Genomic DNA, 72089 nt, shown 5'->3' on the forward strand with positions numbered 1-72089 from the left:
TTTTACTCATAAAATAAAATGTCAAACTAGTAGTTCTAAATTATATACTCACCATCGAATGTCATGGAATACCACAAAATCATGTTTAGATATAGGTTAAGAAAAATATAAAAACTTGTTTCAGATATTAAATTACAGGTTATAGGTTTTAGGTTCATGATCCACTAATTTAGAACCTGGAACTTACCTATCGAAACAAGTTTCCTAATTTTTGAAACCCAGAATATACTAAATATACCTTGGAACCTGGAATTGGATAGGGTCCCCCTAGTTCAATTATCAAGTTCTAGGTTCTATCCTGAAATTATGCTCATCTCTATTCGTGACAAAAATTAGTTTGGGTATACATTGTAAGGGTGTACTATTTTGAAAATTTTTGTGACGTACAAATTAGTTTGGGGTAAATGTGGTACGTATACTAGTTTATGATTTTTAAAAGTATTAACTCTAAACGTAATTAGAACAAACACAAATAAAATGACGTGAGGATGGTAAATAAGACAGTTAATGTGGATGAAAAATCTAATCTCAGTATTCAGTGACGATGCTCTCCACCTTTTCTTGGTATTTGCACATGTGCCTCTCTCTGGTATCACTTCCTGGATATGACAACATCTCAACTCACACTTCGCTCATTTCCTTCCACTTTATTTCCCAAGCTTTCGTTCTTTTGGGCTAAATTGATGTTGACTGGGGCTCTCGAACCATAGATTATGGAAACAAGGGCCCAATACTTAGCATCTTCGACAATCTCTTACATAGTAACGTATCCGCTGATGTGATTTATACAATGCCAGTCACAGTAGACACTTCATTAGGTTGATTTAGTAGAAGACAAAATATGTCGCTTGAGAGGATATTGCTAAATTAACTTTTGTCATTTCTAGCTATGAGGCTTATAAATTGTTTGTCTGTTGTATTAGATTTAGTTGCAACATGCCACTTGAAGTGCCAAAATTTGACACGAGAGAATACTTAAGTGCAAAAAATTATGAAAATGACACTTAAATGTCATTTAAAAAAAAAAATAGGACACTTGAGTACTAAGTCTGGTGAATGGGGCCATAAATCCTACATGTCAATTTTTTAATAATATTACTCGCCTAAGTGACACGTCGAAGAGCTGAGTCAACGACGAAGAACCAAAATGATGTCATTTTATCTTTTTTTGAATTTTAATATAGATATTAATTAAATTAAATTATTTCTATATATAAAAATATTAAAAAATATTAAAAAATAAAAAGAGAAAAGGAGGAGGCAGCGGCGATGAGGGCTCGCTGCAATCTTCGTCTTCTTCCCCTTTTTTAAAATTAATATATAAATAAATTTAGTTTTAAATTTAATTTAATTAATATTTATATTATTCTCTAACTACGTCAGCAAAAACAACACCGTTTTTACACTTGTATAATCACGTCAGCATGCAAAACGACATCGTTTTACACTTGTCTCGCTGGAAAATCAACACGTCGGTATTTTTGTCAAATTTTCTTGCTATTGGCATTTAATTGATCTATTTTGTTTTGATTTTGACATTTAAGTGTCGCTTTTGTAACATTTGGCATCTAAGTGTCTCCCGTGCCAAGTTTTGGCACTACGGGTATTCTTTTGCCTACTAAAGTCATAATTAGCCCGGTGGCATACTCTAAAAGATTGCTACAATCAATGCCTCTAGGCTATTCGTGAGAAACATATCACCTCCGGCCTCAAGAACTTTCTTGACCCTTGTTGAGTCATTTGCGTCCTTATATTTATGTCTCAACTCCTAGGACCATAGCCTCCTAGGATTGTCTCGCCAGCTTGATGGAAACAAGAGATGATCTTCTGAGTCATATAGAATAAAAAACTGCAAATATTAAAAGGTGATGATGCCTGTAACACTAATCGTGCTTATACATCTTTCTTGGACTCTCCCGTGCTTATACATCTTTCTTGGACTCTCCCTAAAGCTCTCGGAGACCGATAACTATAGATAAGCTAAGAGGTCAAAAAATCTTGTAAGCGGGGATGGATTTTGAACAACTTCGAAAAACTAATGTTCTACCCAAGGGGTTTTAATTTTGTTTACGTACAAGAGGAAATTCTCCTGTTTGGTCATAATGAGCAGTACCATAACTCCTGATCAGGTGTTTATGATGTGGACCAAGAAGATGGGCTTCTTTGTTAACTGTGACCATTATGATCATTAGGGGCGCATTTAGTAACGTTTCTGTTAAAAAATTGTTCCAGGGAACAGAAATAAAAAAAAAAAAAATGTTTCTGTTCCGGGGAACAATTTTTGACCAGAAACACGCGTTTGGTAAACTTGTTCCGAGAATAAAAAATGAATAGAAACGCGTTTGGTAGATTTTATATTCTTTTTTTTTTTTTTTTTAATTTTTAATTTTTATTTCTTTTTTTCCTTTCTTTTTTTTTTTTTTCCTTCTTTTGGTCGGTCGCCGGCCTCCGGGGACCGGCCGACGGGGGCCGACAGCCTCGCCCAGACACGGCGAGGCTCGCCGGATCTAGGCGAGCTCGAGCTCGCCCGGCCAAGGCGAGGCGAGCCTCGGGCGCGGGCGAGGCCTCACCTCGCCTTGGCTGGGCGAGCTCGGCCTCGCCCGGATCGGCGGCGAGATCGCCGGCGAGGTCGCCGACCCTCAACGGCCGGTCGCCGGCCCTCGACGGCCGGTCACCGGCCATGGCCGAGGCCGGCGACCGGCCAAAGAAAAAAAAAAAAAAAAAGAAGAAGAAGAAAAGAAGAAGAAGAAAGAACATAAAAATGTTTTTTGTTTCTTCAAAAGTGTTTCTGGAGTAAGAAACAATTTTTTTTTTGTTTCTTATTTCTGTTCTTTTTGTGTTTTGGAAACAAAAAATCTGATTTTGAACAAAAACGCAAACAAACGCGTTTCTGTTCTTTTTTTGTTCCCGGGAACAAAAAAACAAAAAAACTGTTCTTAAACACATTTCAGAAACGAAAACATGCAGGCCTAGGTAAGCCACCATTATCTGATATCGTTATTATTTCACTATTTTAATTTCAACTTGCCTGTGATAATTATTTACGGTCGGGAAAGGGAGGTCATATCTTGTTGTACAAATGTAAAATTGGCAATTTATTGGGTACCACTAAACGAAAGAAGATTGGAATATCGCCTCATCATGAACGCCATTCATCATTTCTTCGATTTTTGGGCTTTGTTTGAAAGGGCAATTACACGAAGTCCATCCCGAGAAATGTAGATGCTAAAAATTTCCAATATCACTTGTGTACAAGGTTTATATGCCTTATATAAATATATATGGTTTCCCTTTATAATTTAAGTTATTGAGCTAGATACTTTACCATGGTATCTGAGCTAGGTTTTGCCTTGTTTGAAAGGGCAATTATACGATATCCATCCTGAGAAATTTATATGCTAAAAGTATTTCACATCACTTGTGTCTTACTTTTTTTATTTGATTATTGGATTGATACTATGAAATACCATGAACTGGTACTCCTGTGATAAATTTATCTCAAATTAATTTTTCGACTATAAAAAATCCCAAACTGATACATCTATGATAAATATTCCCAAAGTCAATTTTTGACCATTAAAATCTCAAAAGTGGTATATTTGTGATAAATTTATTCTTCATTAATTTTTGTTAAATTGGATTAATATTACAAAAAATCACAAATTATTACACTGTGACAAACGAAGCATAAAAGTCGAAATTGGTACACTTTTTAATTGTTACGTATCATTTTACTCAATAATTTAATAATAAAATTTAACAAAATCTAACGGAAAGTAAATTTATCATAAGTGAACCAGTTTGGGATTTTTTTGGTGTTAAAAAATTAGTTTAGGGTAAAGTTGTCAAAATGGTACTAGTTTAGAATTTTTCATAGTATCAACCCTTCTTTATTTGACTAAGTTTAGAATTTTTCATAGTATCAACCCTTCTTTATTTGACTAGTTCCATAATTTAGATTCAATAATTTAGGGAAAGGACTCTATAAGTACTATAATATTGATATGGTGTTCACTTAGTACCAAAACTTTTCGAACGATCACTTAAGGCACGTTTGGTAATATTTCTGTTTCGGGGAACAATTTTTGAACAGAAATGATTTTTTTTGTTTCTGTTCCCGAGAACAATTTTTGAGTATAAGAACACGCTTGGTAACGCACAAAATTTCTACTCCCGGAAAGAAATGTGTTTGGTAAAATTGTATAATTTGGTTGTTTCTTTTAGTTTTTAAATATTTTTATTATATTTTCCTTTTTTTCTTTTTTCTTTTTTCTTTTTTCTTTTCTCTCATTCTTCCTCTTTGTGGTCGGTCGCCAGCAGCCGACGATCGGTTGGGCGAGGCCCAATTGGGGGCACTGCTCAACAGCTCAAGCCCCATTCGGCCACCGCACAATCGGAGCTCCACTAGCGAAGTGCAATCGCGGCTGAGGCGCGGCATGGAGCAGAGCTTCTCGGTGCGCGGGAGCTCGACGCGCAGGTCCTTGACGTAGCACGCAGTGGCGGACCAAAGCCAAGACTCGAGCTTGGGCTCGAGCTCGGGAGTGAAGCAGGGGAGATCAAGGTGGAATCTTGCGAGGTGGTCCAGGAACAGAGGTGGAGGACCGCGTCGACGAAGGCGCAGAATGGGTCCACCACCGCCCCCGCCACCAGGCGCTGCCGCAGGGGAGGGAGAAAGCGAGGGTTGGGACGGCGTCCTGGAGGGCGCGCCACCGGGGCGACAGGTTGCGGGTGCGAAAGACGTCCACGGTGGGCAGGAAGGAGAGGATGTGGTGGATGATGGCGTCGAGTAGGAGGCTGATGCGATCGTGTTCTTGCCGCTGCTGCTCGACTTCTTCGCCGGCCTCGTCACCTGCAATGGCTAAGGTTCGACGTCGTCTACGAAACAGAGTGAGGGAGCCTGAACATGCGCCACCCTTCGCCATGGATCCTGTGAAATGGTCTCTGTTTTTTCCTCCTTTTTTTTTTCTCCTTACTTATTATATGTTAGGGTCAGAGTCTCAAAATTTATCATGAAAATATAATTAAATATTAAAATTTTTAAAAAATGCAATGGAATCCTAAATTGATATAATGGAGTTCTTCTACTAATTTTATCAATTTAGATTGACAAATAATATTGATGTGGCTTTTTCAATATTTTCTTTATCCTACATGGGCAATACCATGACTTAAATTCTAATTTGTTTAACCAAAATAATAATAAAATAAAATAAAATAAAAAAGTATTTCAAAAAAACACAAAAATTAAGCTATAGGCAAGAGTGATAGGCCCTTGCTATTGCCCTCCATTGTCGGAAAGGGCCGACGACCATCACCGACGGCAAGCGAGGGCCTGGTGGCCCTTGGCGAGGGTTGCCGGCCTTGGCTAAGGCCTTGACAACCCCTCCAATACTTTTCGGCTATTGGACGGCAGCAAGGGTGGAGGGCCTTGCCTATGCTCTTTTTTGTTTTTTGTTTTAATTATTTTTTATTTTATTAAATTAAGCTTATGGCTAAAACATTAGAATTAAATCCAAAACGATGTTGCTTTAACCTAGTATTCTATGTTTTAGCCACGTCATTGCCACGTAGGAGAGAGAAAATATTAAAAAAGCCACGTCAGCATTTTACGTTAGTCTAAATGGACAGAGTTAATGAAAAGACTGGATTATATCGATTTGACGAGTTTAAGAATTTGATTGTACTTTTTTGTAAATTTTAGAACTCAATTGCACTTTCGTGATAAGTTTTAATATTTCTAATTAACATATTCATATTATATATTATAGGGCCAAAGCCATTAAAAAAACCCAACATATTTATCATAAATTTTTTTATGACACAAGAAATCCCAAACTTATACCTATACCTTCCGTTAGAGTTCTGTTGATGAGGACCATTAAAAATCTACATACAAGGATGCCAAAAAGCAAACAATGTTGACATGATCTAAGGAAAATAATAATGACATTGTTTTGGCTAAACAATCACTTAACAAAATCTTAAAGAAAAGTAAATATGTCACATAGATACCGGTTTATGGTTTTTTATGTCACAAATCTTTTAACAGAACCTTGACGAAAAATAAATGTGTCACATTAGATATAATTTAGAGTTTTTGATATTACAAAAAAAAAAAGGTCTAGAATAAATATTCGGGCATAGTTTGGGGTTTTTTTTGGCGACTTTTTCTCAAATTTAACGGAGGATAAATGTTTTGTACTACCATCGGCCGTGATGGCTCTGCTGGGTAGGCTTCAGTGATCCTCTGCGAGGGAGGGGAGAGGTTTGAAGCCCTTGCAACGCAAGGGGGCTGGCAGGAGTTATTAGCGTCTTAAGTGTGCTACCGGGGCTGAGGCAGTTCCTCCAGCACCAAAAAAAAAAAAAGTTTTGTACTAGGCGTTATTAGGGCATTAGGTCAAGAAAAGAGGGAATACTATTAAGAACGTTATAAATCTATTGCACTTTTATTAATTTGGTTATAAACCTTTTTAATGTGTTAATTGAGTCCCCCAACTTTCGACCAAAGGGGACTCCTGCAACGGGATTTGAATGCGGGCATAGCGTGTCGAGAGTTTGAACCTTACCAACTAAGCCAACTCATTTTGGCTATTTATTCGCACTTCACTAATACATAATTATAGAAAGGCAAATCAAAAAATTGACGTTCTGCCAGCTTTCATAGTCAAAGTCAAAACATTTCAATCATGTTCATGTACATATATATGGGCACCAATAAAACTTAGAAACTATCACTTAACGAGTCTTTCGTGGTTGATTGTACTACCCAAGTCATTGCCGGTCGCGATTTTTGGAAGCGAGGTCGGGACGTGCGCCCGGATGGCATTGGCAACTGCCTCCCCAGTCGCTCGGCATTCGGTGTAAGTTCAATTAATGACTATATCCTTAAATTATTTCATACAACAATCATGGAATTTCCCATGATATGAAAGCAAATAGCTTAGCTGAGAAGTGATGAGAAAGTGCAGGTCAGTTCTCCGGAAGCCAGTCGAAAAGCAAGCAACGAAATAGCACGAGCTACAACGATCAGTCCGAGAATAACCATTCACATTGCATCGATGCAATCCAAAGGGGCAAACAAAGACCTTCCTTGCTAGTCATGAGGAAGCGTTGATGGAAGCACTTCAAGCATACCATGAGGATCAAGGGCCTCCACATATGTTAATGCAGTGTGTTACACAAGTCTCTTCATCACAAATGTAAAACTTCAAACACGATTTCAAAGCGACATAAGTCATAGGAAAAAAGGTTCGTTTCATTGGCAGCACACCAATATAGGCCAGTTCTCATTAAGACGGTTAAAATGGCGGGTGTCGGAACGACACGAGCCACAACTCTAGTTATTAAAAACCTGATCATGTGGGTTCATAAAAGTCCTATTCACAAGCCCAAGTCCTCCTTTCTACATTTGCCAAAAGAAAGAAAACAATGAGAGAATAAATAAACAAAATAATGCTTCTTTCCTAGTCATGGTAAAGTACCACTCGAGCGTTCACAGAAGCCCTTTGATGGTGTAGAATTGACTGGGAAACTTCGAGCAATTTGCGAGGACTGTTAGTCTCTGCAGAATTTGATCCAGCAGCCTTGACCTTACGAGGGTCGATGAGCAGCCTATCCAAGACACGAGCCTCCTTAAGGATAAGCTCCACCAGGCCAAGCAAGCAGCTCGAGTGTAGATCGCTGAGATCAAACCGAAAGATGTCGACCCGCCTCAAGTGTCGATCCAAGCATTCGAGTTTATTCTTCCACTTTAAGGGTTCCGAGCATAGCTGCGTACCGACGGCCAATGCCTTGAAGTCCATATCAAACTCAAGCTGCGCAGATGAGACCGAGAACCAAGTGATCGTGATCAGTCTAAAACATAACAAAGATGAACATACTCATTAAGTAGACTGTTAAATTGGTGCAACACTAGTGTCTACAGCTAGTAACTAGACCTTCTCATTGGGCAGGCTCAGGCTGGGCCTGCTTGGGCTCAAATCCCTGAGGTCCTACCCAACCGCATCCAAGCCCAAACTTGTCGGCTCGAGCAAGTGGACAAGCATGCTAAGCAGAAAAACATGGGCAGCCAGGCCTGCGCTGCCCGCCCGCCACATTTCTTTCTCTTCTTCTTCTAAAAAATAAATAGAAATAAGAAAAAATGAAAAATAATTTCAGGGCTTTGTGTTATTTATTTTATTACTTTAACCATGAGTTTTATAATACTTTAGTGCTTTTCTCTACTGTACGAGAAATTTGGTCTTATTTGATCCTATTAGTGTTTATAACTATAAACTATCCAAGTGAAAATTATTAATAAAAAAACACATTATCATTCCTTTCAATAAACATATGGGTGGGCCAGGCAGGGCCTGCATTCTTTGTCCAGGCCCAATTCAGCCAAGCCCGGGGGCCCCGCAGGCCGCCTACCCGTTGATCAAGTCTACTAGTAAGAATATTAAAGTTGAAGGTAGAACACGGGGAGAGAGAAACCTCTAATTAATCATGATAGCACTGGAAGAGAATTATGAGATTCTAGATTGCATCTAAAAATTTCCGGCTATTTCCACAACAATGAAAAACAAACCAACCCTTTTTGTCACGTTCATAAAAAAGTAAGATGTGCTTGTCGTAAGTCGAGAACATCGGCAGAAATGAAAGGCACAATAAAGACAGTAGGTATTTGATTTTTGTTTTTGTTTTTTTGGGGGGAGACCAAATCAGTTCCTCCTTATGATGCTATTGTTATGTGAATTTTGCGGGCATAAAGGTACAGATACTAGTGCATTTACTCAGAAAGAGCTAGTTTTGACAGGAATATACCAACTTCCAGAATGGTTGAACCATCTTGATGACCAATTTCTCTACCTGTGGTCAACATTCTATCATGTTCAATATACCATGACATTCCCATGATCGACAATGACTGTTTAGTATAAGGGATTTGCAATTAGGAAGCAGAGGACGCAAATCTCCCTCCTCCCAATGTGACAGAACCTGAGCACCCATAAACAGAAAAGAGGAAGAATTGTTAGAATTTTTCTCATTCAGTTCATACAAAATCTGCAGAAACCATAATCCTATTACGGGATCTAATTTCGAGAATAAACCAGGATTTACACCACAAACGAAGCCAACCATTACAAAGCCATAAAAAGAAGGTTTTGCCACCGCTTCACCGATCGTCGTATTCCACGTGTTGTTACTGTTGCATCTTGCATGCTAGAGCGAGCCTCAAAGGGTTTCGCATTTTATCTAACAAGGTTTATACACTTTTTATATATACACGATTTCTCTTCTTTATTAGATCAATTTTTTGGGTTAGACATTCTAGCATTATGTTCTAAAGGGCAACATTCTTTTATTCAGAGTAAATTAGAACCGTTAGTCCAAATTCCGACCTTTATATTTTGATCAGTAGTGGATTATGCATGTGATGCACGGTTTTAGATATAATTTTCTTGAAACTTTTTTTGGGTGATATATATTGTAAAGATCACTATAAAGAAAAGAAAATTATGCAATTAACTGATGCCTTTTATTAAGAAAATTTATATGTTTGAATCTGACTATGAGATATATTTAAAATTGAAATAATTTTAAAATTAGTTTAGTCTACATACACCTAAACCAAAATTAAAGTACATTCAACGTTATTGTTGGCTCAAGCTGGGCCTGCTTGGGCTTAAACCCCTGAGATCATGCCCAAGCCCACCCAGGCCCGAACTTGTGGGCTCGAGATGGCAAAGCCGGCCCAAAGGCCCGCGCCGCGCATCCGGCCAACTTTCTTTTTTCTACTTCTAATTTTCAGCTATATAAAAATAGAAATTGGAAAAAAAAAATGAAAAATAATTTAGGGCTTTGGTGTTATTTTATTTCATAACTTCACCTATGAGTCTTTACTACTTGTTTCTACCGTCCAAGAAATTTGCGCTTATTTGATCCTATATGTATTCATGAATATAAGCTATTTAAGTAAAAATTAGGGTAAAAGCCACAAAAAATCTCAAATTATGTTTATTGTGACACATACCCATGCGATATATTTATCCCAAAATTGTACCGTGTGACACAATTACCTTGAAATATTTTTTTTTCTGCAATACCAAAAACCCCAAATTTGCATCCCTATAACACAGTCACTCCAAAAATTTGGTGTTGTAGATATAAGTTTATGATTTTTTATATCACAAGAAAAGTTCGGGGCAAATGTGTTACACAAATATAAATTTAGAATCTTTTGTATTACAAAAAAGTGTTTGAGATAAATATGTTACACGAGTATAAGTTTTACATTTTTTGTATTGCAAAAAATAATTTGGAGTAAATGTGTCACAATAAATAAAGTTTGAGATTTTTTTATAACTTTTTCCATTAATATAATTAATAAAATACATATACATTTCCTTTCGATAATTATATGATCAGGCCAGGGCCTGTGATTTTTGTCCTTGGTGGGCCCATGAGCTGCCTGCCTGTTGATCATGTTTACTAGTAGGAATATAAAGTTGAAGGTTGCCCGCCACTCACCTGTTTTTTTTTTTTTTTTTTTGGTAAAGCCCGCCACTCACCTGTTGATCGTGTCTATTAGTAAGAAAATTAAATTGATCTTGTTTACTAGTAACAATATTAAAATTGATCTTGCTTAGTAGTAATAATATTAAATTGAAGGTAGAACATTGGGGGGTGTTTGTAAATTTGCACAAGATATTCTAGATTGCTTCTAAAAATTTCAGGCTATTGCCACAAGAATAAAAAGAAACCGACCCTTTTTCCAGACTAACAAAAAGATAAAAACATGTGCTTGTCGTAAGTCTAGAGCATCTGCAGAAACGAAAGGCAGCAGTAAAGACATAAAGCACTATATTGGAGAGGACCAGATTTGTTCCTCCATACGATGCTATGTTTCTGTCATTTTTCCGAGAATAGACGTACAAATGGTATCGTATTTACTCGAATATGAGCTAGTTTCAACGGGAATTTACCGACGTCCAGAATGGTCGAACCGTCTTGACGACCTAATTCTCTAGCTGGTGGTGAATCTTCTATCGTGTTCAATATGCACCGACGAGTGTTTAGCATAAGTGATTAGCAATTGGGAAGCGGAGTAGGCAAATCTTCCTCCTCCAAACCTGACAGAACCCGAGCACATCAAACTCAAAAACAGAAAAGAGGAAGAATCGTCCGAAATTTTTCTCGTTCAGTTCATACAAAATCTACAGAAAGTATAATCCTATCACGGGAACTAATCTTCGAGAATAAACCGGGGTTCACACTATAAGACGAAACCAACAATGACAAAGCTATAAAGAGAAAATATTGTCATCAATTCACGAGATTTAGACGTACCATTACTGTCACGCCCCAATCCTCGGGCACACGCCCATCCCTCGCCTTGGTCGATTAATAGCGACATTCCAGAATGCATCGCCGAACCTTTCTTTTTAATACGCAAGCAGAAGCATATAATAAAAATCCCCAGACAATAAAACAATAGGATAGAAAAGTAGGGCTATACTTTTCATGCTTTAAAAGCAACCACACTTATATACATTGCAAATCATGGTGCAAATATATACAAGGCGAATTGTTAAGTCAGGTTCTAAACCATTGGTTCATAAAACAAATTATGTAGAAAGGGAATCAACTCCCATCAAAAGAGGATCGTCTTATGACTAACTAGTCCAATAGGATCATCAGTTCTTCATCCTTCACCTTCTACACTTCGGGCCTCTAGTCCTTTACCAATGCCATCTAAGAACCTGAAAATGGTTATTCAATAACTAGTGAGATAACGTCTCAGTAAGTTCTACCTCATAAAACCCGATTAGGAAGCCAATACACTTTCGAGGCTACCTAAGTACAATACGAGTCAGATGACTTACCTTGACCTCAGTTCCTTCTTACAAATCAGTATATATCATATATACATGAACCACATTAATTTATAGCATCCGATCAAATCATTGATCAATCGACCTAGCCGATTACATGTTACCACGACCCTTCTCTCGGTCGGTACAATCAATACTATCTATAAGTCTGACCATAGTCTAGGACTGCTCACACTAAGCCGATAAATAGTGTATTGCTCTCGCTAAGCTGACATATCGCCCGTAGGCTGATATAATACACTAATAATGCTCCCTCTAAGTTGATCATATTGCTCTATACAGCTCTCACTAAGCTGACATATCGCCCGTAGGTTGATATAGTATACTGATATACTGCTCTTGCTAAGCTAACATATCGCCTGTAGGCTGATATAGTATACCATCCCGACCATTCAATCTATTCCATCTTGTGTGGGGACACGGTCGGTCTTAGCCAAAATATTATAATTTCACTTTTTGAATATCCCACTAGTTTCAACAGCCCATAATATCTTTTTGGCGCTGTAAATCGACGCCCGGTAATTTTTCACTCAATTACCAAAATTAATCAATTTAGGAATAAAATCCTAAAATCATCTTTAAATTAATTCAACATGATTTAACTCTCAAATAAATAAACAGATCACATCATCACGATCAGCATAAAATTTCGGTTGTCGACTATCCCAGCCTAATTTCCGGAAAAATAAATAAATAATTAAATAATTTCAGAAATTATTAAATAAATGCAATAAATCCAATTTAGGCCCGTAATGCCTGATTGGAAGCCAAAATGAACCCGGAAAATTACCGAGACCCGTTCAATAATTAATAGGACTTGTCTACTTGCTAACTATACTAACTATTCTCCTAACATGCATAGGTAAATGCCTAATTTAATTATTCTACTCTAATCTAATCACCTAATTGCACTTAATTAAATCTAATCAACCCATAAGCATCATTAGCATACTAATAAGGGCTTAGTGAGCAAAACTCACTTGTGCAAAGCGAAGATCGGAACATCGTGATGGCGACGCAACGGCGGCCGAACTTGGGCTCGCGACGACACCCACGGGCTTGGACCGGGCCTGGAATTGGCCCAGCAAATCTCAGCCCAAACTGAGATATGTTATTGCATCAGACCGGGCTTGCTGCAGACATTGGGCTTGGGCCTCAAAATCGCGGGCTTCAGAATTTGCTGGGCTTCGCTGGACTAGGTTGGAACCTGGGCTTTTGATGGACTTCAAATCCAACTGAAGGTGGGCTGAACTTCAAGATTGAAAATGGGCTGCTGGACTGAAGTTCACTTGGGCCGAAATGGGCTTGCTGCACGGGCTCAAAGGAGCTGCTGGGCCGGAATTGCTGCAGACTTCTTGCTCACGGGCTGGACTTCAAATGGCTAAGACGTGGGTTGAATCGGACTGGGCTTCTGGCCAAACTGTGGGCTGCTGTTTGAAGACGCGGACGAAGGGAGCTGCTTCGTTTGTGGGCTGGGGCGGCAAAGGAGAACGGAGGGGTGGGCGTTGGCCAGGTGGTGTCGCTGGCTTGGTGAGACGTTGCAGCTGGCGTCGTTGATGGCGTTGAAGACCACTGGCAACGAAAGATGACGCTGGCGAAGAAGCAAAGGGAGAAGCAGCTTCGGTGATCTTCAGTGCTGGACAACGCACGAAGGAACGAAGATGCTGGTGTCTTCGGTGGACGCGTGGAGCTTCGGTCAACCTTTGGTGGAGTGCGGCTGGTTTGTTGACCGGCGTGGAGGGAACAAATCCTGGTGGGAATGGGCGGCTTGATTGAAGAAATGAATTTCAGTGGTGGAGGGGCAGCTTCGCAGGGAAATCAGAAAGGAAGAAAGCAAAGTAGAAATAAAAGATTGAAGAGGCTGCTTGCGTTGGCGACGAAGGAGAGGTGCACGAAGGAGATGGAGGGGAGGGTGTCCGTATGAAGGAAGCCAGCTGGTTTTCTTCAACAAAAAGCATTGGAACAAGGCTTAAAGTCCACAAATATTATCCCTTGCATTAACTTCATGTCCTCTAATACTTTCCTACTTATAATTTCTCTAAATTAACCAATTTTGAAGCCCCAAAATTGCTGCCCTTGCAAAGCTCCGAATTTCCATTTTTGGTCTTTGATTTCCTCACTCAATTCCCCAAATTGAGGTCCAATTCTGATGAAGAAAAATCCCATATAATTTTCTGTAAGTCCCTGACACTCGAAGGCTTAGTTTAGAAGTCCAAATTTTCTTTAATTTGGCCCGTACGAATTTCTGCTAATTTTCCGCAACATCCAAATCGATTTTCCGTAAAAATCTCATAATCTCCGAAAATTTCTCGGGGGATGAGTCGACGTTCCTAAAATAGCTCGTGACACCACGGAACTTTCAATTTCTGAAATCGGGTTTAAATTCGCAGTTAATTTCACTTCGACGCGCTTTTGGAATGACTTAGTCTACTCGGTAGTTTTTAGGAATTTTTTTAGTGCAATTGACCCGTGATCGAATTATCTCAAGTCACAATGTACATCTTCGACACATTGGCGACTCTCGGTTGTCGTGAAAATTTCAAGGTTTCAAATACGGGCACTGGGTATTAAAACGATAGAAAAATCGGTCTAGTGCCGATTGACGAGTATTTTGCAATAAGGTGGAATCACCCACACTCTGATCACATATCTCAGTCAAATCGACCTATCTCCGGTCTCTGATCGATTTCTGACAGTGCTATAATGACCTTTGCATACCAACACGGTCGAGCAATCGATTCCTGGTCGAATTCTCAAGTCCATTGCATTTAGATTCCTTAATTGCTTCCCCAGATAGACCAGTTATCTCATGAGTGATCGACTCAGAGAATTGCACTATAGGCTCGTCGGTGAAAGGCCCGATTTATTCGATTGAAAACAAGACTGAAAATTCAGGATGTCATAATTACACAGAAAACCACTGCAACTTACGTTACCATTCAGGGCTATGGAACAACTGGTGGGGGAGTCAAAAGCCCTTGGCCTGATAACCTGAACCGTATTTTTTTTTTTCAGTTCGGAACATTTACCAGTCGATCTTTCGACGCCTGGAACATGGAAAATACAGAACTGAAATGGGTCGGTTCGTGTTTCGGGTAAGGATCTAAGTATTTTTGGGTTAGAATCTAAGCCAAATTGCCAAATAGCCCGAGAATGGACATGATTCCGAAGGGAGGAAAAAGGGAAACAGATTCAAACTAAGAACTGCAATTTCCTCTTCGCCGGAGTGACAAGCATTTGCCCCTAGTCCGCAGTCAGCAACCACTAAAATATAAATAGGGGTAGTAAATTTAAATCATGAAAAAGAGCCGGCAAATTTGAGCAAGATCCCATCGTTGTCTAAGTGCCGAGTGTTCGTGTCGACAACATTACATAGTACGAAACTTCTCTGATTCTTGTTCTTAAAGGAAAGACGTTCTAATTATCCATGAACATGACAGACCATGGCTCCAAGCTGCCTGAGCATGTCCTTCAACATGCTTGGACAAAGATCAGAAGCTCTCCACCTCTAGTCCCCCAGGCTTTCCATCTCTCGGGCCAAAAGGAACTCCTCCCCGAACGGAGATTACGATTGGGTGTTACAAATTTATGCAGTTAATTAAATAAACACTACTTTAAAGTTTAACCAACTTTTTAGGAACTATAAATTTTTTAATATCATCTTTTTTTCCATTAAGTTAACAATGCGCCTTTTCAATAGCTTTAAATTTTATATTAGCGAATATTTTTCCATTAAAATGTGATTATTAAGTCCCTTATTTGTTAATCGCTTAGTCAAATAAGCTATATTTCAAATCATAACTAATGCTGACATACATATTTTAATTTTTTATATAATTTCTTTATCCTAATCTTTAAACTTCAGAGAAATCTGTAAAGTGAAAATGAAGGAAGCTCTAATTATTGTTTTTAGTTTTCATCTTACTTTGATTATAATTCAAATAGATGACCTTGAGTTTATTACCGTTATTTGTTTTCAATATAAGTTTCATAAGTGGTCAAAACGATGTATGTTACATGATTTATGAGTATTTTTGAAGATATTTTCTCTTTACCCGTTTAAACTCAATGAGATATAATAGTTTGGGGATGACAACTAAGCTTAAAACTCATCATTGAATGTGCACCACACACCAATGACTTCTGTGTCAAGTGCGATCTGGCGAGAAAAGGCAAAAACATTCTTGCAATTTCGGATTCAACAACATAACTTTGTGATAGATTAATCCTTTCGGGTAGTTTTAGCTTTAACACGATGGATTAAGCAACTTTCTCAAGGGTCATAAGAATATAATCACTTCGTTAATAAAAAAAAAGGCTTGAACATTGCACTCTTAAGAGTAATTAATAAGCCAGTTGCCCAATAAAAATCAACGAAGCTAGTTGTTGATGAATACAACATATATGAACTGACTTTTGATTCTGTTAATTGAGAAATATTTATTCATACAAGAAAGAATATATAAAAGTTAACATGTCAACTTCGAAGATGAGTTGACCTTTAGAATCTGGTCCACATTGCCTGCAGGTACAGTTACGATTATGCGGAGGATTGAACTGTATTTTATGATAAAGTGAGAATTATATTCTAAAAGTCCAAAGTTAAACAGGGGAAATTACATAGAAAGTGTGACAAGATGGAGACAAAGGAGTTGAAGGCCTAATTTTACCAACACTAGGACCTCAAAGGTGTGAACGAAAAATAAGGGGACGAGGACCAGTTGGAAGGGCAAAGGGCAAGACTAACGAACAACAAGAGGAGGATGGAGGATGTGTTATTGGACGTGGTGATATCGGAAGCTTGAAAAGGAGAGACTTGATTCATTTGGACGCCAAAGCACAAGACTTTCCACGTTTCTTGTTTTCATAAATAAGTCAGGACAAGTTTGCTTCATCATTCTTGAATTCGTACAAGGATTTTGGGGTCACAATTAATATCCTTCTGGGAAACGCCTCAGGGGATCATAAGACATGCCCAATTCAGGTCTGTAGAAACAACCAAAATGAGCCATCAACAGCCAAACGAAGGTAAGAAGCTCTCCACCTTTCCTCAGCACCTGCACGTGTGCCTCTCCCTTGATATGACTCGCTGCATATGACAACAACTCAACCCACACTCCGCTCATCACCGTCCATTTCATTTCCTTGAGGCTTTCCATCTTGTGGGCCAATTTGAACCCCTCGTGGAGTAGGTCTCCCGGTCCAGGGAAACTGTGTCGATCGTATGCAAAACAGCTGCTGCACAACTCCTCTACATTCCTTGCACCAACATCGGGAACATTGAACTGCATACTTATCAACATAGTTAATGATGTGATTTGGGCAATGCCTGCCACGGCAGACACCACATTAGGCTGATTAAATAAAAGATATAACATGTAGTCGGAGAGGATCTTGCTGAATTCTCTTTCGTCATTTCTTTCTGTGACTTTCTCTATGTTGTACCATATTTCAGTAGCAACATGCCACTGCAAAATAGTGCTGTCATAATTAGCCTCGGTGACATACCCTAAAAGATCGCCACAATCGATCCCCTCCAGTATGCTATTGAGAAACATAGCACCTCTAGCTTCAACAATGTTCTTCACCTCTGTTAGATTATCCGCCTTCTCGGATTTACGTTTCACTTCCTTAAAGATGAAGATCCATAGTTTCTTCATAAAAGGGTTCTTCGACACATTCTCCGAATTCGCAATCATAAACATTTCCTCTCTCCTAATCATGTCCTTAACTTTCACGAAATAATAGATGATCTTCTTAGCGATACGGAATGGAAAACCGCAGACATTGGAACAAGGAATGATGCCCCACCACCGATTTTGTCTAGGCATCTTTCTTGGACTCTCATCCAAGTACTCAGAGAAAAGATTGCAAGCAGAGATGGACTCTGACCACCTTTGAAATATTAATGGTGTATTTAAGACCTTGTAAGTAACATTGGCATTAGGCTCAACTTTACATGTGGCGAATTGAGGCTTCCGCAGGGTATCCATGTTGGGTACAAACTTGTGGAGAAATGAATGTAGTTTAGATGATGTTGTGTTGTCCCACTTGATACCGGCAATAGTCCAATCGGAGAAAACGAGCATGAGCAGAGCTATCACATCAAGTGCAATCCCTCCGAAAAGAAGGGAATAAGTAATTTTCATATCGAGATTGGGAAGTTGATGCTTATTCAAGCGATTGAATAGGATGAAAGTGATCGCAACATTAATGAAGGCTATGGAGCGGAAAATGTAGCTTCGCTTAGAATGTACTGTCAATGCTTTTGTGTAGAGCATCTCATAAAAGAAATTAAGTTCGACTGATATCACCCTCAACGCATCCATTGCAGAAACTTTGCGAAAATATTCGCGACTCATCATGCGTTCTTCACTTGAGTAGATGAGATCTATGAGAAAGATATCAAAGATATTAAGGAAGTGGCGAGCATGCTTGACCACAATGCTCTCGGCAAGCTTTGCTTCTTCTCCCTCAGGATATCTATCCCCTAGAACATTGAGTTCTTCAACCAACCTGATTTTTGAATTTTTTGAGTGCTTGTGATGTGAGAACACCCGTACCCTGAACCTTGGGAGGCTCGAGAGATTAAGTACTAATATCCTCTCCACATTTTTAATGACCGCAGCAAGAAACACCAGCATTGTCGGGATCACCAATGATTTGTTACTGGGAAATATCTGCACAAAGATATAGATGGCAGCACTTACTTGGAAGATGAGACTGAACAGGTGTCGTCGCCAAAGCGAACTATCCTCTAAAGAGAAGGCAGCGATGGTGTCTGGACCGCCAAGGTGTAACAAGAGAAACGAAGCCCAAAATGCCTGAAATGCTCCATTTACTTCAATTACATGAGTGGACGAATTGCCTTGGTTGTGAGAGATGAGCCCGATTGTGAATGCAGTTGTCCAGTCGGCCATTAAATAGGCCAACCACAAGAGGGAAATGAGGTAGTCATTTGCTATTTTTTTTCTAAGAGGTGCAAATAAAGTGAGAAAGACCTGAAGCAAGAGGCTTAGTATGACGAAACCTCGAATGCTCCATTCATTCCACAAATTCGAAATGGAGCTAAATGCCATGTGTTTGCTTAGTTTTAGTTTAATGGCTCCTCGCTATAATAATGTTTAAACCCATCCATTCTTATCTGCTTCACAAGATATTGACAATGTCGATTCAACCAATTACAAAACTCCAGCAAAACATATTACTTTAGCCAATGAAATGTAAAGAAAAAAAGAAGAAGAGACTTTCCCTTAGATGATATGAGCCAAAGACGAATTGGATTTAATATAGGTGGGACACTCTGAAAAGGCATGTCCGTCTCCCGCCAAAGCAAGTGAAGGAATCTCTTTTCACTTTATATATTATTTCTCAATTATTAATTTCTTCGACTAGAAGTAGTTCCCTTACTTTCTTTTCTATTTATTTGGACAAGATAACTTTCATAAAATTAAAATATATAGAAAAACATAGATTTTGTAAGTTGAGATTACTTGAGTTCAATAAGTTTTGTCCGGAAAAATATCCTCTTTTTTCTCTTTCCTCATCCTTTTGCCTTTTATTAATATAGGGAAAAATATTCTTTTTCTTCTTTTTCTTAAATTTTCCCCTCTTTGTGTATAGATTTATTAAATATTAAAATGGAAGATTTGTCATGCATTACTCTTTGTCATGCATTAAATCTAGTAAAGATTATTCCTGACTCTTTATTTATAGTATCAGATGCATATAGCAGAAGAAAAATATCTTATGCATGAATGATGCTTTATGTTGGATTGATGTTTTATTGTCAGATTGATCCTATCTCAATTCTATTTGCATATCCATCTATAACTACTAGAGTTCTGAACTATGAAGCTTCAGTACCCATGATTAGTTTAGTGAAATGTTTGATGACACCCCATCTAACAAGACACTTGATATTATTGATGAAGAAGACATTATGTAGCAAGTCATGTCGGTTTTTTTTTTTTTTTTTTTTTGGTTGAAAATTTATTTTATTATCCATTCAATTACTTTAAACAGAATTTCCATCCACGTAACCCTAACTATTACTAGTGGTTTTAGAAATAATTCCATAAAAACACAAAAAACGACAAGAAGAACAAAGGAAAAGGCAATATTGAAATCTCTGCTTTTAACAGATACGGAGATTTTACTTCATCCTTTCTTTCTTCATTTAACATGATCTCAAATGTAGATTTCAGGAAGAAAATGACATTGCTTAATATTTTCGCATCTTTATTTTCTTATGGCTCTCTCGCATTTTAAGAATCATTAATGTTAAACATATGAAATCTGGAAAAAACATATTAGAATGTCCGATACAATTTTCTATCCTTTTCCAAAGCTCAAAACACCTACTTGTTTCCAAATTTTGCAAGGAAAATGGTTAATGATTTTAAGGTACAATAGTATAATCTATTCATTTGATTATTCAATAAGTTTATTTTGGAATAAAGAGCCAAGAGTTGTGCATCAACTATAAGATACCAACGTGACTCATAAATTCCTGTCAAAAAAATTTTAAAGGAAAAAGCATGAATCCCGAATCACGTCAAAGTTAAGAGCATTGCGTGAAAAGGGGAAAAGAAAGAATATATAAATGGTTCTAAGTTAAAGGAAAAAAAGAAAAAAAATATCTAAGTTAAAGAAAAAGGGAATAAAGAAAAAGAATGTGAAGTGGGTCCAAGTTAAAGAAAAAAAGCAAGCTAAGAATTGGAGCATCGCTTTGTCGGATGGCCAATTTTTTACACCACTGATTAACAAGGGGAAAAATGCCAAAAAAGTCCTAAATCTTTTGCCTTTGTGCCAATTTAGTCCTAAACCTTTTTTTTTTGTGCCGATTCAGTCCTAAACCTTTTTACGTTGTGCCAATTCAGTCCTTTCCGGCCAATTTTGGCCGGATTTTGTTGACTGGACATTGGCCGGTTGACGTGGCTTGATCGGCGCTAACGTGGACAACTTTTAATAATCCTTTTTCTTTTTCTTTTTTTTTTTGTCTTTTTCCTCCAGCCAGTCACCGAGGTCCGGCAACCAACCAGAGGCGACGGCCGGCGAGGACGAGCCTCGCTGGCCCTCGTCGGATCTGGCGAGGTCGAGCCTCGCCGGCCCTCGCCAGCCATGGGCAAGGCTCGCCCTCGCCGAATCTGGCGAGGCTCAACCTCATCAGCCCTCGCTAGCCATGGGCGAGGCACACCCTCGCCGGATCCGGCAAGGTCGAGCCTCGCCGGCCCTCGCCAGCCATGGGCGAGGCTCGCCCTCGCCAGATCTAGCCTCGCCCACGAGGTGGCTAGCGAGGTCGGCCTCGCCCTCACCGGCCGTCACCTCTGGCCGGTCGTCAGACCTCGACGACCGGCTGGAGGAAAAAGACAAGAATAAAAAATAAAAATATTAAAATATTATTAAAAGTTGTTCACGTTAGCGCCGATTAGGCCACGTTAGCCGGCCGGTGTCCAATCAGCAAAATCCGGCTAAAATTGGCTGTAAATGACTGAATTGGCACAACATAAAAAGGTTTAGGACTGAATTGGCACCAAAAAAAGGTTTAGGACTAAATCGGCACAAAGGCAAAAGATTTAGGACTTTTTTGGCACTTTTCCCGATTAACAAGCCTAATTTAATATAAAAAAACTCATTATTAGGTTAATCTCAATTCTAACCCAAATTTTGTTTCATGTTAAAAAAATTATCAACTTTCACTTTAGTCCAAATCTACCCCTGTTAGCTCTTTGTTCGAAAATTGTCATTGATTTTCTTCAATATTATTGATATTATGAGGTTGCTATTGTTTCATACAAGGGAGAAAATATTGATGAACACACAAGTTTTGATAATGAGTCTCTAATTGGTCTTGATGTTCATAATTTTGAAGAAAATAGTTTCAATATTTGGACACGTGGACAAATTTAGGACTATGGTAAAATTTGGTGAATTTTTTTAGACAAAAAAATTCATGGAAAATTTGGAATCGGAACAAAAGTTGGGAGTTTTTAGAGAATTAGAACCTCATTAACATGACCTAAAAAGGACACATGATTGTAAGCTTATTCAAATTGAGTTTAAACGGAATAACTTTTTATACACAAATAAAGAAATGTGTTTTGTGCTAATTGACCTCTTCAATCTGTCTATGTGTTGACACCCAAATTTACCCCTGAAACTAGGGGTAAGTGGTTCCTGATTCCGGTTCGGTTTCGTCTGGAACCTAAAACCTACCCTCGGGTACATGTTCCTCAATTTTTGGAACCTGAAACCTACTCGTCAAAACCAAGAACCTAGAACCTACCTTGTCACAGGTTCCAGGGTCGGTTCTAGGTTCCAACAGGTTCTTTTTTTTGGTTTCATATTCGTAGTGGACGCGAATATTCGGAAGCCAAAATAATTCAATAGTTTTTTTTTTGGTAACCCAGGGAATCCCGTAAGTCGACAGCCAACGAGCAAACCTTGGGGGAGAGACTGCAGGACCCACCACCACAGTACTCCAGGTAAGAATCCCTAACGACACCTCTGGGATTCGAACTCCTCCCCTTCGTGAGGGGGAGAGAGCCCAAGCTACATGCGCCGCTAAGGGCGGTGGTGAAATAATTCAATAGTTGGTCCTCCATTTTCAGTATTTGCCAATACACAACAATGTGAATCTTTTACATCCGAATAGACAACTAAATTCATAGTTTTCTAGAGAAAACATTGTCTAATGTATAATTTGGTGATTCCTTATGGTTAATGTGTTTCATAATAATAAATACGGTTGCATAATAATGAAGGTTGAGCAACTGTCGGTGTTGCTCATCTTAGTTAGGCAAAGGAGCAATCTATCACTTGAGCAAAAATGTGGAGGAAAACCTACCGTCTCGTCGTCGATCAGCCGGTAAGCCCCCGCCCGAGTCTCCAAGGGCTCATGACCTCGTACAACCTTCTAAGATGTCTAACTCTTCACATTTCGATAATCTTCTCCATCACTGACCATCTCATCTTTGCTATCCTAATCCACACCAGGAGCAATTTCTCCTGCAATCACCAGCATACGAGCAATCTCAATGCCGATGATAAAGATAGTGATGCAGAAATTATCGTACAAACCCAAAGGTTTACGGAAGTTTATAGCACATTATTGTAGTGATACGAGTTATCAGTGCGGTGAATTATCAAATTCAAAATCAATAGAAAGAGCGCACCTTGGCATTCCTATTCGTGTTATTTGCAGTTGCTTGAGCACGAGCATTAGCTAACCTCCATAAGCCTGTCCAACCCAATCTTGCCGCCCTCGATGTCAAAGGGGGAAAGGTCGGGTTTAAGGATACTTGATCACGAGAGTTCCCTCACAAGATCACGAGCTCTCCCAAGCTCGTATGCCTCGCGACGAGTTTATTTATGCGATCTAGTTATTTATGATAACCTAAAAATAGACGGGAGTCGGCACTAGCCTCGTTTTGGGGGTTGGCTAGAAAACCCAATCAAGGGTTGGGAGTGTTCCCTCAATTCCTACGCAACCAAATATCTAAGTTCGGGGACTTGGGTTACACTAATATTTCTATTAATGCCCTTTCGGTACCTAAACAGTATATTGTGTTTTCCTAAAATGTCCATGCATTTCTTTTTATATTTTTGGGGTCATTTGTCCTAAACTAAATGATCATGCGTGGTTGGTCATTTTCATTCTATTCTATTTCTAGAAGAACAAGAAACGAAAACAATCAATGGAATTGAAATTGCAAGATAGTAAGTAAACAATCAAAGAAAGCAGCAAATCTATCATCCAATCCTAAAAAATACAAAAGAGAAACACAATTGAAAAAAAAAAAAGAGAGAAAGAGAGTAAACCCGCAACTCGTCGGGTTTTATACAACAAATGGAACCCGAGACATATTTCAGGAAAACAAATAGTACATGACAATGGTCAGGATGGCCATCGATCTCCACCATCTTCACGCTTTATCCATGTTCAGGGTCCTATTCTAAGCCTAATCTGAGAAACTTATAACTAGGTACATACAAATGAGAGAAACAAGAATGCACATCAAAACAATCAGCATGCAAGATATTTTAAAAGAAATCCTAGAATGAAATCATAACAAAGAAATCACAACAAAAATCATCAAACATCACACATAAGATCAAAGCAATTGGGGTAGAACCCATGGATAATTGGCTCTAAGAAAAGCACAAAACATCAAGCACATCATGAGGAACAACTTTCATGAATGAAGCTTCCTAAAATGTATCAGGTTCAAGTAAGGTCAAATTCATGACCGTAAAAAAGCAACAATCGCTAAAGCATGCAAATCAATCATAAGCAAATCAGAAAATGATGCATGGTAACTGATTTGTTAAGCCACCTAATCAATGCATGAAAATTATGAAATTTGAACGTGACATAAGGCAAAATGTGAAGAAAAAGATTGATTAAGACATTTAACCCTAAATCCATGTGCAAAAGGCCACACAAATCCATTAACATTGATACATGACTTGTCATTAGGAGCAAAATGCATAACAATTTCAATTGCAACATATTGACTTGATGCATGGTTTTTACATAGTAAATGATCCTCAAATGAGGCACGTTATACATCAATTCTCAAAAAAAGAATATCATCAAATTTAGCATGCATAATATTCTAAAAGATTCAAGAATGCATGCACGCCCATTGTTGAAACCTAGATTTTGACGCCCGTTTGGTCATTTATCGCTTTAAAAATTAGGGTTTAATTTTATCCAAAAAAATATATTAATTGCGTAGCATATAGATTTATGTGCATTTTTATTATTTTATTTTAATTGGCATTTTATTTATTGGACCGGTGCGGATGGCTTCACATTAGTTGGATTAAGCCCACAAAAAGAGCAAATTAGCCTAAGCCCGTTGCTTTTTAATTAATTAATTATCTTATGAAAAATTGAGATTTGATGCGATATTACGGTGGTTTTTGACATTTAAAATAATATTGCAATCTTATCTTTAGTCTTTTGGTGGTAAAATCGTTGGGAATATTAAGGAGGATAAGGAATAATCTAAAATATTTTGTTGCGGATAGAGATTTCAAAAGATTTTAGAGTTGGATAATGGAGCTTTATCTTGAGTGAATTATCTGGAAAATCTTCACAAAAATTTTAGATTATCTTCAATCGCTGAGTCAATATATGAAATCTTCGTGGGTAGAATAGATTGATTTTTCTTGCTCTATAAAAGGGGGGTCTCTTCTCGAGGGGGTGGAGAAAAAAATTGAAGAAATTTCTCCTCCGGTTGAGAAGAGTGAAAAAGTCTTTTGCAGAAAGTACAAAGGAGAGTGACGAGAGAGAGAGAAAGAGGAGGTCAGCGGGACCCAGCAGCAGGAAAAGGGAAAAAGAGCAGAACACTGTTCATCTTCCTCCTCTCGACCGCGACTACTGTGGTGCCTCGACCTTTCGATTAATAGCACCGGACACCGCCTGCTGCCCGGGCCACCAGCCACCTCCGAGTCGCCGACTGCCACTCCTCTGCCGGCGGCGCCGCTTCCCGATCCGCTCAAACCCTCCGCCCAGATCTGCTCGAGCACCAGCGGCACCACCCTCCACCCGCAGCCGCGAAGCCACCGAGCTGCACCGGTCGCCTCATCAGCACCGCCTCACACCAGTGACCCGCGACCCCACTGCACGCCGCTCGGACCTCCACCTCAGCACCTCGCCTCCTGTCCGCTCGGTGGCCGAAGCCCGCCACGCCTGAGCCCCGCTCCGACAGCTCGCTCCGTCCGACGCCACGCCACCACACTGTGATCCCGCACCCCCGCGCCGCTGCAATCTCGCGCCTCTGCAACGCCCGAGTCGATCCGCCTCGCTACGTCACCACTGAAAACCACAGCAACCAGCTCATATCAAGTCATTTGCACAGAAGGTCATCCGAAACAGAGAACACATCAGAACAATTTTCCAGATTCTGGACTAGACTTTGGACATGCAAAAACCACATCAAATGAGGTCCAATCAAGGCATTCTATAGCTCATTGGAAAGATATTTGCACTGTCTTCGACCTTCATGAAAACTTCAAACACAGAAAACCACAGCAACCAGCTCATATCAAGTCATTTGCACAGAAGGTCATCCAAAACAGAGAACAAGTCAGAACACAACAAAGGATTAGGTATGCTTGTAATCCACATCATTTATACGGACTAACTACACATCGATGACTTGCTCGCCCTACCTATAAAAAGAAGTTGATTATAGAGACTTTCTGTGCCCATAATGGAGATTTCAGCACCGATACGTATCAGTATACCCTTGATGCTGAGGAAGGATAGTAAAATCCACACTTCCAGCTAATAAATTGAACTTAATGGCAGAGACCTTGAGCCCTAAGACCCCAACGTACTCTGTAATATACTCTGCAGAGCTGACGAGAAACGCCGTCTACAACGGAAATCTCCTCCCACCAAGTTCAAAACAGAACCACCTCATAGCATGCAAGCCGTCTATATACATGAAGCGCACAAGCACGCCTGACTAAGGAACCGAATCTGTAGCTAAGATAGAACAGAGCAGCTTGAAACAAAAACCTAACCACGATCCCAATCTTCTAACTCCACGTTCGTGAGACCGTGGCGCCAAAACCAAACTAACCCGCTCTAATAGATCGCTACGGCTTCAGTCCTTTCAAAACAGAGAAAGGCCGAGACCTAAAATCCAAGACCGAGGACGACGCGCCGAGACCTCAAGAGCTCAAAAACATCACCACACCGGGAAGCTACCGTGACACCGCGGAATTAGAAATTCGGAAAGGGAGCGAGTTTTACCTCCTTCCGGTTCCCTAGCGAACCAGCGTCTCCATTCCGGAGGTCGATTCAGCAGCGGCGGAAAAGAACATACATCAGCGCATCGGACGAAGGAAAATGAAGAACGGAAGGCGATCCGCAATCCCGAAGCTCGGAGCACGGCGTCAGAGCCTGAGGCGAGCTGCGAAACCGCGAGCTCGGAGCGAGTTCTGCCGCTGGAGGAGGCGCTTCCGGCAGGGGGGAGGGAGCTTGACCGGTAGAGATTGCGATGGAAGCTCTTCCTTCTCGTTCCAGATAGAGAAGAAGCGAGAGGGTAGAGAAGAGAGAGAGAGAGGGTCGAGAGAAAGGAGAGAGGAGAGAGAGTCGCGATGTAGAGAGTAGGGGTGAGCGGTTTCGATTCCGTCTAAAACTTGGAACCTACCCTCGGTACAAGTTTCAAAAAATTTGGAACTTGGAACCTACCTGTCAGAACCAAGAACCTGAAACCTATCATGTCACAGTTTCAAGATCAATTCCAAGTTCCAACATGTTCTTTTTTCTTTTTCTTTTTTCATTTTCAGATTTGAACTATAACGTACGCGCATATTATCGGAATCTTCAGCATAGTCAAGATGCTGGCTGTCACCGATCTTTCTTCTCAAACCATATGTTTTTATCAAAACATGGAAATCCTTTTTGTAAGTCCGTGAAGAAGTTCTGCTATGCTTAACCTGTTAACAGCAGGTTCATATTAGGAGCAAATCTACCAAAAATCATGCTGGTGCATATTTATGTTTTCAAGCACTTAAATACCCCTATGAACACAAAAAAACCTAATCCAATCCTTAGAACAAAAGAAAACAACAAACTCACAGAAAAACGTAGATTGGAGCGGTAGAATGATGTAAGCACAATCTTTGTCTCCTTTGACATGCAAAGGCACTGAATAACATCTTCTCGAACACCATTAGTAGCAGTAGCAGTCAAAGCCATCAGTGGGATGTCAAATTTCAAGAACTTCATCTTGAAGGTGCTGAAGTTCTCTCTTAACACAGATAGTTTCCTAAAATGTGAAAAAACTTCAGTCAGGAAAGAATCCTTACCATAATCTTTAAAGCTCACATGACTAATGCTTGAAGTTGTGAATAAGCATGACCACAAAGAGAACAGCAAATCAATGACTCTAAAGCTCACATGACGATCAGTATTTTAAACAGACACATCTCATAATCTTTAAAGCTCACATGACTAATGCTTGAAGTTGTGAATAAGCATGACCACAAAGAGAACAGCAAATCAATTACTCTAAAGCTCACATGACGATCAGTATTTTAAACAGACACATCTCACGTCTTCCAATGGAACACATCACAAACTTGAAAATAAACTGAAGAACTTAAAGTTCATGGTTAAATCAGCCATAAGGAAAAACAACTGGCGGCAAGCATGTCACTTTACAGATTGCAAATGTTAGCGAGTGTCGAAAGAAGATGGTTGTGATCGAAATAGGGGAACAACCATGGCGAAGCTAAGGGAACCAGTCAGTTAATTAGCTGAACAAGGGAGAACTCATGATCCAAACCGAAATTTCAGATTACGGCAGGTTTACTTCCCAAATTTGATCGGACAAACACATGTGCAGACATGAGCTCACCGCCCAATCAGTTCACGCCAAACCCAAATCCCAAAATATGCTGCGGCCGACCAAAAGAGCAGACACAGTAGGAGGCATCGGAGATGCTCATCTAAGGTCAAGATACGCATCCCAACCTTAAGAGAAAAACAGGAAAGCGACATCCATCCGATAAAGCAAGAGCAAAGATGCATATGTACCAAGAACACAATCAAACACTCCATATGATTAAACTCAGGCCACACCCATCACTTGGCAAGATCCCTCAAATCAACTGTCGAGCTTGAGTTCCCAAGCAGAGCCAATCAAAAAGATAAAAAATTCAACAAAAGGAAAAACACCCAGATGAAAAAAAAAAAAAAAAAAAAAAGGAGAGAGAGAGAGTACATGAGTAAGAGAGAGGTGGACTAGATTTGGGGTGGACAGGTGGGGAGTTGGAGATCTGTATATGATTGCAAGTGAAGACGTGGAGGATGTAGTAGCCGGGGGGAAGCAAAACCGATTTGAAGATCGAGATGATAACTTCCCGAACTGCGTCGAGTTGCCCTGAGCGTGCGGCTGGGCGAGTAGCTTCAGGGAGGCTCGGCCAAGGGCGTCAAGACTCGGGGGAGAGACTCAGAGATTTGGGTAGCGACTGGCGTCCGGCGGCGTCCGGCGGCGGCGGCGGCCTCGAGCGCGAGCGGTGTCCGGCGGCGAGACTCAGAGCGGCGTGACCGTGTGTGTGTGTGAGGTCTGAATCGATTTTGCAAAAGATACGAATGAAGATCATCTTCTTCTTTTAGAGCTCTAACTTGTTCCGAAACCGGTTCCGGTTCCGGTTGAAACCGGAACCGGAACGGGGAACCAAACCGGACCCTCCTCTTGTTCGGTTCTGGTTCCCGGGTAACTCGGGAACCAGGCTCACCCCTAGTAGAGAGGGAGAGAATCCCCGCGGGAGAGAACGTCCAAGAGAGAGAAAATGGAACTGGAATGGCCTCCCCGTCCGCGAGAGAGAGAGCCCCCTTTTGGCGAAGGCCCCCGTCCGTTTTTTTTTTTTTTTTTTGCTCTTTATCTTTTATATTTTTGCAAAATGGATGTTTAAAATGTCAACAAAAATTCGGGTGTCAACAGTGTTATTCGCAGTTGCTTGAGCACGAGCATTAGCTAACCTCCATTGCAATAATGAGCTGTGCAAGATGCGTAACTTGTGAATCTCCTCTTCTTGCACAGGCGACACCTTCCTCTTTGGCTTGAAGTACTTCAAAACCTTACTAACTGCACCGCCATTGCCACCACCTCCATTTGTTTTGCTCTCTGGTTTCTTAGTACTAGCCCTTGGTGCATTGAAGCCAGAAGAAACCTCCATCGCTAACGATCCCGCCCACAATAAACTTTGTCCGGGAGATAAAGCCCACGCCGAGGGCGAAGGTGGGGCCGATCGTGTCGTTCTTGATACTACCAGCCCAGAGGGATTACTTTGCTGGCGTCTCTTGAGCGTGGCTAAACTTACATTGCCACTGGTGTTGTCCTCATCGCCATCTCCGTTGTGGCCTGATGATTTGGGCCTCGGTTTGGAAGTCGATTTGGAGCAGGCAACGGTGACTCTTTGGCTAGGGGTGCGAACTTCAGAGCTCGACATGGCGGTTGGAGCTCCGCTGCTACTGTGGACAAGGTGCAGTAGAGGCGACTGCACCATCGACAGTGGCGGTGGGGACAGGCAACGGCGGTGGCAGTGCAATGGCGACGAAGACACGAGTCTCACAGCACCAACGGCAGCACGGACGGCACGGCGAAGACGACGGCGGTCGCAGCTCAACCCACGGCCAAGGGGGGAAGAGCTCAGTTCTAGCGAAGGCGGTGGCGGTTCGGAGCAACGACGGCCCGGACGGTCGAGAGAACAGTGGCAAGAGATGGTGATGGTGGCTTGGGGACAACGGCGGTGGCTCATAGCAGCGAGGGGCGGCGCGGACAGCGCGACAACTCGTTAGGCTCAACGGTGAGACAGCTTGTTGGACGAATGGTGGGTGGTGGTGGTTTGATGGCCAAGAGGTGGTGGTGAGTAGGGCGTGGGGCGGCGATGTGGTGGTGGGTGAAGCAGCAGCCACCGACCAGCAAGGGGAAGGAAGAAGAAGAGAAGAAGGGGTAGGGTTTCGGCCAAGAGAGGGGGAAATAGAAGAGAGAGAGAGAAGAAAAGAAAAAGTTGGGACAACAGGAAGTGACGTGAGGAGGAAAAATGGAAGAAAAGAAAAAAGAGAGAGAAAAAGAAAGGGAAGGGGGAAGAATCGGCAGAAAGGGCGGGGGAGGAAGTGACGTGCTAGGCTTTTTTTTTTTTTTTTTTGAACTCTGATCGGTTCCAGTTCCCGTTCCCATAGGAACCAGAACCGGAACGCTGGTTCCCTGTGTCAAGGAACTGGGAACCGGACCGAACCCTTCGGTTCAGTTCTCCGGTTCCCGGTTCTACCTAGGAACCGTGCTCATCCCTACCTGAAACCATGTGCTGGCCACAAAGGAATATTAGATGAAACGTCCCATTTTGGTTCACAAAATTAAAGGTGAACAGCTTTTGTGGGGGCTACTTAAGCTGAGCCTCAATGGGATTCCAAAGGCCAACTCTAGAGTTGATGCCCAAGTAATTGATGGCCACATGTCAAGTTATGAGGATGGTGCACTAGATTTGAAGATTAAAACACTAGCACTAGAACTCAAGCAAGAATAACCGCCGCAAGAAATGTGCATAAAAATAGGAAATAGTTATTTGCTTGATGAGCAAGCTGCACGAGCATCGTCGATAGGTCAAGAAGCGGTTGTTAAAGGATAAGGTCATCTAGAAGAAATAAAAAAAAAACGTGGAGATTGCAAAGAGTAGTGTCTAAGGAAGAGCAACTGACTGAGGAACATCAGTCCACCCTATAAATACTGCAGCCTCTTCATTGAGAAAGCCCCCCACGCGCAACACAACAATTATCTTTACTTATATTTACTTTATCGTATCTTAGCTGTAACTTTCAAGATTCTCATCGTTGATTAAATTTCGGCATGTATCTCAATCTGGTCCAGCATTATCGCTTAAATTACGATGTTGTTCCACAAAGCCCAGCATTGTCGATTAAATTCCAGCATTTTGTTTTCTATCCAAGAGTATTGTTGTTGATTAGATTCTAGCTTTACACCTAAAATAAGCTATGCTATAGATTAAACTCTGATGTAGTTTGGGTTCAGAGCGTAGGCTATTCAGCTATTAGTACTCAGGTTACTCATTGATTAGATTCTAGTGTAATTTGTGTTCAGGAGCAGTTAGTCTTTGAGTCATTTGGGTATCGGTTGTCAAGGTTGTATATATAAGTTGAGAATAAAATTCCCCTTTGCATTTACATTCTCTATTCAAGCTCAACATACAACCTGAGTCTCCTATAATAAAATCAAAACGTAACGTCTGGTGAAAGATTATTCACAGAATTCAAAACCGGTGAAACATCATTTTGGCACACCCAATGGAACCAATTGTGTTGGGTTAAGAGAGTGTTATGACACGGACTCAGAGTCGAATCAAATTGAATAGCGCCACTGATGAACAAATACTCATGGCTAAGAACAATACGCAAGCCGAGTCATCATCAGCCTAGCTTCCTCAGAACGAGGCCATAAACCAATTTCGATAGGAAGGAGCTAACATCTTGAGACAGCTCATCGAAGAGAAAAGACAGGCAGACCTCACGCCGATCATGCTCTCCACTATGAGATGGACAATCGAAGAAACCCAGAATGAGTTTGCTTATTACATGGTCAAACGAATGACTGATGTGGTTAGGCTTTTAATCATCAATACTTATCACGAATGTGCCTAAGGATAACATGGGGTCGCATTAGGACCAGTTCAGCCTCAATCAGCCTACGTTCCCGTTTCAATCGGATATGCTCTTGTATTATCAACTTCTCAAGTAACATTGAGTAATGTAGGGCAATCCGCATCAACTTGGCCTCCTCGTGCCAATGAACTAGGTCTTACTCTTAGAGAATAATTGAGGAAAATATGTGCGCAACTCTCGAGGTGTTCTCAGTCTTTGAGTGCTTCCTTAGCTACTTGCTTTATTTGGAAAGTTTTCCCTTCTATAGGTTTGGTGTTGACTTCTCTTACAGCCCAAATTCATTTCAGCATGACATGTCTACATTTTGGATGATTATTTTTGTTTCTACTGAGCTCATATCAGACTTCCATCTCGGGAAGAAATACGCTTTGAGCTTTGAGGCATACAACCTTCACTGTTGCACTCGTCAGTTTGGGTTAACTCAAGGTACGCTTATGCCAGTAGTTTACTCCATGAATTTTCCTCCCACTTTAGCTGGACAAAAGACTGTCGTCATATGTTATAAAGAGATCACCCGACACATATTGAGGGGGTTCAAATTCTTTAATTGTTTCGGGCTCCACTTAGCTATAAAGCCTTTGATCAATGGTGGGAAGAATATGAGGCCTTTATTTTCCATGTGACTTGGGGTCAGTAATGTCAAAAGTTATTCGATATCCAATAGTTATATCTCATAGTTTCACGAGGCTTGGGACACCAAACCTACACTAGGAGGATGTACCATTGACGCCAGTAGAAGGTTCACTTTCACCTATTGAATACATCAACGATTCGATGGGCGAGTCACAGTCTTCTCACAGTACCCATTCTTCGGGTATATTGTCTGTTCACAGAATTTATGTCTTCGGGGCAAGTAACTCGCCAGCAGAGAAGACTCTCCCATCTATCGATAATAGCGACATCCAGAGCAAATGGGCGAGGTTGTATAATTTGTTGCAAGAAGGATATGAGGTCATATGCGAAACTCCCGAAGTTGAGCATGAGATCAAATCTTTGCTCGCATATTTGACCAACTTGCCTTACCCCTTGCCATGTCACGCCTTGAAATTTACCATTAATGAGCTTTTTACTTCATTCAACTCTGCCTTAGAAGCTTACAAGACAAATGTGAAGTCCATCAAGGCCGTCGAGGAGCGAGATGAGGCATTATTCCTAAAGGAGAAAGAACTGGTGCAATCTTTCAGGCTTCTTGAGACTTATCGCGGTAACGCCAGCATTTCACCACCAGTTCTGATCAACCTATACCAATTAATCTCTGAGCTTGAAGTCACATGTGAACGATAACTCAAGCCCTCTCTAGTGACCTTGTTCAGAAAGACAAGCTCTTCGAAACTAATTGCGACCAAGAACTAAAGCTCCATAGCTTTACTTCGGAGCTACGACAACACTTTGTGTAACCTTGCAGGCCACATGTTATCTCTTTTAATGTTGTTTCCCCTTTTGATGTTTTCTTTTCGATAGCATAATCATCAGTGTATAGACTACTGACGTACGACTTTCCTTCGATATGTTATTTGCTGATATCATAGCTAGCATGCACCTATCTGTTGTGTGCCTTATCCATAGCTATAATATCTCTATTTATGATCTCCAGTGAACATCTCGCGCCGTATCTGCGGTGTCATGATGATCGGGGATTCAGTCTCAGTAGGTTGTATCTTTATCCTGATGCACGCCTTTGTCTCGGTATCACTGAGGGTTAATTCAAAGATGAATTATTTATGATGATAAATGCAATCTTTAGGAAAACTTTATTCAAATAGTGATATCCAGGTAGTTTTTTTTTTTTTTTCAATTCAATAACTATTTGAATTGAATGATTTCTTATGAGTATTTGATATTCGAAGAAGTCTAAGATTGTTGAATATATCCTCTCAAGTTACTTGAAGATGCAATGTAGATTCAATACAAAGAACTTTTTTCTTCCTAATATTTAGAAATTAAAAAATAAATAAAAATATTGTATTCATCCAATAAAAAGAAAATTGAGGATTAAAAGAAGCATCCGTGTAACATGGGCATCCATTGGTGCTCACACATTTTAATCCATAAATAACCCATGGGTATTACCATCGACTGGCGACTTGTCATCATGATTTTGCTCCCATAATAATTGCGCTATAATAACTATACATTACTTGTGACGCTCGCACTTCTCCCTTGAGCATGATCCTATACATTTATGCCATCAACTTCGACTTTGAGATTTCTTCTATCCACTATATAAACCCTAGTGAGTGCTTATGGAGTTCCTCATCGTTCAAAATTTGATTGTTGAAAGTGTTAACTAGACTGGTCAAAGCTTTCTTTACTCCAACACTCATGGCAAACTCTTCTTCCTTCTCTTTCAGCACTGCATCTTCCAAGGATGCTTTCTTGAACCTTTGGAGGAGGTTGCTCGCGAAGCTCGCTTTGACCTTCGCATTCTTGGTCGACCACTCTGAAAACCTCGAGGAGGTCATTAAGCTCATCCATAATGGCGAGCCTACTCACCTTCCTCCCACGCATCGCTTCAGGGAGGATTACGATGAATTCTACCGCTTTTTTGCGAAAGTACTAGACTCATCCATGAAGAACTGGGGCATCATCTCTTCTTTCCACAAGTTGGAAGATGAAGTTAAAAGGGGCGTCGACTACAATCGACACCTCCAAAAAATTCGTGACGGGTGGTGCCGGGCCAAGGATGATGTCCAAAAGATGATGGAGTGGATAATGGCCTATAGGGATGACGTGACCAAGGAGAAGGCAAGGATCCAAGCACGAGGTCCTGACCACTTTGTGCCTCCCGAGATACCTAGCCTGCTGACCATTCTGGAAGAAGAGATCGTCATCTGCCAACAGATGATGACGAGCCTTGGAATGAGGGCCCAGGCATGTCAGGATGCACTCGTGGACTTGGACAAGCTCAATGCTCAAAGAGAGTCGATCCTGGAGGGGAAACACCTCGCCTACCACCAGGTTATGGAAGAGAATAGGGATATAGAGAGACATTTGGTTGATTATTTCTTGAGGTTTAAGAGTCACCTAGGCCTAGATGAATAAACTCTTGTCTGTACTAGTCTATTTCCTCTTTGTAAATACAGTGGAAAATAACATTTTAGACTTTTCATATCTTGGGATGCTTAAAGACAAACTTACGTGCATATAAAGCTCGTTCAAACTGGGCAAACTTTAATCAATGTTTGCACCCTTCGAATAGTTCCATAATATCAACGAACCCTTTATATCCTAGGCTGCTTAAAGATAAACTTATGCGTAGGGGCTTATTCAAACTGGGTAAATACTAATCAATGTTCGCGTCTTTTGAATAACTTTATAACATCAACGAACCCTTCGAATCAGCGCCTAATAGCCACAACACTTAGGATTCCACCAATCTATCAATAAGCATCATCTCTTCCCAAGAAATCCGTTATGATAATGAGTTTCAAAATCGCGCCTTTTCGAATTCTGGCTATCCCTCTCTCTATATATATACAGAGGATTGTAGTCTAGACAAAACCATCCATCTGTACACATTCATCCATACGCCCAAACCTTCTCATCCTTCTGTTTCATTCAGTCCTTCGAAGGCATGGCAAGTCGGTCTTCTTCTTTAGCTTTATCCTCGTCAAATGACAAGTGTTGGAATTTTGTTTGTTAAAACAAAATGAGTGCTTTTTACTTTGTCCCACATAGAAAATGTGGGAGCAGGAGGATTAGTTTATTAATGTGGAATTTCCCTTTTGTAGTTAAAGGAGTGATTAGGTGGGGCTAGACCTCACCATACCCGCGTGCAGGTGCGCGGATAATTGCGCGATTATTTGGCCCAGTTAGCACTTAGCACGCTCGCAGTTTAATTAGCATTAATCCCTTTCTTTTTATTTATTTATTTATTATTTTATTTTATATTTTAGTTCAAAGGTTGCCTTTTAATTTGAGAATTTCGGAAATGAAATATAAATGAAAATTCGAAATTCTATTTAAAAAAAAAAAATAATTATTCCGAATTTTATTTGTGTCTTTTCAAGACAACCTTTGGAAAATTACTTATTCGGTTTTAATTTTTCCGAAGGATTGCAATTGTTCGTTTTTCGACTTCTTCCGAAGAGTCGCATTTGTTTATCCGAACAATTTTCTAAAGACGTGTTTGTTCGCAATTTTCACGAAGAGTTGCAAGACTGTTTCATATATATACTTGTCATTTTTCGGAAAGAAAAGTGGTGGTCATTTTCAAGTCTTCTTTCTGAAAAACTGCAGCCAATTTTCGATTGTTTCTTAGAGAGACCTTGGAGAAATACTAGAATTGCTATTTAGTATTCTCATCCGAGACTTTGTTGTATCCTGGAGGATTTTTGCCGGTGACCATTAGCAACGTTGTGAGGCAAATAAATCCTTAAAAAAAGTGATATCACGCCTCAAAGTCCGAGTTGTTTTACTCGATCCGATTTCATTGTACTACCCAATTTCGAAGCATATTTTACCAACAACAAGTTCCTTGCCTCCTGGAGGGATCTTCTTCGGAAGCTAATACTGACTTTGGCCGTAATTTGCAAACAGCCAAAGATCATCGAGGCCATCCGAAAGTTGGCCTGGGACTGCCGACCCTCCAACCTCTTTGGTGACCATCCCTTCTTGCAGAGGTTCGAGGAATTCATGGTCACTTTTGACCATGACCTTGCATCCTATCAAGGCAACTAGTCGACCATTGACTCCTACGAAGCTGTGAAGTGTGCGCACCAATCCAAACAAGAGGAAATAGGGTGCTTAGAGATAATTTATGATGAAATAGTGAACGTCCGAAGTTCTCTTGACATCCTGCACCTCCGACTCCATCGTCTTCATTCTTACTCGACTATCAGGGAGATGGATTTAGTCAAGAGGTTGGAAAAAGATCTGAGTTCATTGGAGAGAGAAAAGGTCGCATGGGACAGAGCGGTGCAGGCTAATACCTAAGAGGTGCTCAACCCACAACGTAAGAGCACTAAGACCCTCATCAACCAGATAAACGATCTTGTTGAAAACCGGTTCTTGATTTCAAAAGATATATGGAATTTGAATAAAAAATCTGGCTAGGGTTGTAAATATAATGACAACTTAATGACAGTAGCACCGCCTCTTTTCCTCATTGTGTCATTCGCTTTCTCACATTTCCCACATAGTTGGGTAACACCTTTTTAAAAAATTTCCATTAATTGTCCATGGCAATTTCTTGTTATCGACTTCCATCAAACGATAAGCATTTCCACCAAAAACTTCAGTAATAACATACGGTCCTTCCCAAGTTGGCGACTATTTGCCAAATCTCTCATTATCCATGCTCGTTGGCAAAATAGTTTTCCATACTATGTCGCCAATGTCAAATCTGTTCTCTTTTACGTGCTTATTGTAAGCCTTTGCGATTCTATTCTTTTGAAGGACAATTCCTCTAAAGCGGCTGCCCTGTTTTTGCCTAACTCTTCAATATTGCTATATATGAGTTCATCATATTCTTTTTTGGCTAATTCTCCCCAGAGTCTTACCCTTAATCATTGGACGGTAATTTTTAAAGGGCAATACGGCCTCCTGACTATATATCAACATATAAGGACTAACCCCACTCGCAGATCTCTTAAATATTCGATAGGCTCATAAAACCGTCGATAACAAAAAATCTCATTCCCTTGGGCTGTCTTTCAAAAGTTTCTTACTTAAATTAATAATTACCTTATTGGAAGCTTCGGCCTAGGCATTGGCTTGAGCGTAATAAGGCATTGAATGGACCATCTTAATCTTTCTTGACTTAGTAAAATCCAACACTTCTCGACCAGTAAAAATTGTCCCTTGATCTGTAGTTATTAACTCGGTAATGCCAAACCTATGAATAATATATTCCTCGATGAACTCTTTAACCGTCTTTTGTGTGATATTTTTATATGATGCGGCCTCAACCCATTTTGTGAAATAGTCCGTGACCACTAATACAAAACTAGGCTTTTTAGATGAGGGTAATTATATTTTCCCAATTATATCCATCGCCCATCCTCTAAATGGCCAAGGTTATTTATGGGCCTCATTATCAAGGCTGGCACATGTTGGACAAGGCCATGCTTTTGACACATTTTACAACCCTTAGCATAGTCAATACAATCCTAGGTAATAGTTGGTCAGAAATAACCATGTTGACGCGATAGCCATTTCATTTTGACCCCAATTTGATGTGCGCTGCATATGCCTTCATGTACTTCTACCATTACGAACATAGAGTCGCGCTTCCCTAAACACTTCAATAACTGACCATCGATAGTCTTTCGATACAGATTGTTGCCAATCAAAAAATATTTATTGCTTTTCTTTTAAAATTTTTGTCATTGGCAACTTGATTTTTCAAATACTCAATAAATGGGATTCTCCAATCTTTATCGGGTGTACCGTTGCCTAGGTCTTGTGCTTCTTGAATCAACATGATTCTATTATCAATTGAGCATAATGCCCTTACCTGGGTGATAATATGATCTGCCAACTCTTTAGATATTTTATAACCGGATGCCATTTGAGCTTACTCATTGGCTTCTGCATTCTTATTTCTTTTTACATGAACCAACTGGTTATCATCGAAGTGGTCCAAAAGGCATTTGGCTAACACATGATAGGAAATAACATTCTCATTAAGGCACTAGTACTTTCCAAACAATTTTTTTATAACCAACTGGGAATCGCCTATTACTTTGATAAACTGTGCCTTCATGTAAGCTAAAATGGTTAGGCTAGCAATTAATGGTTCATATTTAGCTTGATTATTCAAACAATTAAAATCAAGCTTAAACATCATTTTTTATCTATGTCTGTGAGGAGAAACTATTAAAATTCTAGCTCCCGCTAACCCAGCAACACTCAATCCATCAAAATACATAGTCCAAGGAACTACCTAGACACACCCCTCTACATGATCCTCAATCTAGATGCCTGGATACGCCGTAATAAAATGTGCCATTGCTTGTCCCTTTACCGCCTTAAGCAGGATGTAAACTAAGTCAATTTTTGAGAGAGTAAATGCCCATTTGGCAATTCGACCCCTTATTATTGGTCGAGTCAGCATGTACTTGATTGAGTCTGTTTTATATATTACATGTACCATAGTGGGTAGCATATAATGACGTAATTTTGTACAAGCATAATACAATAACAAGCACGGCTTCTCAATGACTGTGATCTTGTCTCTATATCGTTCGGCATTCGACTCAAATAATAAATTGCTTGCTCTTTTCCCTCGTCATTCTCCTGTGCAAGCATACATTCGATTGTAGTATCAGTGGTCGATAAATATAGTTTCAATGGCCTACCCACCTTGGGTGGTATTAAAAATGGAGGGTTGCTGAGGTACTCTTTTATTTGATCGAACGCCTGTTGATACTTGTCTTCCCACACGAACTACTCTTGATTTTTGAGCTTCGACAATGGGGAAAATACTTCAATCTTCCCTGACAGGTTAGAAATAAATCGACGCAAAAAATTCATCTTCCCTAATATCATTTGAAGCTGTTTTTTGGTAGTTGATGGTGTTAACTCTAGAATTACTTTAGCGTTATTTTTTTTTATCTACTTTGATTAACTAAGAATCCTAAGAAACTACCAATTTTAACTCCAAAAGCACACTTCAGAGGATTCATTTTCAATTTATGCTTTCGCATCCTTACAAAGGCTTGCTCTAAATAAGTCAGATGACTTACCCGGTTTGATTTGACAATAACATCATCAATGTAAACCTCCATCAAGTCACCAATTATGCCGTGGAAAATGAAATTCATCGCCTGCATTCCTTAGCCCAAAAGGCATGACTAACCACTCGAAAGTACCAATTGCTCTTGGACATCTAAATGCAATCTTATGGATATCCTCTTCTGCTATAAAAATTTGATTAATGCCTGAATGGCCATCCATAAGTGATATGATTTTGTTACCAGAGACTGAGTCAACGAGCATATCAGTCATTGGCAGCTGGTACTTGTCCTTGGGTATTACTGCATTCAAATCGCAGAAGTCTATACACATGCTAAGCTTTCCATTCTTCTTTTTCATTGGGACAATATTTCACAGCCACTCAACGTACCATACTATTCGATTAAAATAAATTTCGGGGTTGTGTTTTCTATGAGTATTACTGTTGATTAGATTCCGGCTTTACGCCTAAAAGAAGCTGTGCTGTAGATTAAATTCCATCGTACTTTGGGTTCAAAACGTAGGCCATCAGCTATTCGTACCTAGGTTACATCATTGATTGGATTCTCATGTAACTTGTGTTCAAGAACTATTAATCTTTGAGTCATTTGGGTATCAGTTGTCGAGGTTGTATATACAAGTTGAGAATAAAATTTTCCCTTGCATTTGACATTCTCTATCAAAGCTCAACACAGAATCTAAGTCTCCTATAATAAAATCAAAACGTAACATTTGGCGAAAGATTATTTACAGGAATCAAAACCAGTGAAACACTATGACAAGTTAAGGCACGATTAGTTAAATGAGTTAACATATTACCTTGGTCAATGTGATCTAGTTAGATACACTTAGGCACTCTATTACTCATTTGAACATATTTTTGTAAAAGTTTATTTCTTAAACGTATCATGTTGTGCGACTCATTTATAAAAGTGTCATGTTGGGTTTTTAAAGGTATGATGTGCTTAATAAATGAGTCAAATATGTATGGATGATGTAGACAAATGCATATAAAAAAGCAAACATAAGGGATAAGTACAAAAAAAAAAGTCATAAACTTGTTGTACATATGTCAATTCAATCCTAAATTTTTTAATTTGGTCAATTCAGTCCTAAACATTTTAACAATTTGCTAGTCTTTTTAGCTAATTTTGATCGAAAATCACTAACGTGGACGTTGGCCATTTTATGTGGTACGACCGGCGTTGATGTTGACAATTTATGCAATTTTTTAAAAAAGTTCTGATTTTTTATACAACTTTTTTCTTTTTCTTTTTTCTTTTCCACCATCGTTAGTGAGGGTCATTAGGGCCTCAGCTATGGCTTGCAACCCTCGATGATAGACCCATTAAATGGGTGGGTCGGATCGGGTCATAAATGGTCCGACCCAAATCGACCTATTTAACTCATTTATGACCCATTTATTGCAGTGCAAAAATTTTTACCCATACCTGACCCGACCTATACTCGACCCATACCCAATCCATTTAATTAAACCTAAGAAAGCTTATTTCTTATATATATATATATATATTTAAAATGATAATTATTTTAAAAATCGAATTTTAATTACTTTTTATTTTTTAAAAAAATAAAATTTTTATTATTTTTATTTTTTAAGAATATAATTTTCTTTTTCTTTTCTCTTTTCTTTTTTCTTTTTTGTTCTTCTTCTTCTTTGGCCGGCCACCAGCCACGAAGACAGCCAGCAGAACCGGCCATAGGCGAGCCTCGAGCTCGCCCGGCTCACCGACATCAACGAGCTAAAGGCTAGCTAGATCGGCGAGGCTCGAGCCTTGCCGGACGTCGATGAGGCCTCCGCCTCGCTAGATCCGGCGAGCTTGAGGCTCGCCGGATCCGACGAGCTCAAGTCTCACTAGATCCCGAGCTCGAGCTCGAGCTTGCGAGCTCGACGCCGGCGAGCTCGAGGCTCACCTGGCCGGTCACCGGCCATCATTGTGCCAGCCACCGGAAGGAGGAAGAAGAAAAAAAAAAAATTTAAAAAAAAAATTATTATAATTTTGATTTTTATAAATATATATATATATATATATTTGTAAAGTTAAAGAGGGAAGAGAGAGATTGTGAGGTTTTGGTTGAAAATGGGTTCTAAATCCAATCCACTTAAGACCCACATATCTTAAGTCTTTAATTATTAAACCCATTTAACTAGTTTCTTCAAAGAATAAGTGACTCATATATGACCCATTTATACTTTAAATGGGTCATATATGGATCTAAGACCCATTTTGCCACCTCTACTCACCAATCACTTGACAAGGCCATTGCGATTGCAGGCAAGGCAACCCTCACCCAGTGATCGGCAAAGTTCACCGGCCATTACGAGGCCCTAATGACTCTTGACGGCCACGGTGAAAAAAAAAACGAAAGAAAAGAAATGAAAAGAAATATAAAAAATTCACAAAAATTGTTTATGGTAGCACCGATTGTGTTATGTAAGATGACTAGCGTTTATATCAGTGATTTTTAACCAAAATTGGTAAAAAAAAATGATCGCATTAGCAAATTATCAAAAAATTTAGGACTAAATTGATCAAATTAAAAAGTTTAAAATTGAATTTGAATCCATATAACAGGTTTATGATTTTTTTAGTAATTTTTTTGAGTTCTGAAGGGAAATGATGTCAAATATGGAGAAGTGTTCAAAGTAAATGCTCATGCAAAAGATATTCACACATGGATGAATAAATTTGAAAATAGAAGCAGTGATAGAGAAGACGATGCGTGGACCCAATGCAACCACAACAACTTCCTCGAGATAAAGGCTTGCTCACTCAATCAGTAAATGTGTCACATAATTACTAATTTATGATTTTTTATGTCACAAATCATTTAATAGAACCTTAATAGAAGGTAAATATATCACATGAAAATCAGTTTATGATTTTTTTTGTCACAACAAAAATTTAGAGTAAATGTGTCACTAGTAGTATAGTTTGGAGCTTTTGATATCGCAAAAAAGGTCCAGGATAAATATATGGGCATAGTTTGGGGTTTTAGGAAGTTTGGGAGGAGGAGGTATCTACCAAAGGAGACTGCTGCAACGGGATTTGAATCTACGAAGTGTGTCAAGAGTTTGAACCTTTGCAGTTGAGCCGACCCATTTTGACTATTTATTTGCACTTTACTAATACATAATTATAGAAAGGCAAATAAAAAATTGATGTTTGCCAGCTAATTATGATCATATTCATGTACATATTTTTATGCACCAAAAACTTAGAAATCACTCAATGAGTCTCTTATGGTCGATCGCGCCAGCCAAGTCATTGCTGGTCGCGATTTCTGGAAGTAAGGTCGAGACGCGAGCCCGGATGGCATTGGCAACTGCCTCCCTGGTCGCTTGGTGTAAATTCAATTAATGACTACATCCTTAAATTATTTCATGTAACAGTCATTGAATTTCCCCATGACATGAAAGTAAATTACTTAGCTGAAAAGGAATAACAAAGTACAGGTCAGTTCTCATTAAGCCATTCGAAATAACGCGAGCTTCAACGGTCATTCCAAGAATTACCGTTCACACTGCATAGATGGACAACGAAAGGGAAAAACCACCTTCCTTGCTAGTCATAAGGAAGCACCGCTCATTGCATACCACGAGGATCAAGGGCCTCCAGATATGTTAATGCAGTGGGTTACACAAGTCTCTCGATCACAAATATATCACCAACCATTATGGCAGAGTCGATCATCAGACTTGTGTAACTAGTAACATTTCAAAGCGACATAAGTCAAAAGGAAAAAGGCTCGTTTCATTGGCACCAAACAAGTACACGCCAGTTCTCATTAAGACGGTTAAAAGGGCGGACATCAAAACAACGCGAGCCACAACTCTAATTATTGAAAACCGGATTATGTGGGTAAAAATCCTATTCACAAGCCCAAGTCCTCCTTTCTACATTTGCCAAAAGAAAGAAAACAATGGGACAATAAATAATCAAAATAATACCTTCTTTCCTAGTCATAGTAAAGTACCACTAGAGAGTTCTCGAAAGCCCTTTCATGGCGTAGAATTGACCGGGAAACTCCGAGCAATTTGCGAGGATTGGGAGTCTCTGCAGAATTCGATTCATCAGCCTTGACCTTACGAGCGCTGATGAGCATCCTATTCAAGACGCGCGCCTCTTTAAGGATAAGCTCCACCAGGCCAAGCAAGCAGCTTGAGTGGAGATCGCTGGGATCAAACCGAATGATGTCAACCTGCCTCAAGTGTCGATCCAAGCATTCAAGTTTATCCTTCCACTTTATGGATCCCGAGCATAGCTGCGTACCGAAGGCAAACGCCTTGAAGTCCATATTGAACTCAAGCTGCGCAGTTGACACCGAGAACCAAATGATCGTGATCAGTCTAAAGCATAACAAAGATGAACATTTTCGTTAAATAGACTGTTAAATCAGTGCAACATTCGGGTCTACAGCTAGTAGCTAGACCTTCTCATTGGGCGGGCTCAGGCTGGGCCTGCTTGGGCTCAAACCCCTGAGGTCCTGCCCAACCCCACCCAGGCCCAAACTTGTCAGCTCGGGCAAGTGGACAAGCATGCCAAGCAGAAAAACATGGGTGCCGCCACCTTTCTTTCTTTCCTTTTCTTAAAAAAGAAGATTCTCAGCTAAAAATAAATAGAAATGAGAAAAAATGAAAAACAATTTCAGGGCTTTCTGTTATTTATTTATTTTATTTTTTTTGGTAAAGGTAAGAAATAACTTTCTGTTATTTATTCCATTACATTAACCATGAGTTTTATACTACTTTAGTACCTTTCTCTACCGTACAAGAAATTTGGTCTCATTTGATCCTATTAGTGTTTATATAAACTATCCAAGTAAACATTATTAATAAAAAACACATTATTATTCCTTTCAATAAACATATGGGTTGGCCAGGCAGGGCCTGCATTCTTTGTCCAGGCCCAATTCAGCCAAGCTCGGCGGGCCCGCAGGCCGTCTACCTATTGAACAAGTCCACTAGTAAGAATATTAAAGTTGAAGGTAGAACACGGGGAGAGAGAAACCTCTAATTGATCATAACAGCATTGGAAGAGAATTATGAGATTCTAGATTGCATCTAAAAACTTCTGGCTATTTCCACAACAATGAAAAACAAACCAACCCTTTTTGTCACATTCATAAAAAAGTAAGATGTGCTTCTTGTAAGTCGAGAGCATCAGCAAAAAGGCAGCAGTAAAGACAAATAAGTATACGATTTTTTTTTGGTGGGGGGGGGGACCGAATCAGTTCCTCCATATGATGCTATTGTTCTGTAAATTTTCCAGGCATAGAGGTACAGATACTACTGCATTTACTCAGAAAGACCTAGTTTTGACAGGAATATACCAACTTCCAGAATGGTTGAACCATCTTGATGACCAATTTCTCAGCCTGCGGTGAACATTCTATCATGTTCCATATACCATGACATTCCCATGATCGACAACGAGTGTTTAGTGTTGGGATTAACTGATTCCCCAAAAACCAGATTCAACACTAAATCGAACCCCTAAAATGAATGCGGAAGAAAAGCCCGGAAAAATCACGTATCACCGATCGTAAAGCACACCACGGATTCGAGCGTACCTTGTTAGCCACAGATTAAACACCAATGCTGAAGTTCGAGGAAGAATTTGATCCCGGTCTACCAAGAGGCGTACTGTTGGTTCAAGGGGGAGAAACGTACGTTGGTTTTGGGAGAGGGGAAAAGGAAAAACGCGCGTACGTCCAAAAGGTACGTTTTCTTTTTCTTTTCTCCCTTTATATACGTCTTCTCCAAAAGACATATCCCTTCAGCAAAAGACGTCTCTCCAAAAGTTACGACTCTTCAACGTATCCCTCCATCCATGGGCCCTAATTTTGTGGGCCGGGCTTTCAGACCCAACATGGGCGGACGGGCCTTAAGCCCATCACATAAAACCATCATCTCTCACTCGCACATGGTGGGCTGAACAGGATTCTCTTTACCTCTCTTCAACATTCATACCGGTGAATAATCCGTGCGACCAGTATACTTTGAGAGCTCATTGTCATACATCTGTTAGGAATATATAACAGCTCATAATGGGCATCACACTCTGAGTAGATTTAGTATGCAGTACCCTAGATCGATCGATCACATTTATATCTCTCTTGATCTCTTTTAAACAATGATATATATTGCACAATTAATATTATCCCAAAGACAGTCATAATTGGTTAACCAATGAATACAAAACTAAAATGTGATTTTCCAAATTCGATCTTCCTCTTTCCTTCAAACTCTCAATTTTAGTTCAGCTTGTTTTTCTAGAAATGTCCCATTAGATCGAATCAACTCATGACCATTAGCAACATCCTAAGATAGCAAACACTAAATAGAAATCTTGAGAATAAGTAAGAGTCATGAGGGGACTAAAAAATTGAGGAACTCTTTTCCTCAAGAATCTCACACGACATAAAAGTTGAGATCAAACTTTTTGCCACTCTTATTGGTCGTCTCATGCATACGTAGTATGAAATACGTATTACGGTATTAACTCCTTTCCCATGGAGCGTATGTCTACACCTTCAATACCGTACAGATGATAATTCAGACATACCCAATGTCTAACTTGAGTTTACGTATCTACTCATTCACAAAATTCATCAGAACTCACATCTGGCATCATAGACAGATAAAGTAAAATATGTGGGGTATTTTACTTTCGGACATAATAAGTATTACATCCTCATCTTAACACCCAGTTAATGCGACATATGTATTTTAAGCTTGAGCTTTCGATTATCACCTAGATAATAAGCTTAAAAACAGTCTCATCATACAATAAATAGAGGCGATTACCTGTGTGAGTGGGCTAATCTTATATATGTCCGACATACTTTCTCAACTTAAAATAATGCACTGAGCATTAAGATGCATAAAGATCAAACAAAGATTCATAGGCATTAATGATGAAAAAACACAAATTCATCATATGTGAACACTTTAGGGAAATTACAATCCAGTACATCAGACTCTACGCAATCGTAGAGATTTCACATGGCCACAAAACATATCTCTAGGTACTGGCTTTATCATAAGATCTGCTACCATTCTATGCGTAGATATGTACTGTAAGTTCACATCCTTTCGTGCAACCATATATTTGACAAAGTTATACTTGGTATTTATATGTTTGGTCTTGCCATGATATTTTGGATCTTTGGTGTACACTTTTGCTGCTTGACTATCACAGTTAATCAATAATGAATCTGTAGCATTTCCAATAACACCTAAATGATCCAAAAATCTCTTAAGCCAAACACCTTCTTATACTGCTGCTGATAATGCCACGAACACAACTTACATCGTGGACAAGGCTATACACTTTTGTTTCTTACTGCTCCAACATATGGTGCCATTATTCGATAAGAAAACAAACCCAGAAGTAGATTTTCTTTCATCTAAATCTCCTCCCCAATCAGTATCAGAATAGCCTTAGAGTCGCAAATCCTTTCTTTAATAACTCAGCATATAATCAGCAGTTCCCTTTAGATACATTAGTATTCTCTTAACGGCTTTTCAATGTGCTTGACTTGGATTGGATTAGTATCTTCTCACCATTCCAACTGCAAAACATATGTCAGGTTTTGTACACATCATAGCGTACATCAAGCTTCCAACAGCACTAGCATAAGGAACATGTTTCATTTGTTCCTTCTCTTGTGGAGTCCTTGGACACAGTCTATGGTTCAATCCTTCACTTTTTGCAATAGGAGTGTCTATGGGTTTACAATCACATATCATTCATCTCAAAGTTGGAAGACAACCAACTTTTGACAGTATTGACAAGCTCCATATTGCTTCCGGCAATTAGTATATCATCAACATATAATGATATGATCACAAATTGATCATTGGATCTTTTGATATATATACAATGATCCTCATCTATCATTGTAAAATCATATGCCATTATGGCATTATGAAATCGTATATACCATTGTCTTGACGACTGCTTAAGGTCATATGTCGACATACCTTTTCTTCTTGGCCTTTCACTATGAAACCAGCATGTTGTTCCATATATGTTCATTCCTCTAATTCTCCATTGAGGCAAGCAGTCTTTACATCCATTTGATGTAACTCAAAATCCATACTAACCATTATTGCCAGAATTATGCGAATTGAGGTAAATCGCACTACAGGAGAAAATGTTTCTTCATAATCAATTCCTTCCTATTGATTATACCCATTCGCCACAAGGCGAGCCTTATGCCTTTCTTTCGAGCCATCAGCCTTTCGCTTTATTTTGAGAACCCACTTGTTCCCAATAGCTTTGCGTCCTTTTGGAAGATCAACCAGTTCCCAGACTTGGTTTGATTTCATTGACTCAATTTCCTCTTCCATTGCATGAATTCATTTTTCCTTACTAGGGCAATTCAGAGCCTCATTAATATTTCTTGGCTCATCTTCATCTTGTGGAGCAACCATAAGAGTTTCCCTTTCAATGTCAAAACGTCGACGGGAAATACTTTGGCGACTTGTTCACCGTATGGGAGATTGTACACTTAGCACATCATTGCCCATTATGCTCCCACTAGGATTAGATAATGATGATGTCGTCTCATCATGTGGTTGTAATTGAGAATGAGTTGAATTCAATTCATCACTTCTCATATTACTCCCACTTGAACGAACTCCACTAATATCGTTATCTTGATCCAAGATTCCAAATAGGGAGTAATCTTCCCCTATTTCGTCATTCTTAGGAAATTCATCCTCTAAGAATGTGACATCTCGTGATTCAAATTCAGTTATACTCCCACTTTCCTGCTCATTTATGAACACATACCCTTTCGAATGTTTGGAGTATCTCATGAAAATACTCTTCTTTCCTTTGGGACCCAATTTCCCAAATTTGTGAGAGGACTCATGAGTATAGGCAGCACAACCCCATGGCTTAATAAAATTTAAGTCCGGTTTTCTACCTGTCCATAACTCATATGGAGTGGAAGTAACTGATTTGGAATGCACCCGGTTAAGTATATAGGCAACAGTTAACAACGCATCACTCCAAAAAGTGATATGTAAGTTAGCATGCGCCATCATGGACCTAACCATTTCCAGTAGGGTTCTGTTTCTTCTCTCCGCAACACCATTTTGTTGAGGAGTATATGGAATAGACAACTGTCTTTCCATTCCTTTTTCATCACTTAATTTTCTGAACTCATCAGATAAATATTCTCGACCTCGATCTGATCTCAATGTTTTTATTTTCTTATCCAATTGATTTTCTACCAAGTTCATAAACCTTTTGAAACAACTTATTGCTTCAGATTTATGAGAAATCAAATAGACATTTCCGAATCGAGTATAATCATCTATAAAAGTGATGAAATAAACAGCCCCTTGCCTTCCTCTCACATTCATTGAACCACAGACATCATAATGGATTAAATGCAGAGGAAATTTAGCTCTTTTACCTTTTCCAAATGGTTTCCTTGTCGTTTTCCCTACTAGGCAATGCTCACATATGGGCAAATTGACTTTTTCAATGTTGCCCAACAAGCCCTCTTTAGCTAGTCTATTCAAACGTTGTTGGCCAATATGACCAAGTCTAGAATGCCAATATTCACATCATTATCATATGAAGTAGAAGACGTGAAACAAGGGAATAACATATATTGACATCACCACAGTCAACATTTAGTACAATAAAACCATCTAGAAAGTGACCACAATCATAGTAGTTTGTATCCAAATACAAATCTACACTGCTATTACGGAAGTTCACACTAAAATCAAGCTTAACCAACACCAAAAACATACACTTAAATTTCGACGAATCTCCAGAGCATATAGAACATCATGTAGGAACAAGGTGCGTCCACCATGCATGTTCAATTGGCAGGTGTCAATTCCTTTAACTTCAGCTCTGGAATTATTTCCCACATAGATCCACTTAATTCCAGTTGGTACTCGTCAGAATTCCACGAAGGATTCTCTATCCTTCGCTACATGGTTTGTCGATCCTAAATCTATAGTCCACAAAGAATTGGATTCAGCCAATAATACAGAACTTGACACATAAGCAAAGTTCTCAAATGTACAAGAGGTGTTTACCTTCTTTGGCTCACGACAGTCGCGAGCATAGTGACATTTCTTGTCACAATTGTAACACCTCACCCTTGACATTTTCTTCACTTGAGGATGTTTTCCTCTCTTGTGTTGGTTAACTCTTGATTTCTTGCAATAAGGACTTGATCCTTTGCATTCCCACATATTGAACGAATCAATACGCTTGCGCTTAGAGCTCAAAGCCCTTTCTGAGCTAGAACTAGCATTGCAAATATCTATTTTCGGCTCAAATGCCGTTAAGCGGTCCTCTACCAGCTTAAGGTGGCGTAACGCATCCTCAAGATCTTCCATAACATGGTCAAGAGCTTCTAGTACTTCTTGCTTTTCTAGCACATATTGAATCTTCATATTCAATATTTCACTATTGTTGCCGTTCATATAAGCAATTACGTTCTTAGTTGCTGAAACCATCGATCTGAACACATTAGACATATATGCACGAATAATTAATGCCTATCATTTATGCATCCACTTTGCACAGACCCATTATATCAATGAATAATTTCAAGTAAGGTTTCAGAATCAAAAGGTCACTACATTTCCAATCATCCTCCAAAAATCCTAACTTAAAACTATTATTAATATAATTGTCTTATGCAAAATAAATTTTATGAAGTTACAAAAACTTCTATGAACTACCAACAGCAGTCAACAATAACAAAAAGCAAATAATATCTAACATCTAATAGAATAACAATGCTTTCACACAATATAATTATCCATTACACTAAGCAATATATACAAAGAAAATTATCAACATAGAAAGAGATATTCACACCCAAAAACATCTTAAACTAATCTAAGAAATAAATAGGAATGTTCCTTCTAATCTATCAGTCAAAATATCTAAGAAATTTGTAGACACATTTGCCAACCATGGAAAAACTTTTGGAGAGCTCTCATGTTGCCTCCAAGGCGCATTCACTCTGCGCCATGTAATGCTCAATCTAAGGGTTGAAGTTTTGGTTAACTCAATCCTATAGTACTCTCTAACAAAAGCTACCATTAGCCTCCTATAACCCGGGACCACGTTGACCTCCCATAGCCGATCTAACACTGCTTGCCATTCAGGTGGAAGAGTGTTCATCAAAGCCGGCACCTTCTCAAAATCCGGTATAAGATAACCATTCCAGATTATTTCCTGTATCATCTGATTGACCCTGACCACACGTGATACTAAATCACCGTCATGCCACCGACAATCAGCTAACTTTGTCATCAGCCTTTTAAGTCTTGCTTTTCCTTCGTCCATTCTCGGGATTGCAGGTATCCGTGCATAACGCATCATAGTTCCTGCAACAAATGCAGAACTAAAAATTGATCACTTATAATCCACAATAAACAAAATGGAAAATACATAATTTTCCATAATTCATGCAATAAATGCAGAATAAAAAATGGATTACCTCTAACCCACACAGACATAATTAAAAAAGAAACAAATTCTTTTTTTCTTTTTTCTTTTTTTTCGGGGTCAACAGTCAAGGGTCAATGGACGTCAGCCGGCACATGCGTGGCACGCGCCAGGCTTCCGCACATGTTGGGTCGGATCGAGTCGCCGGACGGGTTGCCAGCCGGTGACCGGCCGGCAAACGATCGTCGGCGATGACGTCATCCCGGCGGTTACCATGTCATCACGGTGACGTCAGCACGTGTCGGTTCGCCGACCGACGCATGCCGGTTCGCCGGTCGCCGGCGCGTGCCGGTTTGCCGATCGCCGGCGCACACGTGCCGATTTGCCGACCGGCGCGTGTGGCGCACGCGCTGGCTTAGCCAACGCTTCGGGCGCGTCGCGCCCACGCGCAGCGGCTTCTGGCCGCGCGTGTGGGCACGTCCGGCGTCTCCCGGCGGCGCACAACATGTCAACGGACTCGTCTCGACGAGCTCTTTCACCCTATGTTTTCAGAAATTGATTTCAACTTACTAAAACTCGAAAAAATGGATGAACAGTGCTCGGGTGTTGGGATTTCTCGCCCCGATCCTTGTCGGCCGAATATTTTCGCGAAAAATCAATCATAAAACATCAAAGGGGTCGGGAAAACATGAACTAGGGCTCTGATACCAATGTAGGGATTAACTGATTCCCCAAAAATCGGATTCGACACTAAATCAAACCCCTAAAACGAATGCGGAAGAAAAGCCCAGGAAAATCACGTATCACCGATCATAAAGCACACCACGGATTCGAGCATACCTTGTTAGCCATAGATTAAACACCAATGCTGAAGTTCGAGGAAGAATTTGATCCCAGTCTACCAAAAGGCATACTGTTGGTTCAAGGGGGAGAAACGTACATTGGTTTTGGGAGAGGGGAAAAGGAAAAACGCTCGTACGTCCAAAAGGTACGTTTTCTTTTCTTTTCTCCCTTTAAATACGTCTTCTCCAAAAGACATATCCCTTCAGCAAAAGACGTCCCTCCAAAAGTTACGACTCTTCAACGTATCCCTCCATCCATGGGCCCTAATTTTGTGGGCCATGCTTTCAGGCCCAACATGGGCGGATGGGCCTTAAGCCCATCACATAAAACCATCATTTAGTTTAAGAGATTTGCAATTAGGAAGCATAGGACGTCAATCTCCATCCCCCCAATGTGACAGAACCTGAGCACCCATAAATAGAAAGGAGGAAGAATTGTTAGAATTTTTCTCATTCAGTTCCATACAAAATCTGCGGAAACCATAATCCTATTACAGGATCTATTTTCGAGAATAAACCAGGATTTACAGCACAAACAAAGCCAACCATTACAAAGCCACAAAAAGAAGGTATTGCCACCGCTTCACGAAATCAGGACCTACTATCACACAAAAAATCACTGCAGGTTATGTCACCATTCAGGGCTATGGAAGAATTGATAGGGGTGTCAAAAAGCCCTTGGCCCCATAACCCAAACCATTTGTGGTTCAGAACATTTATCATTTGGTTTTTCCAAAGTTCGGGACAGGGAAAACACAGAGCTGAAATGGGTCATTTTTGTGTTTTGGGTGAAGATCCGAGCCAACTTGCCAATTTGCCCGTGAATGGACATGACTCTGAAGGGAGAAAAAGGCGACAGATTCAGACTAAGATTCGACATGTTACCTTTGCCAGAGTGATAAGCATCTGCCCCTAGTCGGCAGTCATCTACTGTTGATTACAAAAAGGGTAGGACATATACATGATAGAAAGAAGTTAGGAAATTTGCGCAAGATTCCATTGTTGGCTAAGTCCCGAATATGTGGCAACAACATTACATAGTACGAAACTTCTCTAGTTCATGTCCTTAAGGAAACAGATTCTAATAATCCATGAACATGACAGACCAGGGCTCCAGAGCTACCTAAGCATGTGCTTCAACGTGTCCAGACATCAGTCTGCTATCAGAGCTCATCATTTAACAATTCATCAATCATCTCCACTTCTTAATAGCACAATACCTGTGGTTCATCCACCGATATAAATGTGAAGTCGAATCTACCATCTTGACTAAGACTAAATTCAAAGGCAAACCTCAAGCAGTACCAAATCCCCACCTGAAGGCACCGACACCCAAATATAAATTTAGTGGCATTGCGCAGCTCCTGAAGAATACCCCTCGCCAAGTTGCGCGGCCATTTGTAATAATCAAACCGATCGCCGCCATTGATACCGATGAAAAAATTCAACTTGGCCTCGGCCAATCTCAACTCCATCCTGGGGAAGTTACCCAGCAGGCGCAGCGCCTGCAAATGAGGAGCTGAAACCTCCAGCGGGAATCCTAAGAGAGGCCCAATTGATGATGCCGCCCGACAACTCGAACCCCATTCGGCCACCGCACAGTCGGAACTCCACCAGCGAAGGGCAACCGCGGAGGGATCGCGGCACCGGATAGAGATTCCCGGTGCGCGGGAGCTCGAGGCGCAGGTCTTTGACGCGGCATGCGATGGCGAACCGAAGCCAAGACTCGAGCTTGGAAGTGAGGTAGGGGAGATCAGGGTGGAATCTTGCGACGTGGGTCGAGGAAAGGAGGTCGAGGACCGCGTCGACGAAGGCGCAGAACGGGTCCACCGGCGAGAGCCCCGCGGCCCCGGCGCCGCCGCCGCCGGGGGAGAGAGAGAAAGCGAGGGTCGGGACTGCGTCGCAAAGCGCGTGCCACCGGGTCGACACGACGCGGGTCTTGAAGACGTCCTTTGTGGGCAAGAAGGAGAGGATGTCGTGGATGATGTCATCGGGCAAGAAGCCCGTGCCATCATCAACTTCTTGCTGCCGCGGCTGCCGCTGCCGCTGTTCTACTTCTTCGCCGGCGACGGCGAAGGTTCGATGTCGTCTGTATAGCGGAGGGAGGGAACCTGAAAATGCACTCTCCGCCGTGGATTCTGTGAATCCTGTGCTCTCATTTTCTTTCTCATTTACCTTTTTAAATAAAGATTAATATCAAGAAAAACCTCAAACTAATATAATTGTGATAACTTTACCTCAAGATATAACTAATAAATCTATAACAAAAAAAGTGACACTTAAAACATTTTTTGAAAGTTTTGACACTTAATCGTCTACTCATATTAATTTTTGATTTTGCGGTATACTTTTACCTATTACTTTGGCATTGAGTTATAGATATTAAATTAGACTATCCTTGATACCTTATATATTTATAGTATTGATTGATGTCCACAGCCATCGATTAGTATAGGTAGATTATGTAAAACGATGTGTATTGATTGATCTCAATGTACTTGTAATTTAATAATAAAGAACAAATTCGAACATCAATGAAATTTGAGAACTTGAGCTGCTCAGATCGCCGTCCAGTTTCCATGTATAATAAAGCAACCTCAAAAGGGGGTTCAGCCTCAGACTTCGACACATTAAAAGCTCATGTTTTTATGAAGCGAATCGTAGAGTATAATGTCGAATGAGGGTTGAATTGTGATTTAAAAGATCAATTAAGTTCCTAACATTTAAATCATCATTCCTTAAATCTCCAACACTTTCTAAGTTCAATGTAATTTTTTTGCTTATCTTAAATTTTTCTTATTAAATGAAATAGCTGAGCTTATTTTCTAAATAGATCAATCCTTCAACTGTTTATTTTAAGTTATGGTTTTTTCAACTTTTTCACATTATACCCAGAGCGTGTGCCCTTTTGCTGGCATAGAGAAATGCGGTGGTTTCGACTATCCATCGTTTTCCATTTCATAGTATATAAAGAAATTTGATTTCATTAACTTTATCCAACTTAGCAAATAGAAAACGCTGACAAGTTTTAAAATTTGATTGTACAACTTTACAAATTTAGAACTTGATTGCGCATTCTAAAAATTTTAGAACTTCATACCAAATCCAACCACGCTCAATTAAAATAATTGTCAGGGAACATTAAAGTACGATTCGGAAAAATTCGTTGTTGCCCCTATGGCTGTGTGCAGAAAGTTTAGGCAATGAAAGCAACGTCAAAGTTTGTAAAATACAACCAGTGTTAATGTTTATGTGGACGTCCATATTGAAAAAACTTCAGCAATGTCACACTATGGCATCTTCCGAGGGCCATGTCAATTGGATTTGGACTGATTAGATGTCAAAAAGACTTGATTAGAAAAAATTTTGAAGTAGAAAGACCAGATTAGAAAAATTAAAAGTACACAAATATGATTAGAAAAGGCATAAAAGTACGAGGACAAAAATAAAATTGGTGACCACTACTTCTATATAGTTTTTTTTTTTTGGTCAAAGATAGATAATTCATTCATTCATGAGCAAAGATTACAAGAAGATGATAGGGTGAATTCAGAGCATAAAATACTAAAAAGAGGATAGGAAGGTGCCTTTAACCATATTGTGGAAAGGGACTTAAGATGATGCGATTTCACTACCCAATCAGCGGCTTGGTTGGCTTCTCTCGGGCAATAAGACAACTTAACGAAATGTAGATTTTGTAGCATGATTCTGTTTTCATTAATCAAGCTGCTTGCAGCCCATGGAGCTTCGGCCCGACCCAGCGTTGCTTCAACAAGAGTTTGACTATCGCTTTTTACTTCCCAAGCACTTCCCCTGTTCTGAACTTGAACTGTTCCCATGTGAGTTGTTGTTCTGTGGGTGAGAAAACGCATACCGTGCAAGAGAGCTAGGGCTTCAGCGCACAGAGCGTTCGCCGCTTGAATCTCCGCAACAAATCCATCGATCAACAGCCCTCTTGAGTCACGCACGACCCCTACCACCGAGTTCTTCTCTTCCCCCTTCACCCAGGAGCAATCGATGTTGAGTTTGAAGCCATTGCTGTCCGGCGGTTTCCACGTTTTGGGCGAAGATCGGCTGCCGGTTCACTTCTGTTCTTTACTCGGGACCCATCTGGAGGAGGTCCTAACTTGGGCGTGAGCTAGATCTGCTGTAAAGTCGAATTTGGGAGGCTTGGATCAGAAGATATGGTCGTTCCAAAGCTTCTATATGATCCAGAGCATGCTGGCCACCATCTCCGCTGAGGGTAAGTCGATTTTTTCAGCAAAGAAGTCTGCAAACCACTTATCCATTCAGGATACTGAGGTTGTTTTGTTGTAGAGGTTGAGGCGCGGATCAAGCCATATATGTCGGGTTCTTTTGCAGAGGAAAAAGAGATGCTCTGTAGTTTCAGGGTGCCGAGAACAGAGTGGGCACAATGGATCAGGTAATACTCGCCTCTTATAAAGATTTTCCTTTGTGGGTATTGCGTTTTGACATATGCTCCATAGAAAAAACTTAACTTTAGGAGGGATTGGAATACTCCATAATCGGGTCCATAAGGATTTAGGCGGCTGGTAGGAAGTTGTTGCTTTGTTGGGATCTGGAGAAGTAGTCAATGAGCAAATCCTATTGTAGCCACTTTTAACCGTATAGGAGCCTGACTTGTTTCCCGTCCATATCATCTTATCTTTCTGTGGTATTGCTGAAATGGGGGTTGCAAGAATTTCTTTAACTACTTGGTCGTCAAAAAGTTCATGAAGCTTAGGCTCATCCCATGCTTTGCCTTCATTGCACATTAATTCAGCAACTTTCTCAGGATCATTTATATTCGCCGGCCCGCCTAATACTCCCCTTAGAAGCCATTTGTCCTGCCGGATGTGAATACGTTCCCCATCCCCCACCATCCACCGGACCTCTGGTTCAATAGTGTCTCGACCAATTAGAATGCTTCGCCAGTCCCAAGATGGTCATTGTCCTGGTGTTGCTCTCCATAAGTCCCCATTTGGATAGTAAACACCTTTTTGTATATGGCTCCATAATGCTGAGGGTGATTGTAATAATCTCTATGTTTGTTTGCTTAACATAGCCTTGTTAAATTTAATTAGGTCTTTAAAGCCAAGACCCCCTTCATCTTTTATGGAATTCAAAACTTCTCATTTCTTCCAATACATACCTCTTTTAGAATCATTTTATTTCCACCAAAAGGCTGCAATCCTTAGTTCAATGGCTTTGCATACTAATATTGGGATTTGAAAATAGACATTGCATACTAGGGAAGTGCATGTACCACAGCTTTGATCAATACTTCTTTGCCGGCTTTAGACAATTATTTTTCTTTCCATCCTTCAAACTTCATGTTCACTCTTGCAAGAATCCATGAAAACATCTTCTTTTTTGTTTGTCCCCAATCAGATGGAATCCTCAAGTACTTCCCTGTTTTGTCGATAATAGGCACACGTAACTCATATGCCATATTCCTTTTCAAACTCAGAGGGCAGCCCTTGCTAAAAAACACTCCTGATTTGTTTAAATTGATAGCTTGACTGGTAGCATAACAATATTGATTTAGAATGTTTGCCACATTTTGACATTCTTTGACTGTCCCATCCAGAAAAAGTATAGCGTCGTCTGCAAATAAGAGATGAGACAGGGTGGGACAATACCTGTTCAATTTTATTCCTTTGATGCTTCCATCTTCTAGTGCTTTGTGCATCATCCAGGAGAATGCATTTGCCATTAATATAAACAAGTACGAGGACAATGGATCTCCTCGTCTTAAACCCCGTGTGGGATGGAAATATCTTGTATGATCGCCATTGATTTTGACACTAAAGGACACCGTGGAGACACAATGCATCACAAGCTCAATCCATTTTTCACCAAATCCCATCTTCCTCATACTCATTGTTAAGAAATCCCATTCAACCCTATCATAAGCCTTTTGCATATCCAGTTTAAGTACTGCCTAGAATTTCTTTTTGCGATCTCTAATCCTTAGCTGATGCAAAACCTCCTGAACAATAAATATGTTGTCTTGTATTTGTCGTTCTTTAACAAAGACGCTTTGTTCAGTAGCTATTATCTCGGCAAGCCATGGTTTCAGTCTATTTGATAGCACTTTAGAGATAATTTTATAGCTGAAATTACATAGACTGATTGGCCTAAACTAACAAATACTTTCTGGATTTTTCACTTTTAGAATAAGGGATATGTGAGTCATGTTGAGCAAGGGATCAAATTTACCTGTTTCAAAGAAGTTTCTGACCAAATTGAACACTTCCAGCTTAATCTCTTCCCAATAATACTAATAAAATTATCCATTGAGGCCATCCGGACCGGGGGCTTTGAGTGTACCTAGCTGGAACACCGCTTCTTTGACCTCTTCCATTGAAATAGGAGCCAACAAGCTTTCGTTCATTTCCCTGGTGACTATAGATGGTCATATGTCCAGCATAGGCTGAGATTTCTTGGGCATGCCAATTCATATAGTGAGCGATAGAGATCTTCTATGTGTTACTTCAATATTTTCCGATCCCTGCACCAAGTATCTTCATTTAGTTTCAGCACGGAAATTCTATTCCTTTGTCTTCGTTGAACCGTTGTAGCGTGGAAATATTTTGAATTCCTGTCACCCCATTGAAGCCAATTTGCGTGAGACCTCATACCCCAATACATCTCTTTTTGCCGCCAAAGCCGTTCTATGTTCTCCTTAAGTTCCTGACTTTCCTTCTTGCTGAAAAAATGGGGATCCCCATTCGTAATCTCAGTTAGTTTCTGTCTGAGAATTTTGATTTGGGTAGAGGCATTAGAAAACTTGTTTTTGCTCCATGCGGTCAATTCTTGTGTAACATAATGTATTTTCTGAGGAAAAGTCATATAACAATGCTGGTTGTTTCCCCAGCAGCGATTTATGATGTCCCGACATTCTTCTTCCTCCGTCCAGTATGCTTCAAACTTAAATTCCTTTCTTTTTTTCTCCCGAACAGGATGTAAAGATAACACCAGGGGGCTATGATCAGAGCCTACTGTTGGGAGAGCGACAACTTCAGCGTTTGGGAAGGTAATTCTCCAATCCATTGTACAAAAAGCTCTATCCATCCTCTTTTTAACTAAATTTTCACCTTCTCTATTGTTAGCCCAAGTGAAAGCACACCCCTTAGTATCAATATCCATCAATGAACAGTCGTTGAGCATCTCCCTAAAGGCCGCTATTCTATGTTGATTAGCTTCCCTTTTCCCAACTTTTTCCCAACTATATAGAATTTCATTAAAGTCCCCCATACAGAACCAAGGAAGTTGATTAGTAGTGAAGATTACGAACCTTTTGCCATAACATAAGTCTCTCCTGGAAATTTGTGGAAGCATGCATCAGTGTGACTCTCATTAGGTGTCTACTATTCAGATCCTTACATTCCACATCCATATGCTCTTTTGAACTCGAATTGATTTGAATTTCCACGCCCTCATTCCATATCAGCACCAAACCCCCGACAATTCCTATTGGTTGCTCTACGAACATGTTTTGAAGCTTCAATCTTTTTCAGACTTTATCCACCATCGACTCCTTGTTTTTGGTTTCCATCAAGAAAACCAAGTCGGGCCTTTCTTGAGCCATTAAGGCTCTAAGCTCCTGAACTGTCAAGGGTTTGCCCAGAACCTGACAGTTCCAACTTAGAATATTCATGGTGTCTTTGGTGGCTTATTAGGGCTAACCACCAAAGCCTAATCCTTCCCCTCTTTCACCAGCTGCACAGGGGTATCTAATAATTCCATATCATCCAGAATAGAAGAGATAGAAACTTCTGCTCTTTTCTGTTTCCTTTTTTTTTTTTTATGATACTTCAGCATCTTCGTTTTAGTTTCACCCATAATGTTCAGTCCTGCATCGGTTGGGCCTTCGAGTAACAACAACTGTTTTCCACTTCCCTCTCTGGCTGTTGAAAGCATCTCTCTGCCATCTCTTCCCACCAATGAAGAAGGGCTATCTACTCGTTTCTTGTTCCGGGAGAGGGGGTTAATGGTTTCAGTTTATGCCCTTGCAGTAACTTCCATATTGACTGTCTCCACGGGAGTTTCAGGTACAGATTCTTCTTCTTCTTCATTAAGATCAACCTTGCCATAAAATGACTCTCAATGCGGACTATAATCTTTTACTTCTGCTTTGAGCCACGGCCCATACTTCCCTACCTTGTTTGCTACCCAGTTCGTTGTTTCATATGGTATCTCCTCACAATACAATGCATAGTGCCCAATTCGTCCACATGAGTAACAAAAGTGAGGGAGACGCTCATATTTAAACTCTACCCATAAATTCTTGTTCCCTATCTTGACTAAAGCCCCTATTTTAAGAGGAGATGTAAGATTCATCTCTACTTTGGCTTTTCCTGTCTTATAGGGACCATAGCCTTTAGATTCTAATTGTATTTCTTTTACTGCTCCTACTTTACCAGCAACATCAGAAAATATCTCTTCTAAGATCCATCCCAGGGGTAGTCCAACAATGTGAACCCACAACTCTTATCTAGAAAAATCATAGCAGTGTATAGGGATATCTGACTCACATTGTTTTAGCACTAACAAATTGCTTGCAAAGGACCACCACCCAAATTTCAGGACTTTCTCCTTTTCCTCCTCTATCTCGAATACAAATGAGAAGAGACCCGATTCTTTCTGAGAGCATTTAACAGCCTTTGTTTTCCACGCCTTCTTCATAGTGTTGCAAAATGCTTGAAAATTCACATCAGGTTTCGAATATAACTTACCAAAGAGAGTATGACTACATTCAATGCGTTTGTTATGGGGAATTTTCTGTTGTACTTCAATCACATCATTGGCTGACCATAAATGGCCTAAACTCTTGTAGAGGGCAGCAAGGCGGCGTTGATTTTCCTCATCAGGCTCCATTCCAGCATCAAATCAGGCACTCTTTCTGGGGTGGATAGTTGCTGAGGGATGAAGTTTTCTTCATGACTGTTCTGTGGAAGTCTTATGGCTTTGGGTATTGGGTGATTGAAGGGAGCTCCGCAAGATGTCAGATTGTGACATCCCGATTTTCCAAGTCTATTTTTCAATAAATTGAGACGGGCATTTCGTTGGCACGCATATAGTTCTTTTCCTTGAGTCGGCCACTCATGTGAAAGCTAGTCTATCGGGTGAAGCTGTTAAGAGTTTATTATGCATCGACTCGAGAATTTGATCGAGAAACGACATTTCGACCGAGCTAATCCGCAAGGGTCATTACGGCACAATTAAAGATCGATTAGGGATCGGAGATAGGACGACTCGACAGAGGCATGTGATCAGGTGTGGGTGATTCCACCGGATCGCACAATTCTTGTCGATCGGCACTAGACCGACTTTTCTATCGATTGGGTACCCTGTGTTCGTATTTGAAACCTTGAGATTGCCCCGACAACCGAAAGTCGCCAATGTTTCAAAGATGTACATTGTGGCTTGAGATGATCAACCACATGTCAAATGCGGGAAAATTTCTAAAGGCTACCCAAGAGGTTGGACCGCACTAATATCGTGCCAAAGTGAAATTAACCGTGAAATTGAGATCAAATTCAGAAATTGGAAGTCTGGGTGTGTCACAAATCATTTTAGGAATATTGACTAATCTTTGGAAGATTTTTCATGTAAGCTGAGTTTTTAGCAAAATAATCAGAGAATGGCTAATTTGGCTCGAGAAATTAGTAGGCCCGCTTTTGGTCGTACTTTTGGGACTTAAGTTGGTTCTATGGACAAGTGAAGATGTGAATTGAAGTGTGGTGACATTGGATTAATTTTATGAACTTCAATTGGACTCAATTGGAAGAGAATTGAATGGAATTGGAGAAATTAGTGTACAAGAATTGGACCTCGGCGGAAAATGGAATTGCAACCATTGGAAAAGGTTGTGAGAGGTTTGGGGATAGTGGGGTATGACATCACTTGATGATGTCATGGTGGGCCATTGTGTGGGATTAAAGAAAGAGAAAAAGAAAATAAAAAGGGCCCCCCTCCTTCTCTCTCCTCCCTCTTGTCTCCTTCTCCCTTCCGTTGGTTTCTCCTCCATCTTCTTTGTGCGAAAGACCAGAAAATTTCAGAGGAAGAAGCCGAAGCAGTCCCTCACCGTCCGCCTCCTTCGCCACTCATCGCTCGCCGCCGGTGCCGTCGTTGTCGCCGCCACTCGCGCGCGCAGCCGTGCGTCCGCTCACCGTCGAAGCCTTCTCTCCATCTTCGTTTCTTGCTCGAGATCCCAAATCGGGAATGGACGCGGCAAAGACTCGGAGCAGCCGCACGCCTCCGCCCGTCGCCGCTCACCGTCTCGCGCTCCGCCGTTGCCGCGCTCGCCCGCGCTTGGGCGACGCCCAGGCACGTCTCAGCCTCGGTTCGTGCGTTCCAGAGCTGCCGGAGCTCGTCCCCGCCGCCGTGAGGCCCGCCGTTGGCCGTGCAAAGACGGCCACGCTCCTCCGCCCGTTTTTCGACCTAAGCCGGCCCCGGATCCGCCCTCCTTCGCCCCCAACCCAAAGAAGCGAGAATCTAGAAAAATGGGTATGGCAGCGGGTGTTTGGCACGTTTTGGCCGCCTTCCCGAGCCCGGATGCTCGGCCCGCTTTGAGGAAAGTCGATCCTCGCGTCGTCCCCGTCGTTTTGGTCCGCTCGGCTCGCTAATCCGGTGAGTTTAGCTCACTAAACCTCGCTTAAAGGGTTAATTATGCTTTAGGTGTGCTTAGCTTAAGTTGATTAAGCTTAAGTGGTTAATTTAGTTGATTTAATTATGATTTAGATTAAGATGTTTGTTTAATCTAAAGTATGTTTAATTAAATGCTAAGAGAGTTTATTTAAAGTTAAGCCTTGATGTGACACAAAATGATTTTTAGTTTTGAATTATTTAAGTGCTTCGAAATTCTGGAAAATATTATATTATATTATAATCCGAAATTATTAAAATATTATTATTTAAAAAAATCAGAAAAATTATTTTTGGCCCCGGTTGCTTAGAATTTCGTGCCGGTCGCTATGGTACATTCGGATTTTGAAATTGATGATTGGATTTTATAAATTGAGCGTGGATCATGAAAAGTATGAATATTATTATTTAATTAATTTTGGAATAAATTTAATTATTTAATAAATTCGAAAATTATTTCGGAACCTTATTCTCCCATACTTTCGTGCCGATCGTTCTTTGTGTATTTAGAATTTGATATTGATGATTGGTTGTGATGAATTGAGTGTGATTGCGATTTATAGGGATTCTTTATGAAATCCTAAGTGTAGAAATTGATGGGAGATTGGATGTGATTGACCACCTATTAGAGGTCGTGCCCAGTGAGGCCGTGAAATACCACCTAGGAAAGGTCGTGCCCGATGAGGCCGTGATTAACCACCTAGGAAGGGTCGTGCCCGATGAGGCCGTGAAATACCACCTACAAGAGGTCGTGCCCGATGAGGCCGTGAAATACCACCTATGAGAGGTCGTGCCCAGTGAGGCCGTGATAAACCACCTATGAGAGGTCGTGCCCAGTGAGGCCGTGATAAACCACCTATTAGAGGTCGTGCCCGATGAGGCCGTGATATGCCACCTATTAGAGGTCGCGCCCAATGGGGCCGTGAATTGCCACCTATTAAAGGTCGCGCCGAGTGGGGCCGTGATGCCACTGATTCAAATTTGCCGAGTAGGGCCGTAGTTGAGAGCAATGATTGATTTGCTAGAATGACATGTAATCGGCCGAGTCGATTGATCGCTGTGACGATCCAAGTGGTTGAATTGTCTGGATAATGTGATGGTGACATGGTTGTTTGGTTATCATAATTGTACGTGGTTGGATTATATAAATTGTGCTAACCTGCAGATGAAGGCTGAGGCGAGGTAAGTCTTCTGTGTGATGTGGCTAGGCCACCCGGGCGTATTTTCTTTCTAATAGGGGTTTAGGGGTTGAACTTTTGAGACATCGTCTCATCCCGGTTGTGGGATTAAAATTTCAGGTCCCCGATGGACGGAGTGGCCGAGATAGCTTTGGTTGGCCTTGAGGAGTTGCGAGAGGTGAAGTCATAAGGGTTGAGAGCGTGTCCCGCTAGTCGGTTGTAGGATAGTTCCCATTTCGTCGAGCTGGTCTATTTTGTAGAAAGTCCAGTGTTGTATTTAAACCCTTTGTGTTTGTAAATGGGTGTTTGGTATTGTGATTGATTGCCTGCTTTTCTATCCCAAGTTAAATGTTGTCAGGGGATTTGTTTCGCTTCCGCATGCGTAAAGGAATGAATGGGTCGGCGACATATCCTGGGATGTCGCATTTTGATCGACCGCAGTGGGATGTGCGCGCGCTCGGGGTTCGAGGCGTGACATCCCCGTTTAAGTGGTATCAGAGCATGGTTTGGGTATGGAGTAATAAGGTGCGATGAGTCATGGGATAGTTAGTAGGAAAGGCTTTTAATATGCTGATGCATGTGAGTGATAGCTGATTGGTAGCTTGTTTGTGGGGTCACTCAAATTTCAACCTGATGTTGGAATCGGAAAACAGGTGTCTATAAGGAACCTGTAAGATGAGTGACCAGGAGTGGAGGACTCCTTGGAAGAGGTCGATAGGACCTGTACCTCGGGGTAGGATGTTGACAAGAGTTGGTACCCGAGGTAGAGCGCAGGCTTAGTCCAGCGTGTGTGTGAGAGTACCGCCGTAGGCTCAGTGCGAGAGTGTAGCAGCACTAAGCGATCCTAGGTTTAATGGGATCGTTCAGGCGCTAGTGTTCCTTGGAAGCTTGTTGGGTCAGTGAGCTCAGGACCGAGCCGTTGCTGTTGCCGTTGTTTCTACCGCCGCGCATGGTGACCACCGCAGTTATTCGCCGCGCCTGTTGAGGCCTAATATGGAGTTGTGATCGAGGATCAAGTCTCTGTATCTGAGTCAAGGTTCAGTTTAGACAGAGATGAAAATCGGTTGGAGAGAAAGGCCGATGTCAGAAGAAAGATGCCCTGTTGCACCCAACCAGAAGAGTAGAGTTGGAAAGTCAGTGCTCAACTCGATCGATGCGTGTCGTGTCTATAAGAAAAGACATGGATTCGTTCCATGCTGTAAGAGGGAAAGGACTTGTTACGGGTGTCGCCAGTAAAGCCATTTGATCAAAGATGGCTCGTATAGATGGATGGAACTATAGCTGTTTCTGCATCGTTGTTGATAAGACAGAACAGGGGAAACATGCTTCGGGACATTTAGCGGGGTACTTGGAATAGACCCCAGTGCAAAGAAGGGTGCATGATATTCCTTAATAGGAGGTAAATGACTCCTTGATTGTGTGCCGAGTCAGTGGAAAGGAGGCATGAGTCAGCCTAGTGTCAGAGTAAAAAAGGGAACATGATTTGAATGTGGCCAGCACGACCGTCAGGTTAGGAACTGTCCGTGTAAGTTCAGGAGAGTGTAAGCACTGTTACTGCAGATAGAACGCCACTAGGATAGCGAAAGGAATAATAATGGATTGACTATGCATTAATCAATGGAAGAATGTTTTGAGGTGTTTTATCAAAATAGCGCAACAGAATTTTGAGAAAGGTTGTGGAGTTTCCGTTGTTGTAATAAAGTAATAGGAAGATGAGTATTTGACTATAGTTGTACCTGATGGGTTGCTTATGTATGACTTGGGAGTCATTTATGAAAAGGTTTGGCTCGAGGAGCTTTATGCTGTTATGAATCGTGGCAGTGATATAATTCAGTTTGTTTAGTTAGCGTATGAAAGTTTTGAATTACTGAAAGCCGAAGGGGAACTTCGATCCTTGTTATTCGTCACCAAAGATGACTTGGTTCTGGTTATTGGTTATCGAATCTACATGGCAACTGTAATGGATGCGTCAATTGAGGAGCCAAATATGGAGAACGTAACCGTGGTACATAAGTTTTCTAAGGTATTTGCTGAAGAATTGTCAAGTTTGCAGTCAGAAAGAGAAATGGAGTTCGCGATTGAATTAGCACCCGGAACAAAGCCAGTCCCTAAGGCTCCTTACCAGATGGTGTTACCCGAGTTAAAAGAACTGAAGGTGTCGATGCAGAAAGTGTTGGATAAGGGATTCATACTTTCCAGTGCATCACCTTGGGGAGCATCAGTTCTATTCATAAAGGAGAAATGTGGTTCGTTGTGGTTGTACATCGACATTCTTCAAGATCGACTTGAGGTCAGGGTATCATCAGTTGAGAATCAGGAAGAAAGACATACCAAAGTTAAGACCTCGCACTCGATACAGTAGTTATGAGTTCACTGTAATGTTGTGTGGTTTAATAGACACCTTAGCTATTTGTTGGGTCTAATGAGCAGAATGTTTGAGGGTACTTGAATCAGTTGTGATTGTGCTCAGTGAAGTTATCCCGGTGTGTTCAAAGAGTGCTGAGGAGCACGAGAGACATTTGGGGATGATACTTCAGACTTTGAGTACTTTTGAATCTTACGATAGGTTTAACAAATGTGAGTTTTGGATGACTCGTATTGCGCTCCTAGGTCACGTGATTTCAGGCGAAGAAATCTCCGTAGACCCCATCTAAGATTGGAGCAGTGAATAGTTGGCCGAGACTGACGACAGTGACAGAGATTAGAAGTTTTTGGGGATTAGCAGGATATTACAGAAGTTTTGAGGAAGGGATTTCAGCGTCAGCGTTGTAGTTGACTCGACTACTGAGGAAGTAAGAAAAGTTTGTGTGGACAGATGAGTGCGAGCGTAGTTTTCAAGAGCTTAAGCAGAAGCTGACTACCGCACTTGTGCTGACCATTCCATCTGGTCCTGAAAGTTTGAGATCTACCGTGATGCGCCGTTTAAGGGATTGGGTTATGTGTTGATACATCATGATAGAGTTGTTGCATATGCGTCCTGTCAGTTGAGGCCTTAGGAGTTGAATATGAGATGTCGTCGTTGGATGGAACTTATTAAGGATTATGACCATGATATTTTGTATCACTCTGGAAAGGTGAGCAAAGTCGCAGATGCATTGAGTCGAGAGTTTTTAGTTGCACAGTTGGTACTCAAGGATTAGATCTTATTTGAGAAAGTTCAAAATTTGGTATCCAAATCTAAGGTAGGCCACCTTTTGAATCTTATGATTGCCCTCAGAATTGAACCGAGAGTACATATCAGAACCAAAGTGCTTCAGTGGACAGATTTAGAAATTCAAAAGACTCTGTAAGAGAATGCAGATGAGAGAGAGGTTGATTTTCAGACTCTGATTTCGATTGGTTAAATTGGGCATTTCATCGACGCGATTACAGTGTTTTTCTCTGAGTTGGCCACTTACGAGATAACTAGACTAGTTGGGTGAGTTATTAAGGACTTAAGGAAAATAGACTTGACAATTCGACTAGGAATCGACTTCTCGACCGTGCTCATCTTTAGAGAGCAATACGGCACAGTTAACGAATTAAGATCAGAGATAGGTCGGTTCGACTAAGATGAATGACCGATTGTGGGTGACTCCACTAAATTGGAAAACTCTCGTCGACTTATACTAATTTGATTTTACTGTCGTTTTGGTACCCTGTGTCCGTATTTGAATCATCGAGATTTTCACGACCCTCGAGAGTCGCCAATGTGTCGAGTGGGTTCATCGTGGCTCGAAGAAAATCGACCACGGGTCATTTGTCCTAAAAAGCTCTGAAAACTACCTAATAGCCTATGTCACACTAAAAGCGTGTCGGAGTGAAATTAACCGCCAATCTAAATTCGATTTTAGAAATTGGAGATTCTGTCTTGTCAGAAAATGGGTACACCGAAGTGTGTGTATATCATATAAATCATCTGCATGGAGTGTCGGGGATGAATTGTATTTCGAATCTAGATCAGATGTTCCAAGTTGGTAGAGCTTTCGGATGGTTCTTTCTTAAGCAGTGCATAGTAGAGAGTACGGGATTTCGATTGCCGAGATGAAGCCAGGGAAAGAAAGATCACAGTCCAGGGTCTGTACAGTGGTCAGTGATTGCAGTTGCCGAGATCAGGGTCAGAGTTATATCAGATCTTGACCAGAGGTTCCTAGTTTCAGCAGATCAGTTAAATAGTTTCCTTTTAGTCAGTGTAGAGCAGAGGGTTCAGAACTTCAATTGGTTGAGATGAGATTAGAGATTAGAAAATCGCAGGTTCAGAGTTGGTTCAGAAATCAGTGATTCAGTTGCAATTATCAGAGACAGTTTAGAGACTGCTCAGAATCGCCAGTTTAGCTTCGCAGATTTTGTGTTGAAGGCCTTTGGAATTTTAAGTGGGCAAGCGTTTAGTATTTTGAATCCGAAGTGGTTTGGGCAAGATAGCAGTGATCTTGCAGTATTGGTGCAGAAGGAGCAACCTGAGAAAGAGAATAATAGATGAGACGACTGTACCCCCACCTTTTTCTTTAAGAAGTGGTAAAGGTTTAAATTTCGAGGACGAAATTTTTATAAGAGGGGAAGAGTTGTGACATCCCGATTTTCCAAGTCTATTTTTCAATAAATTGAGACGGGCATTTCGTTGGCACGCATATAGTTCTTTTCCTTGAGTCGGCCACTCATGTGAAAGCTAGTCTATCGGGTGAAGCTGTTAAGAGTTTATTATGCATCAAACTCGAGAATTTGATCAGGAAACGACCTTTCGACCGAGCTAATCTGCAAGGGTCATTACGGCACAATTAAAGATCGATTAGGGATCGGAGATAGGACGACTCGACAGAGGCATGTGATCAGGTGTGGGTGATTCCACCGGATCGCACAATTCTTGTCGATCGGCACTAGACCGACTTTTCTATCGATTGGGTACCCTGTGTTCGTATTTGAAACCTTGAGATTGCCCCGACAACCGAAAGTCGCCAATGTTTCAAAGATGTACATTGTGGCTTGAGATGATCAACCACATGTCAAATGCAGGAAAATTTCTAAAGGCTACCCGGTAGGTTGGACCGCACTAATATCGTGCCAAAGTGAAATTAACCGTGAAATTGAGATCAAATTCAGAAATTGGAAGTCTGGGTGTGTCACAAATCATTTTAGGAATATTGACTAATCTTTGGAAGATTTTTCATGTAAGCTGAGTTTTTAGCAAAATAATCGAGAATGGCTAATTTGGCTCGAGAAATTAGTAGGCCCGCTTTTGGTCGTACTTTTGGGACTTAAGTTGGTTCTATGGACAAGTGAAGATGTGAATTGAAGTGTGGTGACATTGGATTAATTTTATGAACTTCAATTGGACTCAATTGGAAGAGAATTGAATGGAATTGGAGAAATTAGTGTACAAGAATTGGACCTCGGCGGAAAATGGAATTGCAACCATTGGAAAAGGTTGTGAGAGGTTTGGGGATAGTGGGGTATGACATCACTTGATGATGTCATGGTGGGCCAATGTGTGGGATTAAAGAAAGAGAAAAAGAAAATAAAAAGGGCCCCCCCCTCCTTCTCTCTCCTCCCTCTTGTCTCCTTCTCCCTTCCGTTGGTTTCTCCTCCATCTTCTTTTGTGCGAAAGACCAGAAAATTTCAGAGGAAGAAGCCGAAGCAGTCCCTCGCTGTCCGCCTCCTTCGCCGCTCGTCACTCGCCGCCGGTGCCGTCGTTGTCGCCGCCGCGCGCGCGCGCAGCCGTGCGTCCGCTCACCGTCGAAGCCTTCTCTCCATCTTCGTTTCTTTGCCGAGATCCCAGATATGGGATGGACGCTTGGCGCACCGTCGGGCAGATCGCACGCCTCCGCCCGTCGCCGCTCACCGTCTCGCGCTCCGCCGTTGCCCGCTCGCCCGCGCTTGGCCGACGCCCAGTGCGTCTCGGCCTCGGTTCGTGCGTTCCCCAGAGCTGCCGGAGCTCGTCCCCGCCGCCGTGAGGCCCGCCGTTGGCCGTGCAGCACCGCCGCAGCTCCTCCGCCCGTTTTCGACCTAAGCCGGCCCCGGATCCGCCCTCCTTCGCCCCCAACCAGAAGCAAGCAGAATCTGGAAAAATGGGTATGGCAGCAGGTGTTTGGCACGTTTTGGCCGCCTTCCCGAGCCCGGATGCTCGGCCCGCTTTGAGGAAAGTCGATCCTCGCGTCATCCCCGTCATTTTGGTCTACTCGGCTCGCTAATCCGGTGAGTTTAGCTCACTAAACCTCGCTTAGAGGGTTAATTATGCTTTAGGTGTGCTTAGCTTAAGTTGATTAAGCTTAGGTGGTTAATTTAGTTGATTTAATTATGATTTAGATTAAGATGTTTGTTTAATCTAAAGTATGTTTAATTAAATGCTAAGAGAGTTTATTTAAAGTTAAGCCTTGATGTGACACAAAATGATTTTTAGTTTTGAATTATTTAAGTGCTTCGAAATTCTGGAAAATATTATATTATATTATAATCCGAAATTATTAAAATATTATTATTTAAAAAAAAATCAGAAAAATTATTTTTGGCCCCGGTTGCTCGAATTTCGTGCGGTCGCTATGGTACATTCAGATTTTGAAATTGATGATTGGATTTTATAAATTGAGCTTGGATCATGAAAAGTATGAATATTATTATTTAATTAATTTCGGAATAAATTTAATTATTTAATAAATTCCGAAAATTATTCTGGAACCTTATTCTCCCATACTTTCGTGCTGATCGTTGCTGTGTATTTAGAATTTGATATTGATGATTGGTTGTGATGAATTGAGTGTGATTGCGATTTATAGGGATTCTTTATGAAATCCTAAGTGTAGAAATTGATGGGAGATTGGATGTGATTGACCACCTATTAGAGGTTGTGCCCAGTGAGGCCGTGAAATACCACCTAGGAAAGGTCGTGTCCGATGAGGCCGTGATTAACCACCTAGGAAGGGTCGTGCCCGATGAGGCCGTGAAATACCACCTACAAGAGGTCGTGCCCGATGAGGCCGTGAAATACCACCTATGAGAGGTCGTGCCCAGTGAGGCCGTGATAAACCACCTATTAGAGGTCGTGCCCGATGAGACCGTGATATGCCACCTATTAGAGGTCGCGCCCAATGGGGCCGTGAATTGCCACCTATTAAAGGTCGCGCCGAGTGGGGCCGTGATGCCACTGATTCAAATTTGCCGAGTAGGGCCGTAGTTGAGAGCAATGATTGATTTGCTAGAATGACATGTAATCGGCCGAGTTGATTGATCGCTGTGACGATCCAAGTGGTTGAATTGTCTGGATAATGTGATGGTGACATGGTTGTTTGGTTATCATAATTGTACGTGGTTGGATTATATAAATTGTGCTAACTCGAGATGAAGGCTAAGGCGAGGTAAGTCTTCGTGTGATGTGGCTAGGCCACCCTTGGGCGTATTTTCTTTCTAATAGGGGTTTAGGGGGTTGAACTTGCTGAGACATCGTCTCATCCCGGTTGTGGGATTAAAATTTCAGGTCCCCGATGGACGGAGTGGCCAGATAGCTTTGGTTGGCCTTGAGGAGTTGCAGAGGTGAAGTCATAAGGGTTGGAGAGCGTGTCCTGCTAGTCGGTTGTAGGATAGTTCCCATTTCGTCGAGCTGGTCTATTTTGTAGAAAGTCCAGTGTTGTATTTAAACCCTTTGTGTTTGTAAATGGGTGTTTGGTATTGTGATTGATTGCCTGCTTTTCTATCCCAAGTTAAATGTTGTGAGGGGATTTGTTTCGCTTCCGCATGCGTAAAGGAATGAATGGGTCGGCGACATATCCTGGGATGTCGCATTTTTGATCGACCGCAGTGGGATGTGCGCGCACTCAGGGTTCGGGGCGTGACACAGATGGTGCTACTCCATGCTCGATTTCCTGTGAAACAAAAAGGGGGTTGCGTTTCTGGGATGGTTTTAGGGTTTGGGTTCTGTATACCCATGATTTTGGGCATTGATTTGCTCCTTCGAATGGTATGGATTCCACGAAGCTACGGGATGGAACAATGATTTAGGTTTTGGGGGTAAAAGCTCCCATGGGTTCCGCAAGATGTCAGATGGTGCTACTCCACGCTCGATTTCCTATGAAACAGAAAGGGGGGTTGTGTTTCTGGGATGGTTTTAGGGTTTGTGTTCTGTATACCCATGATTTTGGGCAGTGATTTGCTGCTTTCGAATGGTATGGATTCCACGAAGCTACAGAATGGAACAATGATTTAGGTTTTGGGGGTAAAAGCTCCCA

General features: G+C 40.8%; 2 protein-coding genes and 1 long non-coding RNA gene across 3 annotated transcripts; 1 reads left to right on the forward strand and 2 right to left on the reverse strand.

Moving 5' to 3' along the window:
- Positions 1–16804: 16804 nt before the first annotated feature.
- LOC120295463 lies at positions 16805–18793 on the reverse strand. Its single transcript, XM_039316637.1, has one exon. The coding sequence runs from the start codon at positions 18791–18793 to the stop codon at positions 16805–16807; it is 1989 nt and encodes a 662-aa protein (XP_039172571.1).
- Positions 18794–25029: 6236 nt separating this feature from the next.
- On the reverse strand, positions 25030–30000 carry LOC104433388 (QWRF motif-containing protein 7). The gene is made up of 4 exons (XM_018872256.2): positions 29386–30000; positions 27478–27667; positions 26647–27335; positions 25030–25701 (listed from the first exon to the last, which is right to left on the reverse strand). The coding sequence occupies exons 1-3, from the start codon at positions 29910–29912 to the stop codon at positions 27120–27122; spliced, it is 933 nt and encodes a 310-aa protein (XP_018727801.2). The 5' UTR covers positions 29913–30000; the 3' UTR covers positions 25030–25701; positions 26647–27119.
- A 32663-nt stretch (positions 30001–62663) lies between these two features.
- On the forward strand, positions 62664–71542 carry LOC120288989. The gene is made up of 2 exons (XR_005546924.1): positions 62664–62704; positions 71342–71542. It is a non-coding gene; the product is annotated as an uncharacterized LOC120288989 (long non-coding RNA).
- The last annotated feature ends 547 nt before the right edge of the window (positions 71543–72089 follow it).

This window comes from Eucalyptus grandis, chromosome 1 (genome assembly GCF_016545825.1).
Source record: "Eucalyptus grandis isolate ANBG69807.140 chromosome 1, ASM1654582v1, whole genome shotgun sequence".
Taxonomy (NCBI): domain Eukaryota; kingdom Viridiplantae; phylum Streptophyta; class Magnoliopsida; order Myrtales; family Myrtaceae; genus Eucalyptus; species Eucalyptus grandis.

Coding starts and splice junctions, on each gene's coding strand:
- LOC104433388 (XM_018872256.2), bottom strand. CDS start 29,912: ATGGTGCAGTCGCCTCTACTGCACCTTGTCCACAGTAGCAGCGGAGCT. Junction 27,668..29,385: donor AGCTCATTATTGCAATGGAG/GTTAGCTAATGC, acceptor TTCACATTTTAG/GAAACTATCTGTGTTAAGAG. Junction 27,336..27,477: donor GCTCCAATCTACGTTTTTCT/GTGAGTTTGTTG, acceptor TGCTGTTAACAG/GTTAAGCATAGCAGAACTTC.
- LOC120295463 (XM_039316637.1), bottom strand. CDS start 18,793: ATGGCCGACTGGACAACTGCATTCACAATCGGGCTCATCTCTCACAAC.